The sequence below is a fragment of the Panthera uncia genome, assembly GCF_023721935.1.
Source record: "Panthera uncia isolate 11264 chromosome C1 unlocalized genomic scaffold, Puncia_PCG_1.0 HiC_scaffold_3, whole genome shotgun sequence".
NCBI classification, from domain to species: Eukaryota; Metazoa; Chordata; class Mammalia; order Carnivora; family Felidae; genus Panthera; species Panthera uncia.
Window position 1 is genome coordinate 8,336,566 of NW_026057584.1, and position 60,948 is coordinate 8,397,513.

At 47.4% G+C, this 60,948-nt stretch overlaps 2 protein-coding genes and 1 pseudogene across 4 annotated transcripts; 2 read left to right on the forward strand and 1 right to left on the reverse strand.

Moving 5' to 3' along the window:
- Positions 1-8,121: 8,121 nt before the first annotated feature.
- On the reverse strand, positions 8,122-9,803 carry LOC125911080 (stromal membrane-associated protein 1-like; annotated as a pseudogene).
- A 7,815-nt stretch (positions 9,804-17,618) lies between these two features.
- On the forward strand, positions 17,619-24,224 carry NMUR1 (neuromedin U receptor 1). Its single transcript, XM_049614698.1, is given in 4 exon segments — positions 17,619-17,831; positions 20,213-21,101; positions 23,324-23,620; positions 23,623-24,224. Coding segments are annotated over 4 exon segments (1,473 nt in total). The 3' UTR covers positions 23,697-24,224.
- Positions 24,225-32,832: 8,608 nt separating this feature from the next.
- On the forward strand, positions 32,833-58,157 carry LOC125911072 (general transcription factor II-I repeat domain-containing protein 2-like). 3 transcript variants are annotated; one of them, XM_049614690.1, is made up of 6 exons: positions 32,833-33,113; positions 38,472-38,697; positions 39,791-39,877; positions 43,126-43,250; positions 51,648-51,805; positions 52,774-58,157. In XM_049614690.1, coding segments are annotated over exons 5-6 (1,749 nt in total). In that variant the 5' UTR covers positions 32,833-33,113; positions 38,472-38,697; positions 39,791-39,877; positions 43,126-43,250; positions 51,648-51,804; the 3' UTR covers positions 54,522-58,157. The 3 variants fall into 3 exon arrangements, with proteins under 3 accessions (XP_049470647.1, XP_049470646.1, XP_049470648.1); XM_049614689.1 differs by lacking the exon at positions 43,126-43,250; XM_049614691.1 differs by lacking the exons at positions 32,833-33,113; positions 38,472-38,697; positions 39,791-39,877 and having other exon boundaries at positions 42,610-43,250.
- Positions 58,158-60,948: the final 2,791 nt, after the last annotated feature.

Genomic DNA, 60,948 nt, shown 5'->3' on the forward strand with positions numbered 1-60,948 from the left:
AGAATGTGAGTCAGAGAAGGGAAGGCCCCAAGTCAGAAGGGCGCTTCTGCATTGGGAGGGGAGGATTCTGGCATCTGACGATTTAGGGAAGGGATTCCAGGTCAAGGGGAGGCAAGAGCACCCAGGGTCGGATGGGAACCCCCAGAACTGTGTTTTTAAGGGAAGTTTCTGGGAAAACCACTTGTGTCCTAAGTGAAGCACCTCAGAAATACATTGGGAGGTGACCTCCCTGCACCTCACAGCTTGAAGCCAGGTGGCCTCCCCTGCTCTCTGTGCTTGCTTTGTGGGCGCTTGGATGTTTGCTGGGGTGCCCTGTTGGGCGTGCGTTCCTAGGAGATGACGATGACTGTGGCCTCCTAGGAAGTCTAGGACCCACCGAGATGGACACCCAGGGCCTGGTGAAGCCCCCCAGGGACTGGATTTGGAGCTGGGTCACTCAGGAGGTCACAGAGGAGGGGCAAACCAAGATGGCAGAGAGCCTGAGGGGTGCTGCTCTAGACTCCATCCAATCTAGACTTCGGCCACGTGTCCGGGCTGTCACTGCACTTGGTAACAGTGCCTGTCCGTCTATAGTGTCTTCCTTCATTTCATTTTGTTCTCATGAGAATCTACTTTTAAAAAAATTTTTAATGTCTACTTATTTCTGACAGAGAGAGAGAGAGAGAGAGGGTGCAAGTGTGTGAGGGGCAGAGAGAGAGAGAGGAAGACACAGAATCCAAAGCAGGTTCCAGGCTCCAACCTGTCAGCACAGAGCCTGACGTGGGGCTCGAACTCAAGAACCTTGAGGTCATGACCTGAGCTGAAGACAGACACTTAACCGGCTGAGCCACCCAGGTACCCCTAACCTTGACTATGTCTTCAGAGACCTTATCTCCAAATATAATCACACTAACTGGGGGGTTAGGACTTCAACTTCAGTATGAATTTTGCAGGAATGTAACTGGGAGCGTCTACATTTAGTTAGGGAGACAATATACACGCTGAAGTAATTAATTGTCAAATTGTGTGCTATAGATGAACAAGAAGATAAGACAGGATGCAAGAAATGATTATATATACAGTAAAATAGGGGCACCTGGGTGACTCAGTCGGTTAAGCGTCCGACTTCGGCTCGGGTCATGATCTTACGGTTCATGGGTTCGAGCCCCGCATCGAGCCCTGTGCTGACAGCTTGGAGCCTGGAACCTGCTTCGGATTCTGTGTCTCCCTCTCTCTCTGCCCACCCCCCACCCCCACTCGTGCTCTGTCCCTCTCTGTTTCTCAAAAATAAATAAACATTAAAAAAATTTTTTTTCAAATACAGTAAAATGATTTTTTGAATACCTAGCCAGGTTTAAACTCAAAGAGGGAAACTCCCAGGTGCCAGGAATGCAGAGGGAACATAAAACCAGTGAAGTTAGCAGGAGGAGAAGCAGAAATGGCTCATGGAGATCGGGAGACAGCTGTTGACCTTCAAAGCCAAGGGCAGGGGTTCTGAAGTTACACAGAAAGCCTAGAAATCATCATAACCAATGAATCTCAGGGGCTTGAGCGGCGAAAGCAAAGCTGTAGGTTGGCTTCTATGACTCAGGAATGAGGGGCCCCCGTGGAAAGTAACCCCACTGAAGTGGAGGTCACAAAGGGTCAAAGCCAAGGAAGCAGAAGAGGGCCCTTATCAGTTGCCTGTCCCTCTTTTAACAATTCCCTCAAAAGTTCCACTCAGCGACTTGTACTGAGTGGTATCTGCTCTTTGGGAAACTTAGTCTTTTAGGCGGACGCACGTTGTGTGAATGGTCACTTGGGAGAGCAGACAGTCGGGTCGGTCAGTGAGGAAAGGAGGGGGAAGAGAATGGCTATCAGGCGGGCAGCTTGCAGTCTGACATAGGCCCCCACCACAATCTCCTCTGCCTCTTACGGTCCAGCCTCTACCTATCAGCCAGAGTGATCGTGTGCTTAAATTTTAAGGCAATACGTGTACATAGTGAAAAAAGAAATAGCTAGCAGTCTAGCTAATACCATAGTTTAAAAAAACGCCTCGGAAGGCCTGGGTGGCTCTGTCGGTTGAGCCTCCAACTTAGGCTCAGGTCATGATCTCCCCGCTCGTGAGTTTAAGCCCCGCATCCAGCTCTGTGCTGACAGCTCAGAGCCTACTTTGGATCCTCTGTCTGCCTCTCTCTCTGCCCTGCTTGCATGATCTTTCTCTGAAAAATAAATAAACATTAAAAAAATGTTTTTTAAAAAAGTCTCCTTCTCACCCCTACTCTTTATTCCCTCAGCCCAGGAATTATCTGGATTTTCAGCGCGTGTGCGTGTGTGTGTGTGTGTGTGTGTGTGTGTGTATCAGGCCGTATCATTTCCCTACTGAAAATCCCCCTGTGGATCTCAGTCTGCCCTCGGGCCCTGCCCTCCCTCTGCTCCTGCCACTTTCCTCCTGGCTCTTAGAGGTTGGTTCTCTGGCTTTCCGGCAGTCCTTGGAAATGCTGCCCTGAGGCCTTCCCCCCCTTGCTGTTCTCTCTGCCAGGAACACTCTTCAGGGCTCAGTTCATTTCCACCTTGTTAAACAACACGACTTTCTCTTTAGGCTCAACCCTGTAACCCTGTGCAAGTATCCGAGTCCTAGATGCCCCGGCTCTGCTGTGGATCACCGAGAGACATGATGGGTCAGCCCAGGGCACTGTGGGAAGGCAGGAAGCGGCCCTGACCTGAATGTGGATGAGCTTAGGAGCTGAGGAATCATTTATTCACTCAATATGTGTCGGGCGCTGCCTCCTATGACCCGGTGTGGGGAAGGCACAAGAGAATGAGATGGTGCGGCACATTCTTCTGGAACTTTCAGACACAGACAATAAGCACGAAAACAAACAAAATCATTCCAGACTGTGGTAAGTTCTTTTTTTTTTTTTAATTTTTTTTTTAACGTTTATTTATTTTTGAGACAGAGAGAGACAGAGCATGAACAGGGGAGGGGCAGAGAGAGAGGGAGACACAGAATCTGAAACGGGCTCCAGGCTCTGAGCTGTCAGCGCAGAGCCCGACGCGGGGCTCGAACTCACGGACCGTGAGATCATGACCTGAGCCGAAGTCGGACGCCTAACCGACTGAGCCACCCAGGTGCCCCCAGACTGTGGAAAGTTCTATGAAGGGCATGAACAGGGGGTGCAGAAGATGGTTTTAGGGGTGGAGGGGGGTACGTCAGAATGTGTGGTCAGGAAGGCCACCTCAGAGCCCTCAAGGAGGAGAAGGCACCAAACAAGGAGCCAGGAGAAAGGAGTTTCACAGCACATGCAAAGATCCTGAGGTGGCAGAGAGTGGACCAGCAGAGCAAAGGGAAGGAGAAGGGGAGCAGGAGTGGGCAAGGCTGGGCTACAGGCTGAGCTAAACTCGGGTTTATTGTAAGATCCTCGGGAGGATTTTCATCAGGGCAGTGCTGTGACCTGCTCTGATTTATGTGGCAGCCGGCTTATGGGACCTGGATTTTGTGAGACCTTTGAGTGGTTTCTGTAATTTTCCGTTTGCAGCACTATCTTGGGATAGCTTTGTGGGAGTTATGTTTTCTAGCCAATTTGGTTAAACCAACAGCAGGATGCATTTTATGGGTGCAGAGCCACAGGACGTGTTTTTGCAAATCCCCTACCTGCTTCCTTGTGACCTTGGCATTGTCTCCCCCAGGACAGACGCTCATGCCCCCTGAAAGGTGGACTCTTTGTTTGTGATGCCCCACAACACAGGGCCTCTCAGGCTTACCTTCCTCTAGAGGTAGATGTATCAGTCATAGCTCTCCAGAAAACCGAAACCAATAGGTGATAGGTATATACCTTTTCTATCCCTCTTTTAAAGAAATTGGCTAATGTGACTGGAGGGCTGGCCACTCTGAAATCCATAGGGCAGGCTGGCAGTCTGAAAACTCAGGTAGGGGTTGATGGTGCCATCGCGAGGCAGAATTTCTTCTCTGGGAAGCCTCAGCTTTTGCAGCTGCTGCCTTCAACTGATTGGGCGAAGCCCACCCCCATTATGGAAAGTAATAAAGTCAACTCCTTGTAGATGTTCACCATATGTACAAAATACCTTTACAGCGACACTTAGATTAGCATTTGAATAAGTAACTGGGTACTATAGCCTAGCCAATCTTGACACATGAAATTCAGCATCACAGTAAAATATATAAAAAGTGAAATCAAAGTCCTTATTCCAGGACCAACTTATGAAATCTTTGGGCCAATCGGAGCTCTTTAGTTCTGTTGCTTTGGGTAACCCTGTGTGTGAATGCTGGAAGCATTAACATCCACCAGCTGTCTTTTGGTTGAAGATGATGGCATTTGACCACGGCTGAACAAGCCTAAATCAGGGAAAGCATAAAACTCCAGGCACCCGTTTCCCAGTCTGGACCTGGAGGCTGCTGCGAGAAGCTGAGTCGAGCCCAAGCGTCTTCCCTCTCCTGTTGGACAGTCAGCCTGTGCTTGGCGACAGTTGGTGAGGTTTGCAGCCAGAGTGACCTGTGAGGGAGGTGCCTTACCATGCCGGCCCCTCTGCCTGGGGCGGGGGGGGCCTCCAGGGATGTTCCTGTATCTTTAATGTCAAGTCTTAGCTGTGCAATCTTTTTTCCCCTCCATCAGATACCTCTGGTTCACCATTAGAGGATCTGACTGCCTGACTGAGTTCCACACAACCCTTCAGAGCCTCCTGTTTCTCTGTCTTTTGTGTGTAGTTTGTGTGGTCAGATGACGCCCAGCCACAGAGACAAGCAAAATAAGCCAAAGGGGAAATGAACATGTCCCACACAGCCTGACTCTGGGGTAAAGGGCAGTGACAGGCTGGGTTGTTTAATTCTCCCATGCCTAAAAGTGTGTGTGCATGTAAATCGTGCCAGGCTCATGCCAGGCGTGCTGGGGAGGATGGGGGCCAGCTCTGTGACCGTTCTGGACTTTGGTTCAAGCCTTCACCCTGGACAGTCTGCCAGTGGGCACCGCCCTCCCATCTGGGTTCTCTATGGATGGGTGCAGAATGAGCCCCATGCCAGGGCATCCTGACCTCCAACCTGAAGAACATGATTGCTTTAGTTTGGTTCCCTTAGAAGCAAACCTTGAGACAAGAACTGGGCGAAGAAGTGTATTTGAGATGTGGTCCCAGAAATCATGGGGTGGAGAAATGAGACCGGGAAGAAAGGAGAGAAAAGAAAGTGCATATCAACAGGCATGATACGGCTGTGGGAAATGGGATCAGTCCTACAGGGCATCTTCTGAGAGACTGTGTGGAACACGCCTCAGAGTTGTCTCACCAGCGGGGAAGAAGCTGGGGTGTATTCCTTATCAGCATTTTTTTAAAAAAAAGTAGGCTCCACGCCCAATGTGGGGCTTGAACTCACAACCCTGAGATCAAGAGTTGCATGGTCTGTCAGCTGAGGCAGCCAGGCACCCCTTCATTACCAGCTTTTTAAACAGTTTTATTAAAATGTAACTCATATACATATAACTGATCCATTAAAAGTAGACGATTCAGTAATTTTTAGTTTACTCACAAATGTGTGTTAGCCATTCCCATAGTCAATTTTAGAATATTTTCATAACCTTAAGGAGAAATCTCATACCCTTTAGCTATCACCCCAATCCCCCGCCTCAGCCTAGGCAACTACTAACCTACTTTCTGTCTTTATAGACTTGCCTTCTGGACATTTCATATGAGCGGAGTCACAGAACATGTGGATTTCTGTGACTGACTTCTTTCACTTTCCAAGGCTACAGGATGTATCTCTACCTCATTCCGTTTTACGGCCAAATGATATTCCATTGTATGAATGTATCACATTTTATTTCTCCATGTGTCCATTGATGGACATTTGGGTTGTTTCCACCTTTTGACTATCCTGAATACATCCTGCTGTAAACATTCATGCACAACTTTTTCTGTGGATATATGTTTTCATTTCTTTTGGGTGTATACTTAGGGGTAGAATTGCTGGGTTATACGGTACCTCTCTGTTTAATCATTTGAGGAACCAGCAAACTGTTTTCCAAAGTCACTACACCATTTTCCATTCCTACAGGGCTGTATGAGAATATAGTTAGCTGTTAATGCACAACAAATCACTCCAAAACTTAGCAGGTTAAAACAATAAACATTTGGGGTGCCTGGGTGGCTCAGTCCATTAAGTGTCCATCTTCAGCTCAGGTCATGATCTCGCGGTGCTTGAGTTCAAGCCCCGCGTTGGGCTCTGTGCTGACAGCTCAGAGCCTGGAGCCTGCTTCCGATTCTGTATCTCCCTCTCTCTCTGCCTCTCCCCTTCTCGTGCTCTCTGTCTCTCTCAAAAATAAATAAACATTAAAAAAACCAATAAATGTTTGCTATATCACAGTTTTCGAGGGTCAGGAATCCAGGAGCAGCTCAACTAGGTGGTTCTAGCTCAGGGTTCTGTTTAGGGTCTCTCATGAGGCTGGAATCATCAAAAGGTTTGACTGTGTCGGGGAATCCACTTCCAACATGGCCACATGGCTGTCTCACTTGCCTGACAAGGGAGTGTTGGTTGTTGACAGGGGTCCTTATGCACCTTTCCTATGTGTACCTTCCCCTGGATTGCTTGAGCATCCTCATAACATGGCAGCTGGCTTCCGCCAAGAACAAGAGATCCAAAAGGGAAAAAGGCAGGAGCTACAATTCTTTTATGATCTAGCCTTGGATATCATACACTGTCGTTTCTGTAACATCCTATCACACAGTTCAGCCATTTTCAGTGTGGAAAGGAAATACACACGGTGTGAGTCCCGGGAAACAGGGGTCATCGGAGGCCATCTTGGAAGTCACTTACCACATGAGACGTTTTCCCACCCACTCCCATCCCTCAGTGGGAGGGTTGCTCCTGGGGTGTTAAATCCCTGGAACTTTTGGCCTAAACCAGAACATGCTGAAGACACATCATGCTGAAGACCGGCCTCCCTTTGGCCTAACTCTGATTTCAGCTGTGCCTACGGAGGAAGGGTCCCGACTCGAGTGCCTGCCTTGCTCCCTCTACTTTCTGCCCCGGGACTTTCTCTGACACACAACAGCCCTCTGGATTCTCATACATACACAACCAGAAAATGCAGGGATGCTAAGAGCCCTGGGAGGAAGCCAATTAACAACCAATTATCTGGTCCTCCAGGCAGATGGGTTTGGGAGGCATGTAAGCCGCTCTGCTTCAGGAGCTAAGGCAAAGAAAACTGAGCTTGTCTCCAATTGCTCATTATTTTACAGAAAGGCTGTGCCTGGTATCCTCTTACCTCATCTCTGTATTTGAGCTACAATTCTTTTTTTTTTTTTTTTTTGCTTTTCACATCAATGTTTTTAATTAAAAAAAATTTTTTTAATGTTTATTTATTTTTGAAAGAGAGAGAGAGACAGAGCGAGAGCAGGGGGAGGGGCAGAGAGAGAGGGAGACACAGAATCCGAAGCAGGCTCCAGGCTCCGAGCTGTCAGCACACAGCCTGATGTGGGGCTCGAACTCATGAACTGTGAGATCATGACCTGAGCCGAAGTTGGATGCTTAACTGACTGAGCCACCCAGGTGCCCCTCAATGTTTTAAACTTTATTTAAGAGAGAGAGAGAGTGCATGTGCGAGTGGGGGAAGGGCAAAGAGAGAGGGTGAGAGAGAGAATCCCAAGTAGACCCTGCACTGTCAGTGCAGAGGCCATTGCGGGGCTCACAGTCACAATCTGTGAGATCATGATCTGAGCCCAAGTCGAGAGTCAGGAGGTTAACGGACTGAGCCACCCAGGTGCCCCCACATCACATTTAATCAGTACAGACCAACATGGTCAATCAGATAATTCTTTTTAATTTTTTTTATTTGTGTGTGAGAGAGAGAGAGAGAGGGAGAGAGAGAGAGAGAGAGAGAGAGAGAGAGAATCTTCATCAGGTTCCACCTTCATCAGGTTCCACGCTCAGCATGGAGCCCGGTGCGGGGTTCGATCCCATGACCCTGGGGATCATGACCTGAGCCGACGCTCATGACCTGGACGGTCAACCGATTGAGCCACCCAGGTGCCCCAGTCAGATAATTCTTAATATGAACAAATGGGGAAAAAGAAAAAAAAAGTACACAAGTAAACATGGGAACGAGATGTGTTTTAGCAAAGAATGTCAGGTTCTGGATGTAACTTGCCCCGCAGTTTTCATTTCCACAGCTGTGTGCCGAGAGTCTGAACGGATGAGCTTCCGGGCCAGCCTGCTGTTGTGTTGGGGGCTGGCCAAAACCCACTGCAGGGTTCGGGCTACTGATACCCGTGCCAGTCATTTGCTGATTCATCTGCGAGAGGTTCTACTGGGGCCGTTGAGCTTGCGGCAGGCCAAGCTCACCCAAGGGTGTGCCCCTCTGTCCTACGGTTCCTCCTTGGGGGCCGACCACATTTGAAGGAAGTGACATCACACCGGTTCATGTGCTTCCCATAGACCCGCTGGGCCTGGGCATGCCCACCGTCAGGCTGGCGCTCTGTCCCATCACATTTCCTAGAAGACCAGGAGCTGCAGGTGGAGGCACAGGCGTGCCCGTCGATGGAAAGCCTTGAAAGACAGACGGTGCTCGGGAGGCAAATGGCATATTTGTGGGTCCCATAAGCACACCAGGAGTACTCTTCTGCCGAACGGTTCCACACAGAGAGAAGATGGAGTCTTTGGAGCGTCGCTTCTTCCCCACCTCTTCTGACTTTGTAGCTTGCTGAGTGAACAGATCGAGCACCCCAGATATTAACGTAGACAGAGTGGCAGCAGCAGGTATAGAGGACGTCCCCGGAGCTGGGGGTGTAGACGGTTGGAGGTAAGGGATTCGAAGTCTTTGGTCCAAAGGTGTCCAGATCATCACTCAGGGCTGGCAGTGCGGTTGTGTTCCCATTGGTCACTGGTGCCTCAGCAGCGCCATCAGGTCCTAAAAGGTTGGCAGTGGGCTCTGCGACTTTTTTAGCGCTGGTACTTTTATTTTCAAAAATTTTTAATGTTTTTAATATTTTTAATTTATTTTTGAGAGACAGAGAGAAAGACAGAGTATGAGCTGGTGAGGGGCAGGGAGAGAAGGGGACAGAGAATCTGAAGCAGGCTCCAGGCTCTGAGCTGTCAGCACATAGCCCGACATGGAGCCCGAACCCACAAACTGTGAGATCATGACCTGAGCTGAAGTTGGATGTTCAACCGACTGAGACACCCAGGCACCCCAATATTGCATTTAAAAAAAATTTTTTTTAACGTTTATTTATTTTTGAGACAGAGAGAGACAGAGCATGAACGGGGGAGGGTCAGAGAGAGTGAGACACAGAATCTGAAACAGGCTCCAGGCTCTGAGCGGTCAGCACAGAGCCCGACGCGGGGCTCGAACTCACGGACCGCGAGATCATGACCTGAGCCGAAGTCGGACGCTTAACCGACCGAGCCACCCAGGCGCCCCCCCCCAATATTGCATTTTATCATAGTATTTCTTCTTTTCATATTCGTCTCTGACAAAAAAAAAAAAAAAATTCCACTGCTTGATCTACCCGTGATCTTCGAAAGTTCCCTGGAAGATTGGCTGTATAGAATAGTCTTGCTTTACTATTTCCCATATCTCTCGCATGCCCTGTATCTGTCCTGGTGTCCACTGCGTCTAGGTTGACTGACTTGACCTTGGATAAATGAACCCCAAGATTTCTATGGATTCCAGCACATCTGATGCAAATAAACACACCGATATTCCAGGAAGCCCATGGAGGACCTTTGAGCTTGCGGTTCACGCACTGTGTGCTGTCTTCCTCCCTCAGCACCTTGGACAGGAAGAGCTGGCGCTGTCGTTCAGCCTCTGAGCCTCCTCATGGCAGGAGCACGTGGCCATCTCAGCAGCGGGGTGGGGACCCCTGGGCAGTTTCGGCCGCGGCGGTCACGGGCAGGAGCTGGGCGGGGTGAACGCACCTGGAGCCGTCAGGACCGCAGGTGGACCCTTTTTCACACACTTTTACAGGTAGAGTTGCGGAGCGAGAGAGAGAGAGAGAGAGAGAGAGAGAGAGACATCTCTATATTTTGGTACCTGCTGCCAGGGTTTGTCTCCGGTAATGCTGTAATTCTCATCCCTGGCGACGAAGCCTGTTCCCCTCTATCTGAGAGGCTGCGTGCGGCGAGGAGGGTGTCCTGTATGCCTCCCAGATAAACGTGGGGAGAAGCGGGGACAACTTAGAGGCTTAGAGAGGGGGAGGAGGGGTCCGCAAAGGGTGGCAGCGTGGAAGACTGGTTACACACTCGGCAGGGGGGGGGGGGTGTCGAGCCTACCAATAAATATGCTGAAAATAACAAAAGGCACGTTTCTCACTCTCAGGGAGGGATGAACGAAAGGGGATGAATGCCGTTGTTGGTTAGATTGGAATTGGAGGAATGACCCTGGGATCATGACCTGAGCTGAAATCAAGAATTGTGTGCTCAACCCACTGAGCCACTCAGGTGCTCCAAAGAACTGCATTTTATTTATTTATTTATTCGTTTGTTTATTTAATTTTATTTATTTATATGTTTATTTTTGAGAGAGAGAGAGAAAGAAGATGAGAGGAGGAGGGGCAGAGAGAGGGGGAGACACAGAATCCGAAGCAGGCTCCAGGCTCGGAGCTGTCAGCGCAGAGCCCGACGGGGGGCTCCACCTCAGGAGCCGTGAGATCATGACCTGAGCTGAAGTCGGACGCTTAACTGACTGAGCCACCCAGGCGCCCCCAAGGAACTGCACTTTAAAATGAAAAAAAAAAAAAAAAAAAAAAAATAGGAGGAACAAATTTGACTGTTGAAACAAATTTCTAACTCCCCTCCTCCTCCCACCCTAACCAACCCCCAGAGGTAACCACTGTTCACTTCAGAATCAGACACAGGAAGAGACACGGAACACAGCCGCCCCTCCCGCCAGGCCCTGCTTCACTCCCCAGCCCGTGAGTTGCACGCTGGCCACGGCAGGGTGGGGGGCTGCGGGAGAACCTCAACCTGTTCTCCCGTCCGCAACTCCGTGGAGGGGACTATGTGTCCCCCTTCTGCAGACTAGGAAGCTGAGGTCAGAGGAGGGAAGGGACTCGTCCAAGGTCACACATCCAAGTCCTTGCTCTTGCTGCAGCCGCCCTCTTTCACCGCAGAATGACCTCTGCTCGGGGAAAGAGCCAGCCTGGAGCCAGGTGGGGGCTGGGGTCCTCCTGGGTCCCTTTCCTGAGGGAGAGGGGTTCAGCCTGACTGAACTGGTTCTGCCCTAATAAAGGCCTGCTTGTTGCAGCCTGCTCTTTCCATCTTTGTTTACAGCGCTTGCACACAAACACACTTGAGAAGTTCGTGGGAACATGAGTGGCCGGAAGGCAGGATGCTAGCCTGAGGGTGGACAGGGCCTGCCGGGCCACCTACACGGGGATGGGGCCTGCCTCCTTCCTGTAACTCCTCTGGCCCTCTGTCTCTCTCTGCGTACTTCTCCTCCCAGGGGGTGGAGAAGCCTCTACATTATTGTCTCTTGCTGCCTCAGAAGAGAAATACTAAAAATCCCTTCATTTTTGCTCAAGAGGTACCAAGCTTCTGAGACATGCACCTACTTTCTTTTATTTGAAAAATAGTTATCAGGTGCCAGCTAAGTGCTTTCTGGGCACTCTACATCCTTATTTCATTTAATCCTCTCATGACTTCATGAGTAGGTCTGTTGTCATTTCCGCTTTACGGATGAGGAAACTGAGGCATAGAAAGTCTAAGCAACATGCACCCCTCCCCAAGAGCTTCAGAACAGAGGTTATAAAACTGCATCCTTGGAAACTCACCTCACAGCCTCTGAGCTGCAACCACACGTCCTAACCCCTTGGAAGGCACCAAGCCCTAACTAGGAAACTCTTGAATTTTTTCCAAAAGTTCCAAAGCCAAATGGGTACCGATGCTGCTCTCCAGGGAAAGGCACTCAGTGGCTGCCCATGGGCTGGGAACATGGAGGGAACAGACCAGCCCATGGAAAGTGACACCTCTAAGCAGTTCAGGGCCACTAAGAACCAGGCAGGGCGGTTCTTGAAGACAACTCATAACCCAGCGAGGGAGAGGCAACATGGGCTTGAGAAGGGGAACCAGGCTAGGCATGGCCACAAAAATCCAGTCTCTGAGGGGATGAATAATGCATGTGGACATTTATTTTTAAGTCTAGACTCTTGAGGGGCACCTGGGTGGCTCAGTCAGTTAAGCGCCTGACTTTGGCTCAGGTCATGATCTCACGGTTCATGGGTTCGAGCCCTGCGTTGGGCTCTGTGCTGACAGCTCAGAGCCTCAAGTCTGCTTTGGATTCTGTGTGTGTGTCTCTCTCTGCTCCTCTCCTGCTTGCACTCTGTCTCTCTGTCTCTGTCTCTCTCTCTCAAAAATAAACATTAAAAAAATTTTTGAGTCCAGACTCTTGAAATTTGATTGTCTTTGGAAATGGGGGATGTAGTGTCAGAACCATAGAGTAAAAGGTGGAAAGTTTTTTATTTGGATAAACTTAGTCCCAAATCCCACCTCCAGCACTTGTTAGCTACAGGACCTTGGACAAGTCATTCAATGTTTCAGACTCACTGCTTCCTTGTGTTTAAGGCCAGTTTGTCATAACCTCCATCTTAAGGCAGCTGGCTGGCAAGAGTAACAGACATTTTGCTACTTGAGACCAGGCTGTTTATAAGTCTGATTTTTTTTTTTTTTTGAGCCCAAAAAGATCAGAAAAGGTTTAAACTTTCAGTTCTTGGATGTGGTTTCCCCAAGTAGGAGGGTGAGCTGGTCTTTCCGAGTTTTAAAATCTGCAATCTCTTATCTTCCCTGCAGATGCATGTTCTCCTGGGCATCGTTTTCCAAAAAGGTTTTGTCGGCTCAGTGAGCCTTTTAGACAAGCCACCCCCCACCCCCAAAGTTGGGTCCCACTGTGCCCACATGAGCTGCTGGCCCCTTTTTCTGATGTTGGTGCATTTGAAGAGGCCTTGAACCTCTGAGTGGCAGGGACCCATGCTCTTTGTCTCAGCTGCGTGGCACTCGGGCTGTCTGCCAGCAACGATCCACGCAGTGGGAATCTGCCCTCCTCCACTCCAGAAGGCTCACCTGTCCCAAGCAGTGAGAACACCGGGGTCAGATCCAACTTCACTTCAGGGCATCCCAAGTCTCACCCGGGGCAGGAAGTCCAGGCAAGTGCCTTAAAAAGTAGGGATGTGGTCCCAGCCCAGGGCAAGCATCCGGAAGATGTAGGGCCACACCCCCAGGCCTTTTGGCTACATGCCTGGGGCGGTGGGCCACACCGAACAGCCTCCCTGGTCCTCCAGCTACCTGATAGTCTCCAGGAAATTCTGCCTTAATTACAGCCAGTCTGGATATTTGCAAACCAAGATCGTTACATTGTGCACAAGAGCCCGCTATCGTTTGCAACCAGAATTTCGGTAGCGGCATCTCTTGGCCCACTGCCTTCAAGTGCTCAGATTCCTGCCTTCTTTTTACTTGGGGCCTGCTGTGTCCACACTGGGGTCCAGCCCTCCACCGCACACTCCCAGTGTCCCTGTGTTCCGTCCCTTGCCCCATGTCTCATGGTTGCTGGTTGATATGCCCGGCATTTTTCACTTACCTCATGATAACTCTAGAAAGATTCATTCCATATGCATGAGCAACTGTCCTTTTTCCACTACCTGCAGGTTTTGAAATTTATTTCATGTTATATCCTTTGGAATCCTGAGCCTCTGTTTGCCAGCCCTTCGAATATTTACTGCTTTTGTATCTGTTGACTATGGAGGCCTTGGGAATGGCAATAACCATGATAAAATATAAAACAGTACTCAGACTAACTAAAAGTCGTCTGCTTTCTATTATCAGACGAGCTAAATGAGAAGCGATTACTCCTCCCAGGTGGAATTAATGATATTCATGGGACACTGAAACTAAACCAGAATTGACGTATTTAGTGGTGAAGGGGCATTATGGCTGCAATTGACTCTCAGATTATGCCGGTATAAAAAAACTCAAAGGGAAGACAAAAACACTAAGGTAGACACAGCAAACCCATGTGACTAACGAGTCCCTAAGCCCTCTGACAGCAGTCACTGGCAGGAGGTCAGGAGCTTTGGTTATGAGCTAACCGTGAGCATTCATAACAGGGAAGATCCCGGGAGGGGCCTCCCTGCGGTTAACTGAGAAGGCTGTGTGGATGAGCAGGTCCCAGGAGCACCAGTGACAACTAGCCCCACCCCGGGGTGGGATGAAGGACACACAGACTCAGGACAAGAGAGACCCAGGCATTTTCTGGCCCTCTCGATGTGCGACCTGAGTCTGTCCTCCCTTTGGCCACAAGTGGACTGACTCTGTAGCCCAGACCCTGCCCGAGAGACCGGGATGGTTCAGAGCCAGGCCGCATGGCCCTCAGACGGCAAGAAGCCAGACAATTAGTCCCAAGTGGCCCTCTCCGTGGGCAGGAGAGGCAGAGGCGATGCTAACTGGAGGTCTTGGCCGCTGGTCCCCGAGGTCCAACTGCAGGGCCTGGGCCTCCTGCACTGTGGCCAGGTTCCCCATAAGTTTGTGTTTTCCTTCTTCTCACTGGGGAGTAGCTTTCCTGCCCTAGGATGTTGGGGACCTTGCCCTTCCAAGCCCTGCTGAGCAAGCTTTTCTGTTCTCTCGCTTCCGCCCCAGCCCTGACTCCTGGCAGCTTTCTAGTATCTTTCAGAGAATTCTGAGCACAGTTACGGTTACCATTTCTTGAGTGTGTCAACCCTAGGTGTTTTAACCCACATTATCTCACTTAGCATCTAGAGAAGTAAGTGCTGTTCTTGCTCTTTTACAGACCAGGAAGCCGGTGTCTGGAGTGCACAGAGGCTTGTCTAAGGCCACACAGCCAGTTTGTGGCAGTACAAGCAAGGATTCTCATCCAGGCCTCACTCTTCCTTGCCTTCCTTTGCCTTCTCTCTCCTTGGGAAGTGTGCTGGTTTCTGTGAGTGGATCCAGGCCGGGGGACTTGGGGAGTGCAGATGGCCACACACAGGCTGCATGGCTTACTGAGGTGCAATCCCAGCCCCTGCACTGGGGAACCCTCCCCCACTCTGAAGGGACTCAGACCTTTCCTCCTCTCTCCCTTAGCCCTGGCCTGGCCCGGGTCCAGCCCAGCAGAGCCAGGTGACAGGTGTCTGACGTGGAGAAGTTCCTAGGTAAGCATGGGCACTCTCCCCACTCCAAATGTTTGCTATGCCCAGCTCTCCATGTTTGCTGAGCCTGATTACTGGCGGACTCTGGGCTGTCCCCACTGCCTTCAGAACAATTCCTCTCTCCCATCCAATACCTTGGTGTCCCCAGGCTCATCTCATCCTCCTTGTCTGGTCCCTGTAGGCAGTAGAGCAGGGGGAGGGGTGGGGGTGAATGGTGAATGTTCCAGAAGCTGCTCAGGTGGTGCCAGTGAAGACTTGGCTTGGGGCAGCTGCCCTTCTGTGGCTCTCAGCAGGGTGAGGAAAGGCTATGGAGCTAATGATGTACTTCAGGCCCTGCGAGCCCTGCACAGACTCCAGGACCTGAGAGGTCTCCCGGCTGCCTCCCGTAGACCCCTGAGGCATTTGCGATTGTGCACAGTGGGGCCCTTAACACCCTGGTCTGGGCAGATGCCCACCAGCCAGGCCAGGAGACTGAAATGTATACCCAGAAAACCTAAGATGCACTTACTCCAGGCTTCGGCCCTGCAGTACCCCAGCGAACGTGGCCCTGGAGAAGCTCCCTCAGGACGGAGCAGGGAGGCAGCAGCATACCTACCATCAGTTCCGATGGGACATGCTGCCATGGCGGTCTTGAGCTCAGGCCTGAGGCTGGGACGCCCAGGACCCTCTGAACAGTGCAGGGGTGGCTATAGCCATGATGGCCATTGGGCCTCCCCTTTTGGGGGGGCTACCCCTGTCTTTTAGCCTGGCATGGTCTTTGATTTCAGTTAATGTTGTGAATGATGCAGCCAGCTACAGAATTCCTATTGGCAGGAACCATTGTGTCTCTGTCAGGCAGAAATAGGTCCTTCCCTTTCCTTTCCTGGGCTCGGAGCACCTCCAATGAGTCCACAGTGGGTTTCAGGATGCTCAGAGTGTATGCAAAGTGGTGTGTGTGGTGGGAGTGTGGTTCCAGTGATGGGGGCAGGGGTTGACAATGCTCATCACATGCTAAGTACCACCCTGACCCCATGGTGGGCTGTTCCCCAGTGATGCTGCCTACCCTTCAACGCTCCTCTGATATAATAGCAGCTTGGACCTTGAAGGTTCTGGGTGGGGTCACTCATCTGGGGTGGAGTAGTTAATTCTCAGGGACACCCTAGGATTCTTTTCCCAAGGACATCTGCCCCTGCACTGGCCTACAATTTCCCTGTGCCTGGGGTTGTGTTTACACGTGGGGTTCCTGGGAAGGCAGGGCTTGTGGAGGCTCTGAGAGGGTCTGACTCCCAGTTCCCAAGGCCAGACAGTGACTCATGGGGGAAGGGGAGGCAGGGAAAGTCTGGGGGGAAGAAGGTCACACCTCCACTTGTCGTTACATAGACTTTTTTGAGTGCTGGCTGCATGCCAGCCCTGTGCTAAATCTTTGCACTGATGTTTCAAGGAACACATGGTTATACATTCCACCGGGAAGGAGAGTCAAGGCACAGAGGGGCTGATCTCTTTCCCATTCACACTGCCCAGGCAGCCCTTCTGGGTCCTGGAACTTGGTATTTAACCCCTTCCAGTGCTTCTCAAAGTGTGATTCTTAGGTTTGGGGCTCCCTGGAGGGTGTTCCTCGAAAATGAAGGTTGCTGGACCCTGCCCAGACTAAATGAATCAGACCCTGGGAAGAGGCCCAGGGTCTGCAAGATCCATGTATGTAGGCTCCCTAGAAAGTTCCTAATGAAATAACTTCCAGCTAAGGAGCTGGTTGGAGGAAGGGACAGAGCAGGGAAGGGGCTCCCTGCTGGAGTTCACCTGTCTACAGCTTCTGGGAGCAGGAGGAGGCTGGGATCCCAGCACTCATGAGTCTTCCCTTACAGTTCCCTCCTTCCCCCTTGGGCACCCTGCGGTGGGGTGAGAGGGATGGAGAAACATTTGAATGGATGAGAGGGAGGGTATTTGGGGGTGAGGGAATATAGTGGGGGGAGGCAGGAAGGCAAGTGGGGCATGGGGTCCAACACCAAGCTAGACTTTGGTATGTTCTTTTTCAGAAGGAAGTGAGGTGGGTGGCTGGGGAGGTTTTCCAGCAGAGGAGTGAGGTGTTGGGGGCTCCCACTGGGCAGTGGGAGGACAGACTGGAGGGAGGACGGAGGCTCCCGCAGCAGGCAGAAGTCCGGGGAGGGCAGGAGGAGATGCTCAGGGGCCGGGAACCCTAGGGAGAGGGGTGGAGACTGTTGCCCTGGGACTTGGGGCCCCAGAGAGGGAGAGGAGACCCTTTGGGGCACGTGGACTTTCAGGTGCGTCTGAAATGTGCGGCAGGAGGAGGCGGGGGCTGGAGAGACCCCATAATAAGGAGTTAGGGTCAGAGCACGCTGGAGACCCTGGCAAGGGTGTGAGAGCCAGACCACTCGCGCTTCGTGTCTCTGAGGCTCCGGTTCCTCATTTGTAAAGGGGTTGTTGTGAGGGTTCCGTTAGGGTTCCGTGGGAGTTCGATAATGGTGCTCCTGGGAGTGTCGCGCCAGATGCCTGGAAACAACTAGGGGTGGGTGTGGGGACCCCAGATGAGGGTGTCTGGGTCCAGCGATGCGGGGGGAGCACCGCCCCCTGGTGGCGGTCCCTTTCGGGTCGCCCAGACTACAGGCGGGGCGACGGGAAGGGCTACTCGGGGGCCGGTCGCCGTCCAGCCTCCAGTCGGCTGGTTCCTGGCGCCGCGTCTGGGCGTCGGTCTCCGCCGTCCGCCGCGCGCCTCGATGTCTCCAGCCGCTTACGGGAGGGTAGGTGAACGCGATACCGCCGAGGCCAAGGGCGCGGGCGGCTGGACGGGGCGCGCGGGTGGGCTGGGGCGCGGGACTGGGAAGCGCGCACAGAGGGTCTCCCCAGGGCCGTAGGGATCGGAGGCGCCCCCCTTCCCGGAGGACTCGCAGCCTCCGGGTTATTTCTGTCTTTTTGCCGGCCACGGGCGCTGCGACCGTTCCCGGTGGCGCAGAGATTCTCCCTCGAACCCTGCTCGGCGCCTGCGGGTCCCCAGCTCCTCCCCGCGGCTGCCTGCTCGGCTCTTGCCCCCAGCCTGGGAGGCGGGCAGGTGAACCGCCTGGATGGGTGAAAATGCGTTCCATCCCAGGGTTCGGGGATCAGGTGTGGGACTGGCAGGGAGGCTGGGGGAGACTTCTGGGTGGAGGTTCTGGTGAGGAGGAAGACATTCCGGATTAAGAATTCTTGGGGTCTGGGACAGAAAAGGACCTAGAAAGAAAGTTGAAATGTGGTCACGCAGGTACATGGGCAACGGGGATGCCCCAAGCCCCCGTTGGCAAGAGGAAATGTAGGTGATGGAATAGGGAGAGGATCCAGGAAAAGAGCTTGAAAATGCGAGGTTGCCCTGAGGAGAGGGGTGGTGGTGATGGCGGGCTTGGCAAAAAGCCTAAGGAGGACAGTCCCCAGCTCCCGGCCTGTCCCACCAAACCATCTGCCCAGCCGAATCTTGTTTCGGCCCCTGTCCCATCTCCCTTGGACGGTTCTTTTTTACATTTGTTTTTTAAAATATTTTATTTTTGAGTGATCTCCACACTCAGTGTGGGGCCCACGCTCGCAACCCTGCACCCTCTACCTACTGAGCCGGCCAGGTGCCCCTCCCTTGGACTAATCTTCCGTTTCCACGTGGGAAGTAAGGATAATGTTCCTATGCGTTGATCTCGAGCACCTAAAACGTACCAGGCACACCCCTTACAACTTGATATGTGTTCCCTCACTTAATCTTCACAGAAATTAGGGGGTAAGCTTTGTGGACACCCCCGTTTCACAGATGAGGAGACTGAGGCACAGTGAGGTGAGGTCATAGCTAAAGTGTAGCAGAGTTGGCATCTGACCCCAAAGCAGCGTGTTTGGCTCTGTGGTCTGGGTCCTTACCACTATATCCCACGGACTGGCAGAGATAGGGACCCAACAGAGGAGAGGGGGCCCCAGAACTAGCAGGGTCACGGTTGTCAAATATTTCAACGTTTAACAGCGCAGGTGATAGGAAACAGGAACACGAACCAGCTGTGGGGTTACCATTCTAGTTTTTAGCCTTTGACCCACTCGCTTCGTCCCCACAATGACTCAGTCCTCCCTGAGAGATGGCTGATAACCGGGCCCTTCTGTGTGTCAGGCAGGCCCTGAGCTAATACCTTTTGTAGCTTAAACTCCCTGCATCCTTGTAATAAGGAGACAGTCAGAAAGGTTCCCCTACAAATGGCCACACAGCCCAGAACTGAGGAGTTGGATTTGAATCTGGGCGGTTGCTTCCAGAGACCTTGTTCTTAAAAACCGTACTGATAAGATACTGCATGTTGTGCCCATTTTACAGATGCCCAAACTGAGTCTCTCTCCCAAAGTCCAGGGCTTGAAAGGGGACAGACCCAAGGGGAGACTGCTGACCGCAAAACGCATGCTCCGGAGGATCCATTGTTTATTTAAAGCTTCAGTGGATTGTGAAATTTATAACTGAGTCCTGCTTTTTAAAATTTTTTTCTTAATGTTTATTCATTTTTTTTAAATTTTTTTTTTAACGTTTATTTATTTTTGAGACAGAGAGAGACAGAGCATGAACAGGGGAGGGGCAGAGAGAGAGGGAGACACAGAATCCAAAACAGGCTCCAGGCTCTGAGCTGTCAGCACAGAGCCCGACACGGGGCTCCAACTCACGGACCGCGAGATCGTAACCTGAGCCGAAGTCGGACGCTTAACCGACTGAGCCACCCAGGCGCCCCAATGTTTATTCATTTTTGAGAGACAGAGACGGAGTGTGAGTGGGGGAAGGGCCAAGAGAAAGGGAGACACAGGATCTGAAGCAGGCTCCAGGCTCTGAGCTGTCAGCACAGCGCCCGACGCGGGGCCCGAACCCACAAACTGCCAGATCATGACCTAAGCCAAAGTTGGACGTTTAAGCAACTGAGCCACCCAGGCGCCCCGACCGAGTCCCGCTTTTTATCGTTTCCAAGATGTACATTTTTACATCTCTGAAATTGTTACACACCTTACAACGGATGACGGTTTTTTGTTTCTCAGTGGTACGTAAGATAACCTTCCTCCTAGTGTCGCCGGCACCTTTGGTTTAATGAATTACCAGGGATCTCTGAGTGATGTTTCCGGGGGGGGGTCTCTCTCTTCTGTTCCACAGACTCCTCTCTGCTTCAACTGCTCCTTCCTCCCTGGAGACATGTCCCCGACGGAGGCAGGGAGCCCGGTGCCCTGCAATGGCAGTAGGGCCTGGGGGGTCTTTGGCCCTGAGGACTTGAACCTGACCGATGAGGAACTGAGACTCAAGTACCGGGGGCCCCGGCAGACGGAGCTGTTCGTGCCCATCTGCGCCACGTACCTGCTGATCTTCGTGGTGGGCGCCGTGGGCAACGGGCTGACCTGCACGGTCATCCTGCGCCACAAGGCCATGCGCACGCCCACCAACTATTACCTCCTCAGCCTCGCTGTGTCGGACCTGCTGGTGCTGCTCGTGGGCCTGCCCCTGGAGCTCTATGAGATGTGGCACAACTACCCCTTCCTGCTGGGCGCTGGTGGCTGCTACTTCCGCACGCTGCTCTTCGAGACGGTCTGCCTGGCCTCGGTGCTCAATGTCACCGCCCTGAGTGTGGAGCGCTACGTGGCCGTGGTGCACCCGCTGCAGGCCAGATCCACGATGACTCGGGTCCACGTGCGCCGCGTACTCGGAGCCATCTGGGGCCTCGCCGTGCTGTGCTCTCTGCCTAACGCCAGCCTGCACGGCATCCAGCATCTGGAGGTGCCCTGCCGGGGCACGGTGCCCCACTCAGCTGTGTGCACCTTGGTCCGCTCGCGGGCCCTCTACAACCTGGTGGTGCAAATCACCACTCTGTTCTTCTTCTGTTTGCCTATGGCCACCATCAGCGTGCTCTATCTGCTCATCGGGCTTCGGCTGCAGCGGGAGAGACTGCTGCTGCTCAGGCAGGAGGCCAGGGGCAGGGCCAAGTCCAGCGAGAGCCGCAGGTTTCAGCGGCCGCAGGATCAGGGTCGGACACAGGTGACCAAGATGCTGTGTAAGTGTTGCGGCGGGGAAGAGGGACTGAGCCAGGCCCTGGGTAAGGGGCTAGAGCTTCCAGGACCTGGGGGCTGAGTGTCTGGGTTTGAGATGGGGGCTGAGTGTGAAGTTTGGGGTCGTCACCGCTGCCGCCCATGCCGCCCTGTGTGTGTGCACGCACCTGTGCGATTACTCTGTAAGAAACTCAAAGATAAATGGCAGGATGGGCCACATAATTTGTGGGGTCCAGTGTGAAATGAAAATTTGGGGTCCCTTGTTCAAAAATCATTAAGACCGTCCAGGCAAGCGGGGCACCTCGGTGGCTCAGTCGGTTAAGCATCTGACTCTTGGTTTTGGCTCAGGTCATGATCTCACAGTTCGTGGGTTTGAGCCCCGCGTTGGGCTCTGCGCTGAAGGTGTGGAGCCTGCTTGGGATTCTCTCTCTCCTCTCTCCTTCTCTCACTGCCTGCCCCCCACTCGTGCTCTAAATCTCTCTCTCTCAAAATAAATAAAGAAACATGAAAAGAAAAAAAGACTGTCCAGACAGCAATAATCGAGCATAAACTAAGCCACGAAGCCTAGGGTCCTTCTAAGCTTGGAGGCCTGTGCAGAAGCTGGTGCTGGTTCGTGGAATCAAACCACAGACAGGGCCGGGGCATGTGGCTGGGTTCCAGGACGGCAGAGCTGTTTGTGGCAGCTGGATCTCCAGGTCTCTCATCTTTGCTCCTAAACACGTCTTGGCTTTGTCCTTCCCTATAGCAGCCTGGGAGGCATGGCCATGGGCACAGAATTCCCCTTTCTTGAGGAACTGCCCTCTTCCCTTAATGGCTGTTGAAAAATCCCAGGGAAGGATTCCGATTGGTGGGCTTAGGTCACAGCCCGCCCCTGGCCCAGAGTGCAGGATGCTGAGGTTTGCAGTCCCCATGGATTCACGTGGTGGGATCTGGGGGGAGCAAAATTCCCCAAAGTAGGGGAGCAAGGTGTTGGAGAGGCAAGATGATAAATTCCCTCCATGCTATATCTCTGGTTCCTAGGGGACCACAGGAATGGCCACTGCTGTCTAAAAGAGTCTCATCAGGGGGCATATTTGTGAAGGTCAGGGCAGAAGTGTGGATTGGGGCAGGCCGTGGCAAGCCCAGCTGGGTTGAGGCTCTGGGTGTTACTGTCATCTAGATCTGGCTCTTTTTCAAAAACAGTGGCCCTGGGGAAGCCAGACAAAATGACACTAAGCCAATCACTGGTTTCGTCCCCATCCTGCCCTACCCTAGCAGGGTCTGAATCGGGTAGGTGGAGTGAGCCAGGGCAAGACAGAGCTAGTGAGACCCTGGTCAAAGCCATGGGATTATATAGGGGACTGCCCCATTCCCAGGGAGAGACCCACTCCTCGTGTCCTCCAGAAAGTGTCCCAGAGCCCAAGGCCACTTGTGCTGCTCCCTAAAATGAGGCTGACCCCAGAGTTCCATGCTTGCCCCTCAGCTCTGTGAGGCCTGCACTGCAGACAACCTGCTCCCTGCCCATTCTGCCTCTGCTTTCTACTTACTTCCTTGTCCCATGGGGGTCAAGTCTGCTCAGCTGGGATGGCTCTCCCCCTGGGAAGTTGGGGTGACTTGCTTGCTGGCCTGGGGCTCTGGCTTTCTCCTTTCCCCACCTCCCTGGCTCCTTCCCCCACCTTTACTTTCTGAGGGCCTGGTGGGGATATTGTAAGCAGCATCCTGATTGAAATCCTGGATTAGGAGGGAAAACCGTGCTGGGGTGTGGTGGGGAAGGCACTGCAGGGGAAAGATAGACAGTCACAGAAGCAAACACAAGAAATAAACAGAAATCGAGGCAAGCCCATGAAAGAGACCCCAGGAAGGGCGTGGCTGGTCAACACCACAGCTGGAGGGAAGCTCTGGGAAGCTGGGTGAACTCTTAGAGTCACCTAGTTCCAAACTCTGTGGTGAGAGAGCCAGACCGGGCCAGTTTGGCTCAGATGTCCACACCCGGTCCAGTTGACTGTGGCTGGGGGGCGGGGGGAAGGGGGGTAGAGCACACGCCCACTGCCCTGTCAGTGACAGCGGTGGGACCAACCTCTCTGAAAGGGGTGATGAGGCCAGGGCGGGCAAACTTCTAGAAACTTCCATATGGACGACGGGCGGGGGTGGGAAGGTGAGAGTGGGCAGCCTACACTGAAGCCCAGGGAAGGCGGTTAGTTGAGAGGACTCTGGCAGGCACCAAAGTCTCCCCTCTGTGTCCCTGCAGTCGTGCTGGTCGTGGTGTTTGGAGTCTGCTGGGCCCCTTTCCACGTCGATCGCCTCATGTGGAGCTTTGTGTCCAGCTGGACCGAGGGCGTGTACCTGGCCTTCCAGTACGTGCATATTATCTCCGGCGTCTTCTTCTACCTCAGCTCCGCCATTAACCCTGTGCTTTACAACCTCATGTCGAGCCGTTTCAGGGAGACTTTCCAGGAAGCCCTGTGCTTGGGGGCCCGGCGCCGCTACCACAGGCCCTGCCACAACTCCCACAGCCTCAGCAGGGTGACCGTGGGCAGCACCCTGTGTGACCGGGCACCAGGGCCCACCCTCTGACTGAGAATGGTGGCCGAGAGGGGCAGCAAGAGACTGACCCCTTCTGAGCGGAGCCTCGAAGCAGCTACACCCAGAGAGACCAGAGTGCCACACGCAGTTTTGGGAGCCACACTCGCCTTCCTCTGCTGGGGTGTCTTCGTGGCCTGTCCCCCTTTGTGCCCGTCGCCACTTCAGCCTCTAAACTCTGACTGGCACCTCAGTGATTCCTACCCCCACCCAAGTTTTGGAAGGAATATAACGTTGCTATCTGCCCTCCAGAGCCCCAGGCCCACAGGCAAAGCCCTTCTTCTACAGAAACATGGCAGCTGGTTAACTGGAGGAGCCAGCCTCCATCTGGGCTCTCCCCCAACCTCACCCTCATTATTTTTTAATTTTAATTTTAATTTTTTATTTTTTTTCAATATATGAAGTTTATTGTCAAATTGGTTTCCATACAACACCCAGTGCTCATCCCAAAAGGTGCCCTCCTCAGTACCCATCACCCACTCTCCCCTCCCTCCCACCCCTCACTCCCATTTTCTGAAATGTTTTCATTGAGTCCCACCTTTCCTTCCCACTTCTCGTTGAGATTCTGCAGGTTCCGGCCCGTTCCGGCCCTCTCAGCTCTTGGTCTGTACCCGGGGCCCCCTCCAGCCTGGCCCTCCGTGGCCCCCGGTCAGCTCGTTCTGCTCTGGATCTCCCCCTGGTGGAGTCGCTGGGTGGCAGGGGTGCCAGGGATCCGGGGGACCTGGTTCTGGTCTCAGCCCTGCTGCCACCACCTTGCAGCGTGACATCACCTTTCCAAGCCTTGGTCCCTTGTTTGCAAAATAAGAGGGGCCCTGACATTGTACAGTGTCACACTTTGACTTTAGCCGCAGTTTTTTGGTGCGTGTGCTTAAGTCACTGCTTGTAACAAAACTGATGGAAGACCCAGGATCGACAAGGCAGAAATTACTCTGTATTTCCTCACCACCCTCCAGCTCCTACTCCCTCCCTGACCTCCCTGTCCGCGCCGCCCCCCACCCCCCGCCCCTGCCACTGCACTGAGAGCCACCCTAGGCATGTTCTTTGCTTGACAGCAACTGAGGGCCAGCGTGTGAGCGAGGCCCCTGACTGCCTCAGTCCTCGCCTCCACGTGGGCTGGTTGGGGGGCCTGAGGTGGGCAGAACCCGGGCCTGGCTGACCAGAGGATTCCGGAGGTAAGACACATGGGCCAACCAAGGGCAAGGAGTGACCGAGTGACCGTGAGGACAGTTTTGCCTGGGGCTCAGTGAGGGAAGAGCGACCAGGGGTAAGTATGTAAGTCCTGAAATGAGCCCCATCCCAAATGCTTGGGGGCTGGCGCCGTGCTCAGTCAGGACCCACTCGGTTTCTGGAACTTGACCTGTTACAAGTCTGTGGACCCCATCCCCTTCCTGAGACAGGACTGCTGTGGGAGGACTCCCAGCCTCCCTGGCGGGTGCTGCAGGTGCCCAGAGTGAAGAAGGCGGCGTGACGCAGGTCTGTTTGCCCAGGTTCTCCCCATGATGTGGAGAGATTGTACAGGGTTGTGCACAATGTTCTGGAGGTTTTGAAATTCAATTATAAAAATTTCGAATGCTCTTGGTAGAAAAATTGGAAAGTACAGATAAGCAAAAATGAATGAATTTTAAGTAATTAAAGACCATCTTTGCTGGGGCCGGCAGGAGGGGGAAACGGGGAGTTGTTTAACGGGTACAGGGTTTCAGTTTTGCAAGATGAGAACGTTCTGGAGATTGGTTGCCCAACAGTGTGACTGTACTTAATACTGAACTGCACCCTTAAATGGTTAAGATGGTAAATTTTATGTTATGTGTATTTTGCCACAATTTTTTTTTTTTTAAAGAAAGGATTAAGGCTAGGGGTGCCTGGGTGGCTCAGTCAGTTAATCATCCGAGTCTTGATTTTGGGTCAAGTCGTGAGACGGAGCCCTGCGTCGGGCTCAACACTGGGTGTAGAGCCTGCTTGGGATTCTCTCTGTCCCTCTCCCTCTCCCTCTGCCCCTCCTCTGCTCACATTCTCTCTCAGCACAGGAAGGAAGGGAGGAAGGGAGAAGGGAGGAAGGGAGGAAGGATTAAGTCTAAAGGAAAAGAGGAAAGTTAGAGACCACCCATAGCTTTACTCTCCCGAGGTAACCACTGTGTGGAAGACAGACGGGGGCCTTCAGAGAGAGGGGCTTGTGAAAAGAAGCAGCACAGAAGGTCGCCTCTGAAGTGAGCTCCTGGGGCTCCGGGCTGGCCAGGGGCAGCAGCCAGGCCCCGGACTCCAGGCTGGAGCCTGCGGTTCCCAAAGACTAACCGTGGGCTCCCAGGGACCTCTCTCAAGCGACTGTCAGAGATGACCTATGGTCCCGAGGAGCTTGGGCCAGTGTGCGGTTATGGGAGGTTTGCTGCAGAGCAGTGCTGGGCTGACTGGGGAAGGTGGAGATGTGACTTATCAGAAGGCATGGCTCCCCTTAGTGTAAACTCGATGCCTGTCTCTCAAGTGTCTCCCCAACGTGTCAGTGGCTGGGTCCCATTTGTCACAGGTCACCAGTTACCATGGAAAGTGGAAAAAAACCACTCTGGGCTCTGCCCTGGAGCAAAAGGGATGGAGGTGGAAAGGCTAGCCAGCAGGATCCCACTCCCCGGCAGTGAGTCCCCTGTGGCAGGCCCTTCTGCACCGGTCAGGGTGGGGCAGCGTTCCCCGGAGCGCCCGGGGCTACTCCCAGGCCAGGGGTCCCCAACTCTTCTTAAGTGTCTGGGGTTTCTGGGGCTCGAGCCACCTCCCCCTCCTGGCTACGGTCACCCACATCCCTCCTCCTCTGTGTTCAAGAGCTGGGGCTCTCTCCACTTCCTATCTACTCCACTCCTTTTTTAAAAAAGAGAGAGTGCACATGCGTGAGGGGGAAGGCCAGAGAAAGAGGGGGACAGGGGATCTGAAGTGGCTGTGTGCTGACAGCAGAGAGCCCGATGCGGGGCTCAAACTCACAAACCTTCAGATCATGACGTGAGCCGAAGTCGGACACTTAACCGACCGAGCCACCCAGGCACCCCTCCATCTATTCCACTCTTGCCATTATCCTGGGAGGCATCGAAGTCCACATGGATGTCCCACTGCTGCCCTGTTTCAGTTCCCGATCTTTCCTTCAGCTCTGGAGACCTCTCCTCCACCCCGCCTCTTGGTTCCTTGGTGACCTCCTCACTCCCAGGACCTCCAGGAGTTTTTCCATTTCTGGAAGGGGGAACTCTTGACCATGACAGCCTCCTTCCTGCTCTTCCCCTATGATAGATTTATTCTTCTACCTCAGCCAGCCTTCCTCGTTCTCGACTGCTCTGCTTTCCTCCACTTCATCAGCTTCTTCCCATCTTCACCTCCCTTCGGATGTGTCCTACATCCCATGGTCCTTCTCTGCCAGGTCACACACAACCTTCTATGCCAGAATCTTTAAGCACCAAGGTGAACATGCTGGAATCATCCTTCTCAGAAGGTTTATTTTCTCTGGGAATTCACAGTCCCAAGACTAGTCTCAACAAACAAAGCTGCATTTTCCCACTCTTCCTTCTTTTAAGTATATATTCAGAAAATGTAAAGGACAGGGGCCGCCTGGTGGCTCAGTCAGTTAAGTGTTCAACTCTGGATTTTGGTTCAGGCCATGATCTCATGGTTGGTGAGTTCGAGCCCCGCATCAGGCTCCACAGTGCTTGGGACTCTCCCTCTGCCCCTCCTGCATACGCTCTCAAAATAAATAAATAAACTAAGAAAAAAAAAAAAAAAAGAAAGAAAATGTGAAGGACACGGCACTTCACATCTATTGCTACATAGTCAGATGGTATTTCCAAATCAGTCCTGACGTGTGGGGACCCACCTCGTGTTGTATACTTCTCAGACTCTTCCTTCCCCATGTTCCCTTCTAATGGATCCACCAAGTTTTCTTTGTCCCAGGACTTCCTTGTAGAGAGGAGCTGCCTTTTGGGAGCTTCCTGACATATTTACCGCATTCCTGGTGTGTGTGTGGGCCAGGAGTCCCTCAGAGTATGACCCTCGTCAAGAGACCAAACCCAGGCTCCCACTGCAGACACTGGAAGGGTTCCGGACACTCTACCGCTGACATCACCAAGTGGCCCATGACTCGCCCTCAGGCAGCTTGGCTGATCTGACATGGGACTCCTGTCTGGAGCAAGTGATCCTAAGACCCGTGACAACAGGGGCAGATGTGTCCAGGCCCACAGTGCCAACAGCAGCATCCCGTCCGGGCTGGTTCCTGGAGCTCCCGTCACCCGGGCTCCTTGGTTTCTGCCCTTTTTGCTCTGCCAGCTATCCTGGCCTTCCTGTTGCTGTTGTGAGCTACTGGGAGCTTTTCAATAAATTCCTTTTCTTCTTGAGTCGGCCAGAGTCGTTGGCTGTTTTTTGCAACGAAGAACCTTAACACGTGCATCCGTTCACTGGTTTGAAGATGACGCATTCTGTTTGTTCTACTAGTGGTTATCTTTATACGTTTCTAAGATGAGCAGATATTATCACTGTTTGTTAAAAGCCCAAACTACAGTAATACTTCTTAATCATCATTCTCTCTCACTGTTTTTAAAACTAGCTTTTTTTTTTTCAAGGCAAGAAAAGACGAGGACAGATTTAAGGCATTTGATCCTAGAAACATATGTACATTTTTCTAACAGCCTAAACCTCTTCAGCACAAGAAAAGAACCTGAGTGCGACAAAGCAGTAGGGTACAGAGGTGGTGAGCAAGGCCTCTGGAGTCAGGCCCCCTGGGTTTGAATCTCGGCTTAGCAGCTAATTAGCCTTAAAAGTCAGAATGGCCTTAGGCCAAAGTCAGACTGGACTGAAAGGTATTGATATTTCTAAACAAAGAATGTGCAACCTGCCTGCACACAAATAAGAGAACTCACAGGCTAAGAAGACAGCATCCTTCCAAACAGTGTCCAGGTTCCTAAATCTACAAGGTTTAGTGTGAGGATGGTAGTTACCCTCTCAGGTAAATGTCCCTTTGTGTGACCTCCTTTAATGCAGTCCCCTTTCACCCTCTTTCAAGCTTCTCCCCAGGGCAGGGAAGGACAACTAGGGGGCTGTTTAGGAACAGAGGCCCAAGGCCCAGGTGAGGGATTCATACCAATTCTTTTTTTTTTTTTTTTTTTTTTAATGTTTGTTTTTGAAAGGGGAAGGGGCGAGGAGGCGGGGGGGAAAAACAAGGGGGGGGGGGGGGGGGGGGGGGGGTTGCCGAGGATCCAAAGCAGGCTCTGTGCTGACAGTAGATAGCCCCCAGGTGAGGGATTCATGGAAGGCTGTACCTGGCTGGGTAAGAGTCCCCTGGCTCAGGAGAAGTGGCCACAGGCTGGGGCTAGACTGGAAGGCCTGGAAGCTGCTACCACATTCTCTGGAACATCTATAAGAGGAGCGGGATCTTTTTATCTATTATTCAAGTGTCTCCAGCAGCATGAAAGCAATGTGGGCATCATTCAGCTAGCACCACGTGCCAGCCATTGTACGGGGGTAGGACGGGGCATACAAACCTACTGGCCTAGAAGTGCTCGGACAGCTGGAACTCGGGGCGGCACCGAAGGGGGCACCTGCCTCAGTGGAGGGAAGGCATCCAGGAGGAAGTGATGCTGCTCAAGACTCAAAGGCGGGGGAGAAGGAGTCTGACTGGCCTCTGAGCTTTGGCCAGGAGAGGCGGAACTTCTCTTATGACAATTCCACCAAAACTGAATCCAGGGGAGGAAGGGAGGGACCCTAGAGGGAATGCAGGCTGTCAGAAGGAGGAAGGGACACCGGGAGGCAAAAACACAGCAAAGCAGACTGCGCTCCACATTCATGGCTTTTACTCTGCGCACTTCCCTGGCTGCCCTTCCTGGAATTTGGATTTGGAATCTTCCTGCCAGTCGTTTTCCCTGGCTGGTTTACCTCATTAGACATGCATAGGCAGGATTTCTTTTGTTTCTATTTTAGTCAATTTTAAACAATGAAGTATACAGAATGAAATGATACTTCTGTTCCCAACACCTACATAAACCACTGTTAGGCTCTTGGCAATTTGATTCCTATCATGTCCCCACACATATCCCCTCCCCCCATAATGAATAATAGATTGTTTTCAATCATTTGCTTTTCAAAACAAACTGCCTAGAACCATCAGGTAGAAGATTAATGGTTACAGTGGGTGATGAAGCTGACAACACCCGGAACAGTCTGATCGATTTTAACTTCACTAAAGTGGGACAACAAGACCCTAAGTGCCTCCTAGAGGAAGGCAAGAGAATTACACGCCACCAACCATGAAGTCTTCTGCAAAAAACCCTGAGCTTTAATGTAACGGAGCCTCCAGATCTAACTACCAGTTTAAAAGAACACTGAGGTTGGACGAATATGTTCAAGATACCATGAAGAGGGGCGCCTGGGTGGCTCAGTCGGTTGAGCATCCGGTTTTGACTCAGGCCATGATCTCATGGTTCATTGAGTTTGAGTCCCACATTAGGCTTCGCACTGACAACGCAGAGCCTGCTTCAGATCCTCTGTTCCCCTCTCTCTGCCACTTCCCCACTTTCTCAAGTGCTCGCTTTCAAAAATAAACATTAAAGAAAAAAAAGATACCTTAAAGGTGTCATCCAAATCCAGAATGAGGTCAAATTCTATAGGACAAATGACTTGGTTTCTTCAATAAATAGATAGCATTTAAAAGAGGTTTTCTATTAAAGATTTTAAATGATTTGAGACAATAACAACCAAATGGAATGTGTAGAAACTTTTGAATCTTAATTCAAGCAAACCAACAGTAAGAAGGCATTTTGGAGACAGAAAATTGAACACAGACTAGCTATTAACTGGTATCAAGCCAATATCATGTTAATGTACATAATAAAGTGTTTATAGGTAGAATGATAGGATGCCTAGGATTCACATTAAAATACTCAAGTAAAAAAAAATGAAGGGAAGAGGGGGGAAAGTAAGGCAGGGAATAGTTGCAAAAAATTTGGCAAAAATATTGAAATTTTGAACCTGGGTGATGGGTAAAAGTGGATTCATTTTTTATTCTATTTAATGTATGTTTGGAAATGTTCATAATAAAATCCTTTTTTCTTTAATGTTTATTTATTAAAATTTTTTTTAATGTTTTATTTATTTTTAAGACAGAGAGAGACAGAGCATGAGTGGGGATGGGGCAGAGAGAGAGGGAGACACAGAATCTGAAGCAGGCTTCAGGCTCTGAGCTATCAGCACAGAGCCCGATGCAGGGTTTGAACTCACAAACCTCAAGATCACGACATGAGCCAAAGTTGGGACGCTTAACCGACTGAGCCACCCAGGTTCCCTAATGTGTGAAATCTTTATTGCAAACTTAAAAAGAATTTTATTATGGGGGCACCTGGGAGGCTCAGTCAGTTGAGTGTCCGACTTCGGCTCAAGTCATGATCTCACAGTTCAGGAGTTCAAGCCACACACCGGGCTCTCTGCTGACAGCACAGCACAGAGCCTGCTTCGGATCCTGTCTCCCTCTCTGCTTTTCCCCTTCTTGTGCTCTCTCTTAAAAATAAACATTAAGAAATATTTTAAAAAATTCACGTCTATCAGTGTGACTGCTTCTTTATTATTTAGATACCTATAAGTGGAATTATTAAATATAAGGAATGAGAATTTTTACCTTGATTGGAAATTGACAAAGTTTTCTGTGAGTGACTGTAATGAGGGGGTTCAGGGCACACTATCCCGAAGTATGGCACCTTGGCATATTGAATATTTTAAGCTAAATGAATTTGAACAAAGCAGGTGCAGAGAGGACTCTGAGGCAAAGGGTACCCTCTCTGTATGCGGAGGAAAGGAGCACCCTTTTCTCCAAGACACCATGAGGAATATGAACCAACAGGCCTTGCTGTTTTCTCTGGTTTCCCACACTGAGCTCATACTCCTTTGTCCCATTCTGTGTTCCCACAAGTCTTCACTCTTCATCAAACAGCATAAAACACTCAGGCTTAACCACTTCTTCAGGTCTTCCTTTTGAAGGCTCCAGTGTTACATAAAACTTATGATGAAGAAACTTACATGCTTTTCTCTTGTTTACCTCTTTTGTCTCCCAACCCAGAATTTAGAGCAAAAAAAAAAAAAAAAAAAAAAAAAAAGTATTTTCTTCCCTACAGTAGCAATTTGCCAGGTTCCCACAATCCTAAAATACTGCCCAAAATACTGTTTGAGGTTTTAAATTCTGTTAATCTGACGGATACAAATGGTATCTTATTAAATTGTATTTTCCTGACGGTTGTATGGTCGAGCACGGTTTCACACTCTTTTGTGCTACTTAAACGTCTTCTGAAAATTGCTTTTCGTACCCTTTGTCCATTTTTGTCTTTTATTAATATCTCTTATTACTGATTTAAAACAAAATTTTAAGTGAACTCTCTACCACATGTGGTGTTGAAAGTCACAACCCCCAAGATCAAGAGACTCATGCTGCACGGACTGAGCTACCCAGGCACCCCTCTTATTCCTGATTTTAATAAGAATGCTTTTTACTTAGCGTCATCACATCTTTCACTTTTACAGATAGGCATTATTTCAAATGATATGGTATTTTATTAACAACACCTAAATCACAAGTGTGTTTCGGGAAGTCCATGATAAAATGTGTGAAAAGCAACTATGCCGGGCACAAAACAGGTATTGATGATTTGGGCTAGAACCATCACCAACGTCACTGGCGGCGTGGCGGCGGTGCCCGGGGTCGAGAGACCGTCCGCCAATCCCTCCTGTCGGGTCGCAGCCTCCGATGCCCTGCGCCTCCCTCTCGGCTACGAGCAGGTGGCGGCCTCACCGGGTTAACTGAGCGCCTGGAACCTATCTACCCTTGCTCACGAGCGGGCAACGAGTGGCTGCTTTTATGACTGCCATTCACTTTCTCCGGACCCACCGACAAGGGTGTACCGGGACGTGGGACCACCCGCCAGGTCCCCAAACCTAACAGGACTTGCACCTTCCACTCTGCCAACCCGAACCGCCCACGAAAACCGACGAAAACCAACCAAGATGTCCGCCCTGTGCGCAGGCGCAGCATTAGTGGCCCTGACTCGAGACCCCGCCCCCAGGCTCGCGCTCTCAGTCTCCTCCTGGGGCCCGCGTCTCGGATTGGCCCAGAGACTGTGCGGGCTCTGATTGGCCGACGCGGAGGCACGAGGGCTCCGTCTCCTTCCGGAGAGCGTTCAGCACGGGTCTGGAGTCCTGGGCGGCCGCTGGGAGGGCGCTCCGGGTGTGCTGGCGCCAGGGGCTTCCTGCTCGGCTCTGCAGTGCGCGGTGGCTCGCCGGGCCCTGGGTGGGCGGGGCCGCACCCCCGCAGTCGCCTGTAAAGGAGGGACCAGACTGTGCGGGTTAACTTGAGAAGTGGCGGCTCTAGGTTCTGGTGCGAGACTCCTCATTTGTGTTGTAAATTTGGACGGAGGTAGAGATGGACGCTGCTCTACTTAACACTGAGTTCTCAGTCTGGAAAGGTAAAGACATTTGAACTGTAGGTACTGATTTTTTACCTGTATGGGGGCTTTATTTTGGCCCGGTGTGCCTTCATTTGAGCAGTTGGTAGTGGAATTAATTTTTAAAAACATCGAAATTATTTGAAAACGCGTGGTGAAGGGAGCCGATGAGAGGGAAAGGGAGGCATTCTTGGAAGCTTGCCTAATACCTTGAGGAGTTACCATTTCTAGGTTTTGGCAGAAGTCACGGTATGGGACATCTGACCTACAGACATTTACCAAAAATTACCTTTTCCGATATATTTTGTTACTCCCCAGTGTGAGCAAAATATTCCAAATATAACTAACTTTAGGATAAGGCCTGAATTTATTACAAGTAGAATTCTTACAAATAGAATTTATTGCAAATTGAAACTTATCGCAGATACTAGAGGCAAAAGGTACCTAGCATGGAATGTCAGAGGCCCTGTGATGAGCCTAATAATCTTGTCCATTGTAAGCAGGAAAAAAAGCAAGATGAACTGAAGAAAATGAGTTTTTTTCCAAAGGAGATAGAATATGGGGAAGATGAGATGTCAGACGATGGAAGTAGAGATGAGGTAATTATATATACAGCACGTGGCATAATGACTTCCTACTGTCAGAATCCAGAGTAAAACAGTTAAACTGCCTTGTTTAATCTCAAAAGTGGTATCCTGAACACTTTCTGACTAGTTTCACAAGCCCACCCTCTAGACTCAGTGCTAAAATCTGACAGTCACTTTTAGAAAAAAAAATTACAGACCACTCCCATGAGCATGGATGCAGAAATTCCAAACAGAATCTTATCGAGTCAACTACCCGCGTCCTGTAAAAAGAATAGTGATACGTTGTGAGAAGTGAGGTTTGTTTCGGGGGAATGCAAAAGTGTTTTTTTGTTTGAAAAGTGATATATTGGTTGCCTGGAAATACTGGCTTGAAAGGAAATCTCTTGATTTGTCAGACTGCCCCATTAAATGTCTTTAGTTTGTATGCCCGCCAAACATCTCTGTTTCCATATTTATTCCTTTGACAAAAGTTTAGGTCCCTACTACATTCTGTGCTTCTGGCTGGGAGCCTCTGTATTAGCATTTGAATATGGACGGGTTTAAGTTAAGTCCCGAAAGAACTGAGGTGGATGAGTGAGGACACAGCTAATGAATAGTGAATGTTTCATGTCTGCAGCCACTGTGCTCGGGCTTAATGCATTAGGTGACCATATTAGGCAGGCGGCATCAGCCCCATTTTATAGATGGGAAAACAGATGTAGCCATTAACTAACTTGCCCATGGTTTTAGAACTAATAAGCGACACAGCCAGGATTATCCATGGTTCTGCAGAATCCAAAGCCCTTACCCCTTCCCAGCTTATTTTTGTCTTCCCCCCAAGCATTCGTTGTAAGAGGCAGTCAACAATCGTTTATGGTCCCCTTTGAGCAACCAGTTGTATAAAAGAAACTTTCCTCAGCCCTATTCAGTCTAGTAGTTGTTTTAATCAATCAAAAGTAAATTATCCATACATACCGTTTGATTTTAATTTAAAGCTTTAAATATATATTCATTTACCAATCCTTTGATGTGGGACTAAGGTTTTGTCTTTGACTTTGGGTTCAGTATTGGAATAATTTGTCTTCCCTGTACAAAATACACCCATAAGTGCATCTTCTGTAATTTGAAGGCTTTTTTTTTTAAGTTTATTTTTATTTATTTTGAGAGACAGCATGAGTGGGGGAGGGGCAGAGAGAGAGGGAGAGGGAGACAGAATCCCAAGCAGACTCTGCACTGTCAGCACAGAGCCGGATGTGGAGCTTGAACTCTGTGAGATCATGACCTGAGCTGAAATCAAGAGTCAGACACTTAACTGACTGAGCCACCCAGGCGCCCTGAAGTTTGTCTCTTTTTTTTATTAAATTTTTTTTTTCAACGTTTTTTATTTATTTTGGGGACAGAGAGAGACAGAGCATGAACGGGGGAGGGGCAGAGAGAGAGGGAGACACAGAATCGGAAACAGGCTCCAGGCTCCGAGCCATCGGCCCAGAGCCTGACGCGGGGCTCGAACTCACGGACCGCGAGATCGTGACCTGGCTGAAGTCGGACGCTTAACCGACTGCGCCACCCAGGCGCCCCCAATTTTTTTTAAATGCTTATTTTATTTTTGAGAGAGAGAGACAGAGCATGAGCAGGGAAGGGGCAGAGAGAGAGGGAGACACAGAATCTGAAGCAGGCTCCAGGATCTGAGCTGTCAGCACAGAGCCTGACGCAGGGCTCAAACTCACGAACCTCGAGATAATGACCTGAGCCAAAGTCGGATGTTTAACCGACTGAGCCACCCAGGTGCCCCAAGTTTGTTTCTTTAGAGCAAAGAAAACCAGAAAGACTGCTAGTAAAGCGATTTGAATACTCCTACATATTTACCATTTTTTCCATCCTTTTATGGCTGCTCACCCACACCTAACCTGACTACAGGTTTTTAAGCTTTATCTAATATGTTCAAAGCATTCAACTTGGTTTTCATAGATTTAGTAACTTACTTTTTGCATGATTGGTTTGTATGATTTGGTTATGTAATTGAAACTGCAAATACGATGGTCGCTTGCAGGTTTGGAACAAACGCAATTGATGCTTTTTAAGGATATACTTTAGCCATATGGAACAGAAATGCCTGGGTGTATTTTGAGTACCATAGAGGAACCTGCTAGCTACACATGCTTGGCATTTCATGGATGGCAAGTTAGTAAGTCCTGTTTGGAATTGAGACTGTCATTTAATCTAGCCATAGATATGTTATATGATGGTTAGACACAGTTAAGAGAACATCTAATGTATTATGATGGTCACTATACATTGCATTAGCTTTCCATACCGATCAGCCAGAGGTTCTTGGTGAATGCAACTTTTTATTTTATTTTATTATTTTTTTAATTTTATTTTTTGTTTTTTAAAATTTACATCCAACTTAGTTAGCATATAGTGCAACAATGACTTCAGGAGTAGATTCCTTAGTGCCCCTTACCCATTTAGCCCATCCTCCCTCCCTCAACCCCTCCCGTAACCCTCAGTTTGTTCTCCATATTTATGAGTCTCTTCTGGTTTGTCCCCCTCCCTGTTTTTAGATTATCTTTGTTTCCCTTCCCTTATGTTCATCTGTTTTGTCTTTTAAAGTCCTCATGTGAGTGAAGTCATATGATTTTTGTCTTTCTCTGACTAATTTCGCTTAGCAGAATACCCTCTAGTTCCATCCACGTGGTTGCCAATGGCAAGATTTCATTCTTTTTGATTGCCGAGTAATACTCCATTGTATATATATACCACATCTTCTTTATCCATTCATCCATCGATGGACATTTGGGTTCTCTCCATACTTTGGCTATTGTTGATAGTGCTGCTATAAACATGGGGTGCATGTGTCCCTTCGAAACAGCACACCTGTATCCCGTGGATAAATGCCTAGTAGTGCAATCGCTGGGTCGTAGGGTAGTTCTGTTTTTAGTTTTTTGAGGAACCTCCATACTGTTTTCCAGAGTGGCTGCACCAACTTGCATTCCCATTGGTGAATGCAACTTTTGCTTTGGAACTCAGACTCTGGTAGCTTAGAGGAAAACAGGAGTAGTCACATAATATTTTTCTTAGGCTGATAAGCATGTGATGTGGTTCTCGACTGTTCACACTGGTCACCCTTGGTCATTAAAGTGTGGTTCTTACAATCCTTGATTAGTGCAGCATGTAGTAATACTGTTGCAATTAGATGAACTTTTAAGGTAACCAGAACCTAAAGCTGGCTCATTGAAATTATTTCATTAAAACCCTCATCTTTTGGGACACCTGGCTGGCTCAGTAGAGCATGTGACTCTTGATCTCTGGGTTGTAAGTTCAAGCTCCACGTTGGGTATAGAGATTACTAAAAATGAATAGATTAAAAAAATAAATAAATAAAACCCTAATCTCTTTCACCTAACTTCCCTGATCCCACATCATTACCATGCCAGATGCACTGGTCCCCCTCATCTGCTTGCCTATAAATTGTGTTCATAATCAGTAATGCTAATCACATGTACTTATCTCTTCCTGTGATGTGGATTGAGGGCTATATATATATACACACCAGTTTGCTGGGGTTGCCTTAATAAAATATCACAGACTGGGTGGCTGAACAGCAGAAGTTTATTTGCTCACAGTTCTGAAAACTGGAAGTTGAAGATCAAGCTGTTGGCAGGTTTGGTCTTCTGAAGCCTCTCTCCTTGGCTTGTAAATGTCTGCTTTCTCAGTGTTTATTCACGTAGTCATTCGTCTGTCATCTGTGGCCTAATCTCTTATAAGGACAGCAGTCATATTGGATTAGGGCCAGTGTAACAACCCCATTTTAACTTAATTACTTCTTTAAAGGCCTGTCTCCAGGTACAGTAATATTCTTTTTTTTTTTTTTAATTTTTTAACATTTATTTATTTTTGAGAGACAGAGCGTGAGTGGGGGTGGGGCAGAGAGAGAGGGAGACACAGAATCCGAAGCAGGCTCCAGGCTCTGAGCTGTCAGCACAGAGCCCAACACAGGACTCGAACCCACAGACCGTGAGATCATGACCTGAGCCAAAGTCGGATGCTTAACCGACTGAGCCACCCAGGCGCCCCCAGTAATATGTTTAGATGCTGGGGATTAGGACTTTGACATATGAATTTTAGTGGGATATAGTTCAGCCAGTAACACCAGTAATGCCTTCCCTGTATTATGACACGGTTCTGGGTAGCACTGGCAAGATAAAGACAGTGCTTCTCTTAATTGCCCATCTTGTTCTTTTGTGTATGGTGAAACTGCATTCAGTGCTTTACTAAAATTGTCATCTTTAGGTATCTAATTTTATAATACCACGCCCAGTTATTAGTAGCCGTGGGGTGGGAATTGATGGTATAATTAGAAAACATGAGACTCAATGTTTGGGGCTTGGCTCTCATTCCCGGGTATGTTCTAGTCGTCCGTTGTGGGAGGCTCTTCACTCTGATGTATATTTGTATGCAAAGATTTGGCACTCTAAAGGCATGTGGAGCCATCTAAACAGTAGTTGACTTGGCATATTTTCCTAGGGCAGTAGCTTGGATACTCCTAGAAACTAGTTCCTTCCCTGTAAAGATTCTGATTGGATAACTCTAAGTGAAGTCTAGGAATTTGTTTTTCTTTTCCTTTTTCTTAAGACGAGCACGTCAGGTGGCGCTGGGAGCTCTCTTACGGCACATTGAGAAGTTCATCTCAGATCAACATAGACATTGACATATGTGCCTGACCAAATCTTGCCCTTGCTGACTGTATATGTGGCTGTAACCTCTTGGGCAGGGGGAGGACCTGCTTTCATTGTTGCTACTTCTCCTCCAGGCTGTCGTCCCTCAGAAAAACGGTGGGAAGGTTACTACCGCTCCAGAAAATAAAGTCGGGGGGAAAACGTCTCTGGCTCCCGTGGTTGCTGAGAAACTAACATCACCACACAGGAAGACAGCCACATGGGCCAAATTGCCAAAAGACAGGAGGAGTGCCAAGAAGAGAAGTGGGAACGATGAGGAGGAAGAAGATAAGAACACGGAGTTGGGCCAAGATGAGAAAGGTAACGAGTCCTCTTCCAGAGGCGGTCCTGGCTAGTGGCTACAAGATAGCAAGGGTCAGCCCTGTGTCCTTCCACATTGCTGTTAGAGGCGTTCTGCCAAGATACCCCCCTTCAGAAAGTTGCCGTGGCAATCCCTGGCTGATTTTTCAGGCCTGGCTTCATTGAGGAGGAAATCTCAGTGGACATTTGACCTCTGCTGTCCCCATGACCAGAATCAGTTTTAACTGAACATTATACATTGATTGTTTCTGTCGTGGTGCCGTGAGCCACGCGCGTTAATAGTCCCCCAAACTTAATTCTCAGTGATTTTGTTTTTGTCTTGATGGAATCTATGTAACGTTTTAAATTGCATTGCTTCCAGGAGTGCCTGGCTGGCTCAGTCAGTGGAACATATGACTCTGAATCTCAGGGTTGTGAGTTTGAGCCCCGTGTTGGGTGTAGAGATTACTTAAAAATTAAAAAAAAAGATACTGCTTCCAAATAAGTAATTATTATATTTTTATTAAAATACAATGGGAATGCATTTAAAGTTATTTCAAAATAAGAGGTTAAAGTGGCAGTGAATTTTTTTTTTTTTTTTTTGGTTTGTGTATTATAGCCAGATTTACGGGAAGTTTTTCTGAAAGAACAATTTGTTATTCTCATTCTTAATAAGTCTGTCTAATTGATTAGGTAGGTTTTCATTTAGAATCTGAAAAAGAAGATGTGTATTCTACATGGGTCAGAGGGAGAAAGCTCTTCCTGTAGGGGTTGGGGACAGTGACTGAGGAAAAGGGCTGTGAGGAAGAAGAGGAAGAGGAAGGTCAGAATGACCTAAATCAGTTCAGTAGAGGGGTGGCCCGTATCAAGGAATTCAGGTCGTAAGGGAAGCCCTTGGGCAGAGGCTGTTGGATTTCTTTTAGCAACTTGAAGAACTTTCTGATTAGTTTATAAATGCTTTCACAAGTACTCTGACCAGACCTAACCTATGTGTTTTGTGAAGAGTAGACATACCATAGGTATGATATTTGTGATTAGAGTAAAAGCTTCCGGTTTACTCATTAGTGGTACAGACAGATCATTAAAAATATAGTATTCTGGCTTTTGCCCACAGAGCCTATCAAAAAAACACCTGATAAATGGAAGAAGGAGATGGCTAAACAGAAGGCTTTCCCTGGAATCAAAAAACAGAGATTGGAAGGTAACTTGTTTGTTGTGTTTTAAAGCACAAGACAAAACATGGAGACTTGCGTATTGGTTAAGTGTAGGTATGATGTTTGTGGACAAGGCGAAAGCCCAAGTGATAAACGAGGGGATTTTTATTGCAGTTTGGCGTTACAATATGCCAGAAACTTTTTTTTTATTTTTATTTTTTTTAAATTTTTTTTTTAATGTTTATTTATTTTTGAGACAGAGACAGAGCATGAACGGGGGAGGGTCAGAGAGAGAGGGAGACACAGAATCGGAAGCAGGCTCCAGGCTCTGAGTTGTCAGCACAGAGCCCGACGCGGGGCTCGAACTCACGGACCGTGAGATCATGACCTGAGCCGAAGTCCGAAACTTAACCGACTGAGCCACCCAGGCGCCCCAACAATATGCCAGAAACTTTAACGGAGTTTTCTTTTAGCATCATTGTTACTGAACTGTTTATTTGAGTTCTTTTCTTTCTTTCTTTCTTTCTTTCTTTCTTTCTTTCTTTCTTTCTCTTTCTTTCTTCTTAACCTTTTTGTATGGCAGTGAACCACCTGTAACTTTCAGACTGTTTGTTGGAAACCTGAATTTCAACAAAACCGCTGCTGAACTAAAAACTGGTCTCAGTGAGTTTTTTGCTAAAAATGATCTCACAGTGGTTGATGTCAGAGTTGGCATGTCCAGGTAAATACTGATAGATGAAGAATGTTAAATCGATCAGCCCAGCATTATTATCTCTGGAGAAATTATGAGTTCCCGTATTTTTCTGTTTCATTGTGGGTTACCAGACTTCTGTCTCATCGGATCCTTCTGTTACCTGCTGTTCACCCTTTAGTGGGGTTTCACATCAGTCTCTGGCAGTTCAAAGTGAGTACAGTAGTCTCATATCCGCGGGGAAAACATTCTAAGATCCCCAGTGGATGCCTGACACCACAGATAGTACTGAACCCTGCGTATACTATGTTTTTTCTTTTACAACATACCTGTGATAAAGTTGAATTTATAACTTAACCACACTAAGAGATGAACAACAATACAACAAAATAGAACAATTGTAACAGTATACTATAATGAAAGTTACATGAATGTGGTTTGTCTCTCTCAAAATATTTTTACTCTGCTATGCACACCCTCTTTCTTGTGATGCTGTGAAATGACAAAATGCCTCCGTGATGAGATGGGGTGAGGTGCGTGGTATAGGCGTTGTGACCTCGCTTTAGAGTGCTGTTGACATTTTGAAGCTAGGTCAGAAGGAGGATTGTCTGCTTCCAGACCACACAATTGACTGTGGATAACTGCAACCACGGATAAGAGGGACTACTATATTTAAAAGCTTTCCGTGGCTCTTAGAAAATCCATTGTATTGGGGCATCTGGGTGGCTCAGTCAGTTAAGCATCTGACTTGGATTCAGGTCAAGATCTCACGGTTCGTGAGTTCAGTTCCCATGTGGGGCTCTCTGCTGTTAGCACAGAGCCCGCTTTAGATCCTCTGTCCCCTTCTTTCTCTGCCCCTCCCTCACTCACATGCATGTACTCTCTCTCTCATAAATATAAATTTTAAAAAATTTATTTAAAAAAATCCATCATATTAAATTGCTATCCCATTTTTCCAATTGAAATGTTAAAATAATCCCGAGATTCTCCTTGTCTTTACAGAAACATACTTCCATGATTTTCTACAGTGAGTGATGTTATTTGCCCACGATTATTTTATTTTATTTTACTTTATTATTTCTTAAATATATTTATTTTGAGAGAGCACAAGCAAGGGAGGGGCAGAGAGAGAGGGAGAAAGAGAGAATCCCAACAGGCTCCGCACGGTCAACTTGGAGCCCGAAGGGGGCTCAAACTCATGAACTGTGAGATCACGTCCTGAGCCAAAACTGAGTCCAGCACTTAATGGACTAGGCCACCCAAGCGCCCCTGCCCAGAATTATTTTAAACTAAGCTGCACATTTAATCGTAGCCCCCTCACTTTGGTGGCAAATATAGGTTCTGTATCACTTCTGCTTTTTTTTGCCAAGTTGAATTTCATCTTTCTCACTTCTTTTTCATCAGAAGCGTATTTCCTGGGTGTGAACATATTTTATAGTACTCAGACTGTCTTAGGTAAAAACAAACAAAAAATAATAATAGTAACAGGGGCGCCTGGGTGGCTCAGTCGGTTGGGCGTCCGACTTCGGCTCAGGTCACGATCTCGCGGTCTGTGAGTTCGAGCCCCGCGTCGGGCTCTGTGCTGACAGCTCGGAGCCTGGAGCCTGCTTCGGATTCTGTGTCTCCCTCTCTCTCTGCCCCTCCCCTGCTCTCTCTCTCTCTCAAAAATAAATAAACATTAAAAAAATAATAATAATAGTAAACATTCATTGAGCACTCACTGTTCCAGGCACTGTTCTTCGTTCCTTATTTCTATTAACTCATTGAACCTGTTAAGACAATCCTCAGTGGTAATTATTGCTGTTCTTCCCATTTCACAAAGAAAATTTAGGCACAGAGAAGTTAAGTAATGTGCCCAACATCACACAGTTAGAAAGTGGCAGAGCTTGGAGTTGAACCCAGCACTCTGGCTCCAGAGCCTACGCCACAACTTTTGTCACATCGCTCTTACGGTTTTTGTTAACTTTTTGTTTGTAATTTGCAATAAATAAGAACCCTTTTTGCATTAAAAAAAAATCTTTCTGTAATAGCCCTTGCGTTTGCTAATACGTTCCTCATTAGGAGTGATATTTTTGTTCTAATTCACGAATGCACATGGATTTTTCTTAAAACAAAAATTCAAAACCTTACTTTTAAACTTCATTTTCTATAGGTTTTGGTTAAATTTGGTCAGTTGCTAAACAGAAAACTAATAAAAGATTTCAGCAGGTGAATTTGCACTGACTTCATCCCTTGATCCAGAACAGGCTTTCTCCATTTTGGCACTATTGACATTTTGGGCCAGATAATTTGTTGTGGGGGACTGTCCAGTTCATTGCAGGCTCTGTAGCAGTGTGCCTGGATTCTCCCCACTGAGTAGTAGAAGCACTCCCCCAGTTGTGACAGCCAGAATGTCTCTAGACATCGTCAAACTTGCCCAAAGGTGAGAACCACTCCTTTGATTACTTTATTGGCATTCTTATTGCTGGTTGGTGGAGCCTTAGTTTTAAATTGTAAATGACTCAGTGCTGATTTCCACTTTCACATCCAGTGTGACTAGCCAACCAGAAGTCATGTGCCTCTTGATCTTACTTGGTGTTTTTTTCCCCTTTTACATCTCTGTAGGAAATTTGGTTATGTGAATTTTAAATCTGCTAATGATCAGGGAAAAGCCTTGAAACTTAGTGAGACAAAGGTCCTTGGGAATGAAATTAAATTGAGAAAACCAAAAGGAAAGGAAGTAAAGAAAGGTATGTAAACAAGGTAATTTATTTATAGATAACTGTGGGGGCACCTGGGTGGCTCAGTTGGTTAAGCGGCTGACTTCGGCTCAGGTCATGATCTCATGGTTCGTGAGTTCGAGCCCTGCGTCGGGCTCTGTGCCGACAGCTCCGAGCCAGGAGCCTGCTTTGGATTCTGTGTCTCCCTCTCTCTGCTCCTTCCCCACTCACACTCTGTCTCTCTCTCTCAAAAATAAGTAAACATTATAGATAACTGTGTATCTAGAAGACTCTGGGTCAGGAACTAGTAGTATCAGATTCTTTCTTATTGTGTACAAGTACTTAATTACCACCAGGTCACCTGCTTCCACAGCACAAACTTTATCTGCATTGCTCTCACCCTGTGTGCTCTAGCTGCCTGGCTCACCTTCCCTGTCATAGCATCCTTTGTCTACAGTGCTCTCTGTCATTATGTATCTTTCCTTCTCTGCCATAATGTTCTCTGCAGGACTCAGTCCCTGACCACCTGCAGCCCATCCATAGAATCTCAGTTTAAAGGTCACTTCCTCAGATCAGAAAAAATTTCCCTTCCAGACTAGATTAAGTCTTTTTTTTGGGGGGGGGGGTTCGGGGGCTTTCCTTTCCTTTCCTTTCCTTTCCTTTCCTTTCCTTTCCTTTCCGGTACTCTCTCCACTCAATGTGAGGCTTAAACTCATGGCCCAGAGGTCAAGAGTTGCATGCTTTTCTGATTGAGCCAGCCACGCGCCCCTAGGTTAAGTCTTTACTAGATGTTCTCATTTCCCTTTTACTTTTCCTTCTTAGCACTTATCAGAGTTTGTAATTATGTGACTGTATGTTTGCTAGCCTTTTCCTCCAAGGCCACATTCCTGAGAGTAGAAACCTGTATTTTCATGTACCATGTAGCATAGGCCCTCACCCAGATGTGTGTTCAAACATTTGTTAAATGAAGGACTATGTATTGCTATTAACACCCCCTAACTCTTGGAGAAGTATTTTTCCTCCCTTGTAGAACTTTTGATGCTTATTAGATCTGAACTCAGACTGAAAATATGCTTTTGTGTTACATAGCTCGAAATACCAAAACACTTTTGATCAAGGACTTGCCTGATAAAGTCACTCAGCGTGAGTTAAAAGAAGTGTTTAAGGATGCCTTTCAAATCAGATTGGTAAGCAAGGATGGGATGAATAAAAGGTGTGTTTTGTACCGGTGTTGAAAAACAATGTATTTCTACTGGGTTCAGACATAACAGAATTTCACTACATTCTCCCAAGTCACTTAGGCCTGATTTTAGAAAACAAAAGAGTAGTTATCCAACCTTTCTACCAGTAGGCATAAAAAACTGAAGGGGGCAGGGGCGCCTGGGTGGCTCAGGTCATGATCTTGCGGTTTGTGAGTTCAAGCCTTGCATGCTTCAGATTCTGTGTCTCCCTCTCTCTCTCTCTGCCTCTCCCCTGCTTGCACTCTCTCTCTGTCTCTCTCTCAAAAATAAATAAACATTAAAAAAATTTTTTAAAAAGGAAAAAAGAGAATAAAAAAAACTGAAGGGGGCATCATAAATGGACAGTCAGAAGTTTCTAGAAAACTGTAGTGGTGTCATTGAGAAATGAAGGCTTATTCTACCAAGTTCGAGACTGAAGATTGGAAGAATTCAGTCATAGATCATCTCCATTCTTCTCTCTCCAGGGCTGACTCCAGTAAAACAGCACACTTGGTGAATTGCCTGGACAGGTGGCCAAACAAGCATTGAATTGGCCCGTTAGAACTATGTTGTAACAGGGGCGCCTGGGGGGCTCAGTTAAACATTCGACTTCAGCTCAGGTCATGATCTCACAGTTTGTGAGTTTGAGCCCCGCATTAGCCTCTGTATTAATATAGCTCGGAGCTTGGAGCCTCCTTCAGATTCTGTGTCTCCCTAGCTTTCTGCCCCTCCCCTGCTCACATTCTGTCTCTCTCTCAAAAATAAATAAATATTAAAAAGACAACAACAACCTTAAAGCCATCATCGGTAAAAAAAAAAAAAAAAACAAAAAAAACAAGGGGGGCGTGCACCTGGGTGGCTCAGTTGGTTAAGCCTCTGACTTTGGCTCAGGACATGATCTCACTGTTCTTGAGTTCGAGCCCCACACTGGGCTCTGTGCTGACATCTCAGCATCTGGAACCTGCTTCAGATTCTGTGTCTCTCTTTCTCTCTGCTCCTATCCTGCTTGTGCTGTCCCTTCCAAAATAAACATTTAAAAAAATTTTTTTTAAAAAAGAACTGTGTTGTAATAATTAATGAAACACTAGCACTACGTATCTAGGCTTTGGTAGAGTAAGAGGGTGAATGTGATGAAATCAGAAAGGATGGAGTAGGATGTATTTTGAAAGGAATTCTCTTTTTTTTTTTAATCTTTAAATTTTTATTTTTTTTAATGTTTTTACTTATTTTTGAGACAGAGAAAGACAGAGCATGAGCAGGGGAGGGGCAGAGAGAGAGGAAGACACAGAATCCAGAGCAGGCTCCAGGCTCTGAGCTGTCAGCACAGAGCCCGATGCGAGGCTCGAACTCACGGACCGTGAGATCATGACCCGAGCTGAAGTCGGACGCTTAACCGACTGAGCCACCCAGGCTCCCCTGGAATTCTCTTTTTTAAAAATCTTTTTAATGTTTATTTTTGATAGAGAGAGTATGAGTGGGGGAGGGGCAGAGAGAGAGAGGGAGACACAGAATCCGAAGCAGGCTCCAGGCTCTGAGCCGTCAGCGCAGAGTCCGATGTGGGGCTCAAACTCACAAACTGTGAGATCATGACCTGAGTGGAAGTCAGACGCTTAACTGACTGCGCCACCCCGGCACCACCACCACCTCCCCCTTTTTTTTAAAGTAAGCTCAAAACTGCCTCATGTAAGGCTTGAAGTTAGAACCCTAAGATCAAGACCTGAGCTGAGATCAAGAGTGAGATGCTTAGCTGACTGAGCCACCCACACAACCCTCTTTTTTTTTTTTTTTTTAAGATTTTGATAATTTTTTTTAAGTTTTTTTATTTTGAAAGAAAAAGAATGAGTGGGGAAGGGGCAGAGAGAGAGGGAGAGAGAGGATCCCAAGCAGGCTCTGTATCATCTGCACAGAGCCCTATGTGGGACTTGAACTCATGAACCGTGAAATCATGACCTGAGGCAACATCAAGAGTTGGACGCTTAATTGAGCCATCCAGGTGCCCATTAAAATTTTATTAATAAAAAATTTTAATGTTTATTTTTGAGGGAGGGAGACAGAACGTGAGTGGGGGAAGAGCAGAGAGAGAGAGAGAGACACAGAATCTGAAGCAGGCTCCAGGCTCCAAGCTGTCAGCACAGAGCCTGATGTGGGGCTTGAACCCATGAACCATGAGATCATGACCTGAGCTGAAGTTGGACGCTTAACCTACTGAGCCACCCAGGTACCCCTATTTTAAGGCAGCCCTTAAGACTTTATTTTTAAGTAATCTCTACCCACTGTGAGGCTCGAACTTACAACCCCTAGATCAAGAGTCCCATGCTCCACCAACTGAGCCACTCAGAGGCCCCTATTTTGGAGGAATTCTTAATGAGGTGCAGCTTGCGTATCAGAGTTACAGATACATTTGAGTGAAAATTGTTGGAGTAGGTAAACTCTAAAATAGTCTATACCAGTATATTCTGAATAACATCTCTAGAAAAGAGTCCTACCAATTCAGAAAACAAGTCTGAAAGGATGAATCCCATATTGTTAGCAATTAGCTATTGTCAGTGTTTTCTGTGAGGAGATTGGGGACTCTGCCATGCTTACAGTCAGAAACACTGGAAAACGACAAAAAGTTGCTGCCAAAAACCATAGAATTTCTCTAATGATATTTAAATAAGTTTTGATTACATATACTTAAGTCTTCAGAATCATTCCTTTACATGAAGAATTATTATAAAGGGGAGATAGCGGAAGCCAAGGAATCCATGGCCGTATTAAATAAAGCCTAATACCTATGTCAGAAGCGAGTGTGGTACATTCTTCAAGAATATTCTTACTCAGCAGATCCTTTCTACTTATCTTTCACCGAAGTAAGTTACAGGTTCATGAAGGTTTACGTTGAAAGTATGGAATCATAAAGTACTAGAGGAAGACATGGAGAATGTTTTTGTTTTATTTGTTTTTAAAGACTTTATTTTTAAGTAATCTCTACATCCAATGGGGGGCTGGAACTCACAATCCCAAGATCAAGAGTCACATGTTCTTCCAACTGAACCAGCTGGACTCTGCTGTTTGTTTGTTTTTAATCTTCAGCAGGGGAAGACCCGTTGAGTGTGACACAAATCCTGGAAGCCCTAAAAGAATAGATAAGTTTGACTGCGTAAATATAAAGTATTTCTGTGTGGGGGAAAAAATCCCTTAAGCAAAGTCAAAAGACAAGTGACAAACCAGGAAAAAAAAATTGTAATTTCTATCAAAACTGAGGGCTAATAGGGGTGCCTGGGTGGCTCAGTCGATTAACCTTCCGACTTTGGCTCTTCGTAATGATCTCTCAGTCCATGAGTTCAAGCTCTGCATCAGGCTCTTGCTGACAGCTCAGAGCCTGGAACCCGCTTTGGATTCTGTGTCTTCCTCTCTCTCTGCCCCTCCCCCACGCACACTGTGTCTTTCTCTCTCAAAAAAAAAATAAACATTAAAGAAATGAAAAAAAAACAACTGAGGGCTAATTTTGTTGATAAAGTACATCTTACAAATCAATGAGAAAAAGACCAACAATCCAGTAAAAATATTGGCAAAGTATGAACAGGTAGGTCACAGAAAAGGAATTTTTTTTTATGTGTATCTTTTTCCTTTATTTTTAAATTTTATTTATTTTTATTAACTTGTTTTATTTTTTATTTTTTTTAATATACATCCAAATTAGCATATAGTACAACAATGACTTCAGGAGTAGATTCCTTAGTGCCCCTTACCCATTTAGCCCATCCCCCCTCCCACAATCCCTCCCTAACCCTCAGTTCTCTGTATTTAAGAGTCTCTTCTGGTTTGTCCCCCTCCCTGTTTTTATATTGTCTTTGCTTCCCTTCCCTTATGTTCACCTGTTTTGTCTCTTAAACTCCTCATGTGAGTGAAGTCATATGATTTTTGTCTTTCTCTGACTAATTTCACTTAGCATAATACCCTCCAGTTCCATCCACGTAGTTGCAAATGGCAAGATTTCATTCTTTCTGATTGCCGAGTAATACTCCATTGTATATATATACCACATCTTCTTTATCCGTTCATCCATCAATGGACATTTGGGCTCTTTCCATACTTTGACTATTGTTGATAGTGCTGCTATAAACACGGGGGTGCATGTGTCCCTTTGAAACAGCGCACCTGTATCCCTTGGATAAATGCCTAGTAGTGCAATTGCTGGGTCGTAGGGTAGTTCTGTTTTTCGTTTTTTGAGGAACTTCCATACTGTTTTCCAGATGGCTGCACCAGATTGCATTCCAAAAGGAATTTTGAACATAAGACACCCATCCTCATTCATACTAAAATAATTGTTAATTAAAATGTAATTTTAAGGGGCGCCTGGGTGGCTCAGTCAATTGGGCGTCTGACTTCGGCTCAGGTCATGATCTCACGGTCCTTGAGTTCGGGCCCCGCGTCGGGCTCTGTGCTGACAGCTTGGAGCCTGGAGCCTGCTTCTGACTCTGTGTCTCCCTCTCTGTGACCCTCCTGCATTCATGCTCTGTCTCTCTCTGTCTCAAAAATAAATAAACATTAAAAAAAATTTTTTTTTAAAAAGTCTACTCTTTAAAAAAAATGTAATTTTAATTAATTTAATGTAGATGCAACTTCCTACCTGTTAGATGTTCACAGATCAAAAAATGTATCACCACAGTGCTAGAGGGTTGGAGAAACTGGCATGCTCGGACTTCGTTGGTAGAAGGGATATATTGGTGAGGTCTCTATAGAGATGAGTTAGTATCTGTTATAGTCGCACGTGCTGTTTTATCCTGCAGATAGAGTCAGACAAGTGTGACATAATGTGTTACAAAATTGGTTGTGCAAAATTAGAATTGACCTGAATATCTGTCAATAGAAAACTGACTAAAATTTTCTGGTAGATCCAAAAGATATTCTAGTATACAGTTGTAAAAAGAAGTGAAACAGCATTTTGTGTACTGATGGGAAATAATCTCCAATATAAAGGCAAAATATAGAACAGTGTGTGTGATGTTCTACTTTTTATGTAAAAATATCATGGAGGTTGTGTTTTGTGTACAAAACACAAATGTTAAAAACAGATCAAAGACCTAAAACAGAAGAGCTAAAACAAGACTGTGGCAGAAACACAGGAGTAAATCATTGTGATCTTAGGTTAGGGTGTTGCACAGGTGATGGAAGATTGACAGGTTGGGCTTTATTAAAATTAAAAACATTTGTACTTCAAAGGACACTATACAAAAAAACGCCACAGACTGGGAGAAAATATTGCACATCATGTGTCTGTTAAGGGACTTATCTTCAGAATATGTGAAGAACTCTTAGAACTCAATAATAAGACAACCCAATTAAAAAATGGGCAAAGGGCTTGGGGTGCCTGATGACTCACTCGGTTAAGAGTGTGACTCTTGATTTCGGCATAGGTCATAATCACAAGGTGTGGGATCGAGCCCCACGTCGGGCTCTGCACTGAATGTGGAGCCTGCTTGGGATGCTCTCTCCCTCTCATTCTACCCCTCCCTGCTTGCGATCGCTCTTTCTCTCAAAAATAAGTAAACATCTTTATTTTTATCATTTTTTATAAGTAAACATTTTTTAAAAAAATGGACGAAGCACTTGAATGGACATTTCTCCAAACAAGATGTAAAAGTGCCCAATAAGAACATGAAAAGATGCTCGACATGAGTCGTTAGGGAGATGCAAATCAAAACCATGGTGTGATGCTACTTCACAACCAGTAGAGTGGCTATAAAAAATGGCAGGCCGTAACAAGTGTTGGCAAGGATATGGGGAACTTGGAACCTTCGTTCGTTGCTGGCGGGAACGTAAACTAGTGCCGTTGCTTTGGAAAACGGTTTGGCGGTTTCCGAAAACGTTAAACATAGAGTTGCCATATGGTGCAGCAATTCTGCCACTAGGTGCGCACCCAAAAGGAATGAACGCGTATATCCCCACGTTTCGACAAATGTTCATATCGGCTTCATCCTTACTAGCCCCAAAGTGGAAACAACCCCAAATGTCCACCAGCAAATGAATGGGTAAACAAAACGTGGTTCTTCCATGCAACGTAATACTGTTCTGTCATAAAAAAGAATGAAATAGTAACATATGCTACAACATGAAGGATCTGAAAAACATTCGGCTACGTGAAAGAAGCCACTCACAAAAGATTGCACGGTCCTGTGATCCCACTTGTAGGAGATGTCCAGAATAGGCAAATAGCATAGTGGTTGGGCCAAGGGTTGGGAATGACTTGGGAGAACGAGGAGTAACCACTGACGGACATTTTGGGAGATGATAAAAATCTGCCGAAATCAGATTATCGTGATGGTTATAGAATTCTATACCTACATTAGAAGTCATTGTACGCTATTTTATTTTTAAGTCATCCCTGCACCCAACATGGGGCTTGAACTTACAACCTGGAGATCACGAGTCACATGCTTCACTGATGGAGCCAGCCAGGTGCCCCTCACTGTGCACTTTATTTATTTATTTTATTTTACTTTATTTTATTTTTTTAAATTTTTTTTTAATGTTTATTTATTTTTGAGACAGAGAGAGACAGAGCATGAACAGGGGAGGGCCAGAGAGAGAGGGAGACACAGAATCCGAAACAGGCTCCAGGCTCTGAGCTGTCAGCACAGAGCCCGACGTGGGGCTCAAACTCACAGACCGTGAGATCATGACCTGAGCCGAGGTCTGACGCTCAACGACTGAGCCACCGAGGCGCCCCCTCACTGTGCACTTTAAATGGATGAGTTTTATGATACATGAATTATATCTCAGTAAAGCTTTAAAAAATAGAGTGTGGGGCACCTGGGTGGCTCAGCCGGTTGAGCGTCCAACTTTGGCTCAGGTCATGATCTCACGGTTCATGAGTTTGAGCCCCGCGTCGGGCTCTGTGCTGACAGCTCAGAGCCTGGAGCCTGCTTTGGATTCTGTATCTCCCTCTCTCTGCCCCTCCCCTGCTCACACTCCGTCTCTCTCTGTCTCAAAAATAAATAAAAACATTAACAAAAATAGAGTGTGTATATGTGTACATTTGCTTTTATATGTACAGCATGTTGCCTCTGAGGATAGAAATTGGGCAGAAGGCACACTGCACCATATCCTTTTCTACCTTTTGCCTTTTGAATCTTGTATGTGTATTACTAATTCAGAAGCCAAAAGTACTGAATGCTGACTATGCTTTCTTCTCCCCTCCACCCGGTCCCCACAATTGCAGGATCGCCTATGCTGACTTCAGATCACAGGCTGATGCAGAGAGGGCCTTGGAAGACAAGCAAGGAACAAAGATTGGAGGGCTTGCCATAGCTCTGGACCCTGTTGGAGAGAAAAGTCAAGGCCAAGAAGAGAGAGGCTGGAAGAACAGCACGCGGAGAAGTAAGGGACGCTAAAGCTCCGTAGACTGAAACTTGCCAGGGTCGGGTTGTCAGCCGGGTTCCCCAGAGAGGGGCTGGAATCAGGATAGGGACACTTTTTTGTTTTTTAAGTTTATTTATTTTGAGAGAGAGAGAGAGAGAGAGAGAGCGCGCAAGGGAGGGGCAAAGAGAGAGGGGAAGAGAGGATTCCAAGCAAGTTCCACGCTGCCAGCACAGAGCCCGACGCGGGGCTCAAACTCACGAACTGTGAGATCGTGGCTTGAGCTGAAACTAAGAGCCGATGCTTAACTGACTGAGCCCCCCAGCGCCCCTCAGGATAGGGACACTTAAATACAATTTCTCCCTGTATTAAAAATGGGTAAGTCCTCCTCAGATCAAGTTAATGAGTATTGTCCTAGTTAACTGTAACCTTGAAGTCTGCAAAAACACAGCACTTTGAGATACATCAGCTTAGCTCCCCTTCTTGGGGGCTCTCTAGGATTGTGTTTGGACAGGTTCGTAAAGCTGTGGTTTCAGGAATTAGATATTTAATTCTCTTCAAGTAGAGTTTTTGTCAGGTTTAAACCAGAGACCCCAAACGAGTCCCTAATCTGCCTAATCTAGTGAGTAGTCATAATGGCTGCTACAGTATTTACAGGGAGAAAAAAACCCACAATTTATTATGAATATTTTTAAAAATCAAGAAATTTCACATAGAAATCTGGATTTCCAGCTTCTTTTGCTGCTGCATCAGAAAATCTGGTGTCCCTGGGGCTGCATTCCTACATGTCTGCAGTCGTCTGCACAGGAAAATCAGAGGCTTCCTCTTAGCTGTTGACTACAACCCCCACCATTCACTAAGTTCTTCCCTAACTGAAGGAGCGAACAGCACACTTACACTTTGCAAAAATAGAGTCAGTACTTTTTTCTTGCAAAGCATTAGCGAAGGTGACATGTTAATATTTCTTATGCATTTGTCTCTTTCAAAAGTGGGAAAACGGAAGCTAGAACAAGAAAGCCACACATTTCAAGAAAAATGGGAGCGAGCCTATTTCTTTGTGGAGGTAAAGAATGTCCCTACGTGTTTAATATGCAAACAAAGCGTGTCTGTGTCGAAGGAGTATCACCTCAGACACCATTATGAAACAAACCACAGCAGGAACCATGAGGGATATACAGAAAAGATGCGTGATAAAAAACTAAATGAGCTGAAAAAAAGACTGAAATTTCAACACGATGTCCTTTTGAATGTGAATAAAATAAGTGATGCTGCTATGAAATGCAGTTATGTATTAAGTGAGAAAATTGCCCGGGCATCCAAACCTTTTACAGATGGCGAGTTTATAAAGGAATGTCTATTGAGTGCCGCGGAGATTATGTGCCCTGAACAGAGACACGCATTTGCGAACATAAGACTAAGCGCTAATATTGTTCCGCGGCACGTTGGCGATGTGGCTGGGAACTTACAGGACAAGTTGCGAGGAAAAGGTAAATCATTTGTGGCTTTCTCCATTGCAGCTCATGAAGGGGCTGATGTAGATAATGCCCCCCAACTGGCTGTATTTATTCGTGGTGTTGACGAAACTTTTGATGTGACCGAAGAGCTTTTGGACATGGTACCCATGACAGGCACCTCATCAGGAAACGAATTATTTGTACGTGTTGAGGAAAGTCTTAAAAAATTTAATGTAGACTGGTCGAAATTAGTCAGTGTTAGCACCGATGGCAATTCTGCACTGGTTGGTGTTGAACAACTTGTTACAGAACTTAAATCTAAGGTGTCAGGGCTTTGCAAAGACACAGAGCTTAAGTCTGTGCACGGCCTCATTCTCCAGGAGTCACTTTGCACTAAAAAGTTAAAAATGGATCATGTCATGGACATAGTAATTCACACCATAACCTGGATACGTTCCCATGGCTCAGACCACAGAGAGTTCAGTGCTTTGTTCAGTGAGTTAGATGCACAGTATGGAAGCTTGTTCTCCGTGGGACTTAAGTGGCTGAGTCGTGGCATGGTGTTAAGGCGGTTTTTCGAACTGTTGGAAGAAATTGATTTTTTCATGTCTTCTAAAGGAAAACCTGTTCCCCAGCTTACTAGCAAAGATTGGGTCAAAGACTTAGCCTTTCTGGTTGACATTATGACTTACCTAAACATGTTGGATATCTCCCTGCAAAGGCGTTCACAAGTGGTTACGCAGATGTATGACTCAATTCACTCGTTTTTAATGAAACTGTGTCTTTGGGAGACTCATTTGGCAAGGAACAATCTGGCCCACTTCCCCACGCTGAAATTAGTTTCCGAAAATGAAAGAGATGGCCTGAACTATATTCCCAGAATTAAAGAGTTGAAGACTGAGTTCCAAAAACGGTTCTCTGATTTCAAACTTTATGAAAATGAGCTGACATTGTTCAGTTCACCTTTCTCAGTTAATATTAACAACGTGAGCGAGGAGCTACAGATGGAGGTTATTGAACTACAGTGCAACACGATACTGAAAACGAAATACGACTGTGTCGGAATCCCAGAATTCTACAAACACCTTGGGAATGGTTACCCTAAATATAAAAACCATTGTGCAAAGATTCTGTCCATGTTTGGAAGTACCTACGTTTGTGAGCAGCTATTTTCAGTTATGAAACAACAGAAAACTACTAAGTATTGCCCCCAGTTAAAAGATTCAGGGGTGACTTCCCTGCGGCGCGTTGCTGCACCAGATACACACCCTGGCGTCGAATGACACCTCGGGGCTTAAGAAAGGAGTGTCACGTTTTGGATTTCAAATCTAAGGAGTAATACATTATGAGACTTTGATTATTTCTATTTCCAAATTGTATTTGTTCACTGTCGAATTTAAACCACAATCTCTGGCATCCTACGTTTGTATCTTATCACGTATAAAATAACGTTTGATTATACCTTGGCGGTTTATTTTTCCCCTGCCATACCTTTCTGGCCCTGAAGAGTGATTCACGTTGGCAAACCTCTGCCCTAGAAGCAATCGCATTTTTCCCAAAGGCACTTGTGAACCGGGGATGTGAACCAGGGAGTCCGCTGGATGAATGGGGTGTTTAGATGCCTAGAGCAGCTCTGTCCCCAAGGATGACAGACTCAGCCCCCTCCCTGGAGAGAGCTGGGACCGCATAGCCAATACTGGCCCCTCAGCTTCTCTTTTGGTGCTTCCATTTTGCATTTACACATTTCTTTGAAATTTCAATGTTGTTGGTCAGCATTAGAACAAGTTGTGGCTGAGCCATTCTGCCTCTCACAGGCACGGATAGGCATTTCCTCCCCATCAGGGCCGCCCCCAAGGGGATGCAGAATGAGGTGTCCGTGTGCGGAAGAGCTTATGAGCATCATTCTGGGGAGAAGGCCCATAGGTACCAGCAGCCCCTTACAAAGGTCTGTGACCCAAAATGTGTTTTTCCACTGTGAAATTGGGACATGACTGCTCACTGTTACAGACACTGTATTTTAAATAGTCCAATTATGGGGCGCCCGGGCAGCTCAGTTGGTTAAGCGTCCAACATCGGCTCAGGTCACGATCTCACGGTCCGTGGGTTCGAGGCCCATGTCGGGCTCTGTGCTGACAGCTCAGAGCCTGGAGCCTGTTTAGGATTCTATGTCTCCCTCTCCCTCTGCCCTTCCCCTGCTTGTGCTCGCTCGCTCTCTCTCTCTCTCTCAAAAAAAAAAAAAAAAAAAATTTAAATAGTCCAATTATGAAAGTGAAATGTACTTATTGTAGAACATTTGGAAACTATAAAGAAATAGAGGGAAAAGTCTATAATGTCAACAACCAAAGGTAACCCCTATAAATATTTAAATATGTTTGTTTCCTTTCACTTCCTATGAATTATTTTATATGGTTGAGTGCATTATGTCTGAATCATTTTGTGTTCTGTTCTCCTTCCCCCCTCCCCTCTTAACAGTGAAATCCTAAGCATCTATCAGTCTTCCAAGCTCAAAGTTGAGTTTATCTGATTGCGTCAGGTGTGTACTGACGGGCCTTTGGCAGCCAGGGTGAGTTCTCTTGGCGTCGCATAAGCCATAGGATTGATTTTTCTGTTCTGCCAGGCTCTGAGAAGGCCAGAGAAACACCCTGTTTTCTGGGGAAGGAATGGGAGATTACATCTGATGACACTCAGGACAGCCTTTGGGCAGAGGTTCTGGGACCATTAAGGAGCATGAAGAAGCTCAGCTTTCTAGATCTGACCTTAATCTCTGCACCATTTGCCACCACTCTCCTCCCTTCCCTCTCCTTGAAATCTCACTCTCATTTTCCTCCTTCCTCTCGGAATGCTTCTTCTCAGGCCCTCTCCTTCCTCTGTCCTTTAAATGATGATTTTCCTCCAGTGACTTTTCTTCCCTACAATTTACCGGTGGCTTTTAGCATGGGGGCGGGGGTGGGCAGGGGACAGGGGAGGTCAGTCAGGGCTCTCTTAAAGCAACACTTAAAAGATACCAACCTAAGACGCCTAGGTGGCTCAGTCTGTTAAGTGTCCGACTCTTGGTTTTGGTTCAGGTCATGATCTCATGGTTCCTGAGATGGAGCCCTGGGTCAGCTCCACCCACTCGCAGATTGCATGGAGTCTGTTTGGGATTCTCTCTCTCTCTCTCTCTCTCTCTCTCTCTCTCCCCCTCCCCCACAAAAAATAAATAAACTTCAAGAGATACAAACCCTTTTCCAAGAACTATGCACACATGTACCTACATGTGTGTTTTTATCACACTTTCAGGAAGTCTCCAGACCCTAGAAGCCCAGCTTGGGACCATCTAGTCCCATGGCTTCAGTTATATCTAGTCCTATGGCTTCAGTTATGTGCAAGCTTTCAGCATAGAATCTCCAGCCCTGCACTTCTTTCTAAATGCCAGCCTGGAAGCCGCTGGACCTCTCCACTGGGATGTCCCACAGGCCCTTTCAATGCATGGTGTTGATGATTTAATTCATCATATCTCCCCCCAAACCCTTAAGCCAATTCTTTTCTAGTTTTCTTTATTTTAGTGAATGGTGCCATCATCCACCAGTTCTGGCTCAAGGCAGAAACCTGGCAGTCATCTTGGACTCCTCCTTAACTTACTTCCCATTTCTATTTAGTTGCCAAATCTTGATTATACTACTTAACCAAGGTTTCCAATCTTCCCACTTCTCTACAATCCCATTAGTAGTGAACACTACCCTAGTTAGGACCATTGTCATCTCTTGCTTGAACTCCTGCAAAAGCCCCTACCTGGTCTCCCTGCTTCTGGTTTCCCCATCTACAATTCTCGGCTTCCAAAATATTCTTCATAGAGTTACCAAAAAATAAGTCAAAACAAAATCATATTAAGTCACATTACTCCCCTGCTTAACATTCTCTGATGCTTCCCTACATCATTTATAATAAAAGTCAAACTCCTCTAACTCAACAAAAAAAACAACCCAATTAAGTGGTCAAAGGACTTGTACAGACATCTCTTCAAAGAAGATGTACAAATGGCCAGTAAGCACATGAAAAGATGCTTAGCATCACTGATCAATAGGGATATGCAGATTGCAACTACAATGAGATACCACCTCACGTTCATTAGGTGGCTACTATAACACAAACAACAGCAAACAGAAAACAAGTGTTGGAGAGGCTGTAGGGTAATTGGAATCCTTGTACTCTGTTGGTGAGAATGGGAAATAGTGCAACCACTGTGGAAAACAATATGGTGATTCCTCAAAATTTAAAAATAGAATTGGCATCTGATCCAGCGATTCCACTGTTGGGTGTATACCCAGAAGACCTGAAAGCAGGGTCTTGAAGGGATATTTGTATACCCATGTTCACAACAGCTAGAACATGGACGCAACCCAAGGGTCTCCCAACGGATGAATGCATACGCAACATGTGGTATATACATAAAATTGGAATATCATTTGGCCTTAAAAAAGAAGGAAGTTCTGACACATGTTCCAACATGGGTGAACCTTAAGAACATCATGCTGAGTAAAATAAGCCAATCACGAAACAAACAAATATAGGATGATTCCACTTAGGAGCTTAGAGTCGTCAGTCAGGATCCTAGTGCGGGGGGAATGGAGGGGAGGGGCTTCGTGTTTAGTGGGTATAGAGTTTTAGCTTTGCAAGATGAAAAGAGTTCTGGAGATGGATGGTGGTAGTAATTGCACAATATTACAAATACATTTAATACCATTGAACTGTACACTTAAAGATAATTAAGATGACATGTTATTTGTACTTTACCCGGTAAAAAAAAAAAGGAGGGGGCGCCTGAGTGGGTCAGTCAGTTGAGCATCCGACTTTGGCTCAGGTCATGATCTTGAGGTTTGTCAGTTTGAGCCTCGCGTGAGGCTCTGTGCTGACAGCTCAGAGCCTGGAACCTGCTTTGGATTCTGTCTGTCTGTCTCTCTCTCTCTCTCTCTCTCTCCGTCTCTCTCTGTCTCTCTCAAAGATAAATAAACATTAAAAAATTTAAAATAAAGAGGAAAAAAACCCCAAACTCCTCACCTACGATGGGTCTACAAAGCCATATGTAATAGGGGCTCTCCTGTCTCCCTGTTTTCTTCTCCACTTTGCTCTTGGCTGCACACCTGATACTTGCCTTCTTTCTGTGCCTTGAGTCCTTTGCATAGCTGTTCCTGGAATATTCCTCTCCGGGTCTCCTGACCACCCAGGTCAGAGCTTCAGTGTTGCCTCCTCAGAGAAGCCTCTCCTGACCCACCTTAGAATGACCACCCCCCCAGGCCACCCCTCCCTCTCCTTTTTTGTTTCCACTTATGTGATATCCTTACCCCAAAATGTTGTATCCTCTGTGTCATATCAGGAGGCATATGGAGTCCATTTGCCCCATTCCCAGTGATGTTGTCTTTGATCATTTGCTTAAGATGGTTCCTGTCAGGTTCCTTCACTATAATATTACTTGTTTATAAGTATCTCATGGACAGATACTAAGAGACTCTCTAAATAGTCTGTTTCTTATCCTACTTTCTCCTATTAATTTTAACGTCTATTGCTGATTCTTGCCTGAAACAGTTACCACTGGGGTATTTGCCAAATGGTAGTTTTCAATTTTGCTCATTCTATATTTATTGGTTGGAATTCCATGAGGAAGTCCTTTCCCTTCACCCTCATTAATTTTTTTCTTCATTCATTCAAGTATTTATATCCATATGGACTCACAGATTCTTATTTAATCCTATAGCTTCTTATTTTATCCTATAGCTTCTTATTCTAAGGGTTATAATCCTTTATGATCGTTATTTATTTTGTCTATCAGATTGTCCCAGATTTGGCATGGGAGCCCATTCAAGTTGCCTCCTGTGTCTACTGATATGGGTCTACATGTCCCCATTATTATTTGAACCCTTCCTTACCTTCTGGCACCACAAGGTGTTAGAGGCTCATCTTGTAATTTCCTTGCCACAGCCGTGAAGATATGGCTGTTCCCCAAGAAGTCTTGGGGACTTTCATTACAGAATGGCAGTAGACACCAAGACCTGGGTGCTGGGTGAGGTCATTGATGTTGGGCATTAGGACCTTCAGGCCCTCTCAGTGGATGGTCAGGAAATGTATGTACATACACATAGATACCAAAAGCTATTTTGACAAATCTGTCTGTAATTTTGAAAACTATGAGTTCACAATGATGGCTTTACTTCCAGCCCAACACCACAGTGTTTATTCTAGCTGACCCCCTTTCCATATTTTTAACTCATTTTTATGACAGAAATCTGGCTTTTATTAGTATGATTTTCTTTTTTTCCTTTTTTTAAATAATTTTTTAAATTTATTTATTTTTGAGAGAGAGAGAGAGAGAGAGAGAGCATGAGTGCGGGAAGCAGAGAGAAAGGGAGAGAGAGATCCCAAGCAGGCTCCGCACTGTCAGCCCAGAGCCTGATGCAGGGCTTGAACTCATGAGCCATGAGATCACGACCTGTGCTGAAACCAACAGTCGACGCTTAACCAACTGAGCCACCCAGGTGCCCCAGTCAGTATAATTTTCTTATCTGCTTAGTGCAGATACGAAAAATAAACCTACTACTTAGGGTACAATATTGTACAAGTTTTTTCTTTAGTCTCAGGGTATTTGGTCTAAATACTCTTTTCTAAAGTTGCTTATTTGAGTTGTCCCCGTGTCCTCAGGGTTATTATTCATTTGTAGTACACTTGGGGTCATTTGTTCCTGTTTATATTTCACTTCGGGTCATCTCCACCCCTCCTCTTCCCCAATTGCTTGTTGATTAAAAAATGTTTTCAATAGTAATGATTCTAAAAGTCAGAACCATACAGCCATGTCCCTAGAAGCGTCACTTCCCCGTGCCTTCCACCCGTCCCACTCTCCCACCTTCACACCCCGTGACCAGCCAGGTAACCAACCTCAGTTAGTTTCTGCTCTATCCCTACTGTATTTCTTTTCACACGTTTCCCTTCTTTACATGACAGGAAGCCTACTATAGATTGCTTTTGCACTTGGCTTTTTATACTTAACAGTTTCTTGGAAATTGCTAGGAGACCTTGTGAGCTATTATGTTATGGTGCTGCTTACTCACCTACAGTTCCGTTTCATCAAGTTCACCATCAGCATTTGTGAAGTTGTTGAATAGTCTTGCCTCTTGTGCATGAAAAACAGCATGGACTATTTGGGGGAAGTGAGAGGTGGACATCTGGCCAATACAAGGCTCTGAGGAGGGGAGGTGATGGGATTATGCTCATCAGTGTGGGCCTGGGCCACCTGCCCGAGCCCTAGGCCCAGGTGGGTCAGCACTTAGGCCAGTGGGTACCCTCAAAAATTATTAGGGACTAAGACAGCAGAGAAGGGTTATGGGAGGCAACCACAGTAGTCGAAAACTCGAATTCTTCCATTCATTTACTCATCTGTGCAGGGTATCATCTCTCTGTTGTGGGGCTGAAAGGAACAGAGAAGACAGGAGAGAATGGAGAGACAGGCAGAGGCCAGATGAGGGCGAGGGCCCTGGCTTGCTACACTTGGGAGCTGATACCCGCAGACCGGACTGGGACAGGGCCAGGGTGAGAAGGCAGGGAGATCAGCAAAGGTGTGGGCATGGCTGAACAGAGGCAGTGCCAGAGGGGACTGTCAGGAGGGTGACATCTGGATATGGAGGGACACCAGAAAGTGTCAATGATGCCTCCCAGGCTTCTTGCTTGGTGACCAACAGAGAG